This window comes from Strigops habroptila, chromosome 1, assembly GCF_004027225.2.
Source record: "Strigops habroptila isolate Jane chromosome 1, bStrHab1.2.pri, whole genome shotgun sequence".
In the NCBI taxonomy this organism is placed as follows: domain Eukaryota; kingdom Metazoa; phylum Chordata; class Aves; order Psittaciformes; family Psittacidae; genus Strigops; species Strigops habroptila.
This window is the reverse complement of record NC_044277.2, coordinates 10,448,443-10,520,531: the sequence shown is the minus strand read 5'-3', so window position 1 is coordinate 10,520,531 and position 72,089 is coordinate 10,448,443.

The following is a 72,089-nucleotide window of genomic DNA, read 5'->3' as shown; positions in this document are numbered from 1 at the left end:
TTAACAAAAAAAAAAGATCCTACCCCATTTAAAACCCTTGAATAACTGAAATTTTTACTCAGCTGTATATTGCTCATGTTTGTCTTTAACACAGAAATTATTGAAAACCAAATTTTTATAAAAAACATTTTAAAAAAGTATCTGTTCATTTTATACTTTTTTTAAAGCAGTTCTACCTTCCTGCAACTTTTTGCCCTCTCAGGTTGATGTAAATATCCAACAGCATGTCACTAAACAAAATTCACCTCGGCTGGGATGACAGTGTACCTAAGCAATATCACTCCAAAGAATGTTTTGGTGGCATGATAAAAACATCTGAAAACATGGAGTTAATAAATCAGTATCTCTTTGACCACAATACGGTGACACTTCTCTTCTACAGTAGGTATTTTCTTCTTGTGGAAAACCAGACCATTTTCTCAAGCAGTGGTATGCTTTTAGGAGTCTGTGGGTGCTATATTAAAAGCCAACAGGTTGACTTTTCTGTTTCCTCCATAAATGTTTATCACCAGTAAACACACAGAATTTCCCAGAGTCCCAAAATAATAATGGCAACCAATGAGTTTTGGCAGGGATTGATGTCTTCAGCACTGGAAAATCAGCCAGCGCGACAAGGAGATACCCTTGTTTTAATTACGAAAAACAAGACAGTTAAGGTTGATGTCCCTTCCCCCCAGTGTCCCATGCTCCCTCCCCCAACTCATTTAGTAAAAACACTGGTAAAGAATAAAAGAAGAAGATATGTTTTCTACCAACAGACTTTGAACCTGCTTCAATCCTCCTTCCTGTGTGTATTTTCTGCTGTTTCTTCTGAGCTTTGTACTTCCTGAACTGCAGAAGTGCCTACACGTTCAGTTTCCTGTCGTTAAGATGTGCATATAAGCTTTTTACATAATTTGTGTGATCAGACCTCTAATAGTCTAATTCTCCACTCTCACACATCAGATCTATCACACTATTGTGGTTCAGATACTCTGGAGTTTTATCAGAGTAACTAGCATGAGAATTGGTCCTAAAGACCTCAGGTGAACCAGCCTACATAAATTATGCTGTTCATAGTTATTACTTCCGACAAACATCTGAATGCATGTAATGTGGTTTGGGGTGAGGAGATAAGTATGCAGCATGACGTCCCTGTTGGAGGAGTATTATTTTAAGCTTCTATGACCAATTTTCCCCTTTCTGCTGTGAATTTACCAAAAGGTGCTCCAACCCATGAGAATTGTTTCAAGGCTGGTTCCATACCAAAATAAAGCTGAATTACGCAGCTGTCCTAAATGAACTGGGGCTGAAGGTGGAAAAAGATTCTTTCTGTGTCCTCCTAGTGCATGTGTAATGAAATTTAACTGTGTCAGGTTAATATGTGGGAGATTACATGACAACAGCAGTGATCAGTGCTTGCTCTGATTCCGAGGCCACCACCCACCTGATGCACAGAGATAAACAAGATGTCATGAGCTCCAGATCTTTACTTTGGAGATGCAGCCTTCATGGGTGTAAAGCGGCATAGCTATGCTTGCTTCAGTGGAGCTATGGCACTGCAGTATGAGTACCAAAGATGCATGGTTCAAGGAGGACGCCAGACCACAAGCTTCTTTTCCTACTCTACTTCTTCCATCACTTGCTCATGGGATAGATTTGCTTAGGGTGATGTGGGATGGTGCAGCACTGATCCCCAACTCCTGAGTCCCACTGTGACCCAGTTGCACCCCACACTATGCAGACTGCTGGGAAGGTGGCAGTTTCACCTGAATTTCAACAAATCTGGCAGCATGCAGTAGATGTCAGCACTGACATACAGCTCTTTTTTGTGAAGAAATAACCGTTGTGTTCAGTCTCAACTCTGTTTATCTTCCCAGCTCTAACCTGGGGCTTAGCTGGGGGACATGGGAATTATGGTGTCCTCCTGCACAGGCTAAATCTCATCTTTGATGAGGATATAGCCTGTGAGGCAGGGCTCTTTGGTGACCACTGTCTACCCCTAGAGAGCAATTTGTAATTATGATAGTATGTGCCCAGAAGGGCTCTTAGCAAGATGAAGTTGAAGATCAGAAAATAACCAAAAAAACTAAAGAAAAATGACGCATTTGAACACTGAAATCTGGACAAAACTCTCAAAAATTCCAAAATCCTTCATCTTGTAGTCATCTGTAATAAAAGAAACACAACATCAGAAGCTAGAAGTTCAGTGAGGTTGAAACTGGACCAAAACCCAGGACACAGAGAGAGACCCAGTTCATGTATAGCGTTGTGGACAGAGGTATTGTATACTGGAAAATCAGCTGGAAGATGCTAGATAGTGCTCCAATATATCTATATCTATACCTATATCTATATCTATATCTATCATGGTTCTTTCAAAGAATAATAATCTCATTAAAGTGTGAATTACTAAAATTAAATCTTCTAGCACAATTTCCTGAGCAACAGATAAAATTAAGCACTGATTACCATCTGCGTTTTGTCGGCCCACTCACCTGCAGCAAGTGATCTTTGTAAAAGAGCAGGTAGAATATCATTAGGGATTTTTAACTTTTTATTTCATGGTGGTGAAGGGCAGGTGAGCAGACATGGCTCATGAAAAAGTTTAATGCCTGTTGTTCAAGGCATTTGGGGAGGTTACATAAATATGTCCTATCATGCACAGAAACACTCTACTGCACACACAGAGAGCAGTGATGTGGTAACAGATGTGAGCTATGGGAAGGCTGAGGAGGGATGTCACTCTGCTGTGCCATTTATGTTTCAATGCCTGGTTAAGTGCGTGGATGCAGGTTGTTATTGGAACTACTTAGCTGGATATGTTATATGGATGCACATATCGATTCAGTTGATGTTAATGGGACTCAACAGATTCTCTCATCTTTCAAATATTGTGCCATTATTGACAGTCATTGCAACTAGACTTCCACCAGAAAATTTTAGGACCTTTGTTCTGACAATGAAGCGGAAGTTCATTCTTAAATGTCATCTACAGGTTTGTCCCCATTTTCTTTCTTTGTAGAAGGGAACTTCATTAGCAGAATGGATACTGCATTGTACCAGACAGGGACCAGAGCTACACAGAAAAGAGTTTATCTAACCCATGCAAATGGGTGTGCTTTTATGTTTTCCTGCTCTGCAGTGAGACACAGGAGACTTAAAAATCTTTCAAGCATAGGTAAAACAGTAAATCACTCCACAGCATTTCAGTGATGAGAACATCTGCCTGTGATGTGGAAATTCCGAGTTCAAGGTCTTACTCTACCTAGTTCAGAGCAGGAACTGAAATTTCAGTCATCCACTACAGGTGAGTGCTCTAACCACTGAATTATTTCTCTAGTGCAACAAAAGTTTATTTAAAGTAGGAAAAGTCCTGAAAAGATGCCTGAGAAAGTCATATCTCAGAGAAGCCTTGTGGTTTGAGTACACATCTAAGACAGAAAACATCAACTTCAAAAAATCACTTCTGTTTTGAAGTGGGTAGATCAGGAAGCTGGACTGGACTGCAGGTTTAGGGGGTGCATACTGTTTTCCAATGAAAGTCATAGAAAAATTTCAGTCACAATGAATCATCACATTCTACAGGGAAAGGAAAAAAAAAAAGAAAAGAAAAGAAAAAAGTGAAAAAGCCCCACCACTTCCTTCGAAGGTTTCCAGTGAATTCTAATATGAGCCTGATCTACACAGTCTGCTGAATGCTGTGAGCATATTTCCATTGACCTCAAAGAGATTTTTCATCAGGCCCAAGTTAATCAAATATGGTTATTGCAAGAGGATTACAAAGGGGGAGATAGAGAATGAGAAAACTGCTGATTCTTAAAATGAGAGGGAACAAGTAATGTGGTCAATCAATCACTCAGACCTCATTTGAAACAGGAAATATGCATTGGGTGTGGATAAAATAAAGATCACTGGACTCCAGTGAACACTACTCTAAAATTTCTAAAGATTCAGGAGATAACATTCTGAAAATCATTTAACTTTGAGTCATCATGTTTCAACTCTTGGAAAGGAGTGAAGAGTAGATGGTGATCATGAGTAAAACAAGCGGTTTCTTCACCTTGAAACTGTCCTGTTGTTCTCTCACAGCGAAGGCATGCAAAACTAACACAATAAAAGGGATGAGAGTTTAATATGTACCAAGAAAGAGAGTATGCTAACCTTTCACACAGATTGGGTATGACAGTGGAAAGATCAATGCACTTCATTCATCTAAGTCGATAGCAAGATAAATACTCAGTACTGACTCTTCCAACAGAAGTATTTCCTCTTTTATTATTCATAGGGGGCAAAGGCATTACAGAGTAATCATTCCAGCCTTATCCTTCATATTTGTGGTCAAAGCAGCTTTTGCCATCTGTGTTAGTGGATGGAGGATGAAGTTTACTTAGTCATCTTTATGGCTATGGAGTCCATGAGAGTGTAGAGAGCCTAATCATTGGGGTCTCCAAATCAAGTGGTAAAAGAGGTTTATTCATGGATAAAAATCAAACAAAAAGTCAGGTATGAGTAACAGGTCAACCATGCAAGGTCTGAGATACTGGTCCTAAAGAAAGCCTGAGAATGGACACATACCGAAAGCATGGGAACGCTTCAAAGCTAGTTTGCAAGGCTCAGCCTTGCTGTTGCCAAAAACATTTATTCATTGAAAGTAAAATGCTTTGAGAATGCATTTCCAGAAATATTTGCATTGTTCTCCTATCAGTTCATGCCAGTTTCATGCCCGTTCTCAGGCTTCAAGCTTTCCAGTTTTGCAAAGCAGGGGACTCCTAACCTTCATTCATTACAAAAATGTTGTTGTCACCTACAGGAGGATCTGGAAGCTCAAGAACCATTCAGGCTTTTGCAGATAACTAAGAAAGAGGGACATTTTCCAAAGTACTCATAAGTCAGGTACTTAAAAATACTCACAAATGAAGACAAATGAATTGGGTGCAGCCAGCTGAAGAACTGTAGAACTGAGTTTTATTTAAATCACTGCATGATACAATGAAACTTACTTGTCTTCAATTGTGCTTACATTGATCATAAAAAGTGAAAAATAGACTTTTTGTTTAGTAACAGAAAGAAAGCCCTATGGAAAGTCCATCGAGGATTCTAACTTCTACTTCAGCCTGATACTGCTTTCCCAGGAGTCTAAAGTCTTAGAAGACCAAAATATCAAAGAATTTCAAGAGAAAACTAATGGGAAAGTGACACTAGAAATGCACCAATCCCATGTTACTGATGTAGAGAAACAAAAGCAGCAGAGTTTAAGGAATCAGCATCAGTTCACTTCAGAAGCTTGTGATAGAACAGAAAACTCTACACATTTCCTGAGTCAGAGACACGTGTCTCACCCACAAGACCAACATTCTTCCCTATAGATTCTTTTCCTTTTTTCCTGAAGCTCAGTTGTGTCTAAGTGGACAGAATTATATTTTTGCTGTTCTGCTTTTTCAGATGCTCTCTATGAAGGAAGATAACCATGTGTTAGAGGAAAGGTCATATTGTCTGATGAAATCAGTAGCAGAATTTCTGGTGATTTTGATGATGCTCTATTATGCACTTAATACTACCAGGCAAATCTTTTAGCACAATGTATGGAAAAATAATTTCTCCCCTTTACCTCAATTTCCCACTCTATACCTTGAGAGAAAGCAGTGGTTCCTTATAAAGCACATTCAGATTCTAGGGGAAAAATATTATCAATAGATAATGCATTTGAATCTGGGATTATTATTTCTATGGGTTTGTTACCATTAGACTAGGGAAGGGAAAGATTTGACTGGACTGGTTGCTATTACATTGAAATGTGGGTGAGGTCCACTGAATGCAGACTCATGGGGTACTTATTTCTGTTGAGGGAAAGCCATGTCTTGGCTCTGGGTCTCTCCCAGGAAGAGCAAAGAGGGTTAGAAAGGACATAGACCCCATAGAAGGAAGGATGATATATACTCATTCCTTCTCTTCCCCTCCTCCCAAAATGTGTGTAGTATATTTCATGCAAGCATAAAAGTAATTCCTATGTAGCTAAACATAGTTATCCTAGCCTCAACAGAATTACAAACGTTATTAGAAGAAACAAACCATTGCCCTAGTGTGAATGTGTGTGCTGGGAGGTGTGGGGGTTGGCACTGTGTGTGCTCAGTGGACTGGATTTTCCCTAGGTGTCCTCTCATCAACAGAACAGGAGAGCTTCACCCTGACAGAGTGACAGAGCTGCTGGGAACTCCAAGCCCCCCATGGGGTCTGCCTGTGTCCTCCACTGGTGGTAAAAGTATGTACATTGATTGTAAAAGGAAATTACTCCATTACCTAAAGTTCTGTTTTATGAACAACCCACCATCGCATAAAACTGATTTGCAAAAGAGAGAGGTGGTTTATAGAGCTTTTTGATGGAATAACAGCCACAACATTGTGGCCTGTATAAATAATGCCTTAATGCCTTCCATCTTCATGCAGTACAAAAGTGATTTTGAAAATCACCTGAACACAAAACCCATTCTGTGAAGTCACAAATAGGAGGGCTTGCATAAAACAGGGCTGTTTCCCTTTGCATAAGTTCTGGAAAGCCAGGTTAATTTAGACTGAATTTGCCACTTTGCAACCAGCTAACATAAGGAATGCAAAACAGGCTGAAAGTGTACTACCCAGTTGTGAGCTGTTGAATGGCCCTAGCCAGTGGATCAACAGTAACCAACAATTCGGTGTGTGTATTGGGAAATCACTCCACAAAATCCTCCATTTTTTGGATTTGTTTTGTGAAGTGGAACTCTTGTTCTGTAGCCACCCTTACTGAGAGTACCATTTCCTTCTGCTCTACACGCTCAAGCTAATACCCACACCTGTAAGCTAGGAATTCAATGCCAAAAACTCCTTTACTGGGCATGTTCCAGCAAAGAATTGAAACCTTTTAAAGAAAAGAAGAATGGTTTTGCTCTTTCCCACACTCCACTCCTGATTTCTGGGGAAGGCAGGAGATAGATAACTTTGACCTATACTTGTGTTGCTGCCAGTTTCTTCGACACCTTAGTTTGTGTTTGCACTCTCTTTGTTCCAGTGACGTGTTGTGTAATGTGAGCAAGCAGAAAGCCAACTATGCACCAGCAGGAAGCCTTGGAGTACTCTGACTTTTTGGCACAATGCAATGTATTGTGAGCTGGGTTTTGAGTGTGTGACAGTTAGTCCTTGGAATTGGCAGATGTATGCTAGAGGCCAGTACCCTGATTAACTTCACAGAATATAGCCGGGACCAAACCGTGACTTGATTCATCCCCTGAACACATGTGCTTGGTGCAGTGAGCATTCAGGACTCGCTTGAGCTCATGTCTTGTACTCAAGGGCAACACTGCACTCTGCTCTCAATATATGCTGCAGGGCTAAGACAGGTAGCTCCACATAGAAAGACACAGACTTTAGAAATGACTGATGGATGAAAAGGACTTAATTGTATCTTTGCTGTGCTTCATACACACACAACTCCCACCCTGTAACCTGGACTCTGAAAGCTAAGCACTCCAGTGCTGGAAATACTCAAGGTACAAAAATCAAAAGAACAAAACTAAGGATCTCTTGTATCTGTTGTCCAGTCACATGTATCAGTGATAGTTCCACAAAGTTGTAATATTGCTGTTTTCTGGCCAGGCATCCGCAGCTTTGCGCCTGTATGTTCACTTCACCTCCACTGTGACCCCACTGCCTTGGCCTCAGCCCTATCCTCAGTTACAGACTGAAAGGCTATGAGGAAGGAAAAGCTTATGACCCCTTTTCCTACATGGGGGAAGACTATATATAAGAGTATTTACCAGCCTAAACAAACCAGCCTAGGAGACAGCTGTGAAAATCTCACTGTGTGTTTCTCTGCATCATTAGAAGTTGAGGTGTTAGTTCCTTATTGATAACAGAGACCGGTAGGATTTCCTTACTTTCCAGGAACCTTGTGAGGAGCTCTGAGGTTGTGGTAACAGGGCACCTTAGATGACAGATTGACCTATTGTCTCTGGTGGGAAGAGCACAGGGCAGCTCTGGGCCATAGGGTTTGTTTCTCAGCTGATTTACTGCCTTTCTATTAATGCAGTTCTGCTGAGGTCCATGCCATGACTCAATCAACCAGCTGTGGAACGGGGCTCAGTTCCCCAGGATTTTACCAACCACCTTTCTGCTGAATCAAAGATAACAGGCACTGCACTCTGGGAGATGTTTAAGGGCATGCCTTTCACTTCTTGTGTCAAGGAAGCAGTCCTACATGAAAAAGACTGTTGATTTGAAAGACTTAAGTATGTTGGTTTATATGGTACATGAAGAGAAGGGCTCCTGAAGTCAAAAGCTGGCAGTGCTTTTCAAACGAGGGCTGAGGTACCTGCTGCAAGATTCCCAAAGAGACCTCATCTCATCAGATACCTGATCCTCGATCATGGCATCCTCCATGCAACCACAAGACCCTGTGCAGCTGTAGCTCTCTCCCAGTTGAGTGCCCAACAGCACATATGTTGTCCAGGACATGATGCACTCAGGCACAGCAGTTCACCCAGCTCTGGCTGACTGCATACATTCCTAGCTGAAGAACCAGACTGTGTTTATACAACTGCAGCATTACTGCACCATGATAAGAGATAGCTTAGTGCAATCAACTGCAAAATTTGGTCTTTTAAGTTCATTTCATCCTTCTAAATGTGTGTTGAAACATAGTCATCATTAGTAAGCTTTAGCCATCAGATTGTAACTGAGAATGGAGCTGAATTATAGTCAGAAGTTCACTAAGCATTTTAAAAGTTCTAAGGCAGTATCTTGCCTGATGTGCTCTGTGCAGGATGTTTTTTTGGGGAAGTTTTGCAACTTTATTTAACATGGGGAAGAGCTCTGTCAGTTCCTGCAGGGACTCCTGATGATCTCTGCTTGTCACTGGCAGAGCCCTGTGTAACTGCGTTAGTCTGGTTTGCTTTTCAATTAGCAGTCAGCCTGCAACCAGGAGAAGCCTTGAAAGGATTGAAAGCCTCACAGTCAAATGGTATCAACCTGGAACCAAGGAGGAGATATTTTTATTCCAAACACACAGAAATAGAGATCAGAATGGAAAAAAAAATCCAACACCACAATTTAAAGGTGATTGAAAAGGATGCTAAACTTTGATGATGGATTCAAGCAACAGGATGTATGGTTGCAGCTTTCTATGTGTTTCTTTCCTGCCAGAAGGCAGAAGGGTCAACCCGTCTATTAGAAATACATATAGGATGGTGCATGCAGTCACTAATTTTGCATTTCTTAAGAGAAATTTCCCAAGATAAACGTTATTTAAAGATAACTATTGAAAAGCACTAAAGGATATAATAAAGTCTTTATTAACAGTTAAGAAGGGACAGATTTAAGGCAAAAACTTGCATTCATTTCCCCCTCACTGCTGTAGCCTGGTAGTCTTTACTGTTGTTACACAACCACTCTATGAGGAAGAAAAGAAAGACTATTCTGAGCATTTTATTCATGCACAGGAGAAGTGACTCCCTTTCAGAGAGGATGAAGCTGATGTTATAGATCTTGCCCTTCTCTCTCCCTAGATCATCTCCCTTTCCTTTGCCAGATCTGGTGATAATCAGACACTTTCCTGAACCAATTCAGCTCATGAAACTGGCAGAGAACTAACCTGGAAAAAGTGTGAATGCTTTTCTGCTAGTTTCATGAATTTAACTGGTTCAACCAAATGTCAGCTGAACACCACGCCGTACAAAGAAAGGAAGAAAGCACCATGTGCAGAAAGTGGAGTTTGGGAAAGAGGGAATGGGTCTTCCATTTTTTGGCAGCAGTTAGCTGATGGACCAGCTCAGCTGTAACAAGTCAATAACTTCACGGACTATTTCGGAGGACAGAACTGAATCTGGTTCATGCCTTCAACATGCATCTATCCTACATTTCATATTATCTATGGCCAGGGCTTAACCCCTCATATTCTGAGAAGGATGCTTTATGGTCTGATCTCACAGGCTTTGACTAGTAGCTGGAAGACTCATAGGCACTATTCCTATGGGAATATACTTACACAAAAGAAAATCCTACACAGTCCTGAGTAAAAGTAAAGTATGTGTGCCTGAGAACAGGGAAATCCAGTCAAACACTAAATGTTACTCAGCAGCTACTTACCGTCAATGGCCATTTTACACAGTAGAGACAAAGGTCTTTTTAAAATCTTAGCTCCTTCAATAAGGTGTTAGAGTGACAATACTCTGAAGATGTGATTACCCGAAACATGGGGGATGCTTAACTTCTTTTGTTCATGGAGCGTTATTCCAGTAAGGCATGTTATGGTGTGATGCTCAAAACAAGTTTTGTTGGCACAAGTGACATGGTGGTAAGCAAGCAGCCAGCAGCTGACTTTTAATCTGACTTTTCCAAAATAGCCAACATATTATGTAATAACACATAAAGAAAGTCACACAGAGAACGAAACACATCCCAAGCCAAGCAAATTGTTCAAGTACTCCTTAAATGTTACAAAGCAGGAAAAGAAAAAAGAGACACAACCCAGTGTTATGCATCCACATCACCTTTTAAAAACCCAGTCAACAGAATGTAATTTTCCTGCCCAAAACTTCACAGTGAAGGGGTTTTTTCAGTTTTCCTTACTTTACCAGGCTTATGTCTTGGAGCCTGTTTTTCTGGCCTGCTGCGTAGTGCCTGTGGCATTACAGCACTTGGTAAGAACATCATGAGCACCAAACTATTCTATGATTCTATGTAATCATCAGCCCTTTCAGTTCAGCTTTGAAAAGATAAACTTCTTTGCTTTCTTCACTGCTTTCCATTATGTTTCCTCCTAGTTTCTGCATCAAAATAGCTGTGCATTACAGCTTCAAAATTGCTGGTCTTCTGTCCTTTCTGACTTCCCTTTCCTGTTCTGCAATGCTGTGCATAGTTCCCCCAAAGCACCTGCCTCGCTGTGGGATTTGAGTGCATGGTCCTTGGTTGTGGTTTAGCAGCACTCAGAGAAGCTAGGGAGGAAGAAGGAGTGGCAAGAGGATACAAGGTTCAAAATCCTCCTGCATTACCAAGGTCAAAGCACTTCCCAGCTTATACCTGCACTAAACAGAGCTGGACATGACAGCCAGAGTCCTTCTCCATCAAACCAGGCATTGTTAGAATGCACACCAGGATGCTACAGATGAGTATTTGCCAGCTATATGCAAAGCAGGGTATCTCAACCCTTTCAGAGACTCATCTAATTTACTGAAAAAAAACTTTACCTCCTCCCTGTCTGCAAATCATCTCAGAGGAAGTGTAGCCAGTGTCTGGCTCTGAAACCTTTGGATCCAGTCCCGCATCCATAGCCTTACTGGAGTCCACTTTGCTACTGTGTAACAGACACTTGCTTGAATGAAAAGTAGAAGCTGCATTTTCTCTCTCACCCACTGGGAGAAACCTAGGCAATATGTTCAATTAAGATCTATTCACTTGCATCTTGACCTGAATCATGAGGATTTGGTTCTCATCTCACATGGAGTCCTATAAACCAGGAGCAACTTCAGTAAGGCCAATGGGGTATCATTACATGGTCAAGTGCTTTTCCTTCTAACACAGTAGGGCAATGAAAACCCTTTAAGGCAACAGGGGATTATCACAGTGAGTGAATGAGTGGAATATTTTCATAACATGAAAGGAAGAATGTGTGTTACCTTTCTTCAGTGCAACATTAGAGCTTGCAGGTACAAAGTCAGCTGTGTATAGGGGTATACAGGGGGCCAAATTCAGTGCAGTCATGTCTCTGCTGCTTATTGGAAAGTTTGGAGCATGTGCTATCCCCCCAACATTGCCTCAGGTAGTGCTATTTGGCATATTTCTGCACCATGCTAACATTTAAACTCTACTGATCAACTGTCCCATGCTGTCCCTTCCCTAACTATTTTTCATTCACTAGTAGCCCAGGTCAACTTGATTTCACAGAGGCATTGAACTATTAATGGAGCACTACTTGACCATCTGTACTTTTCTTGCTGACCAAAGGACAATTGGTGGAGAGCTTTGAGAGTCGTAGAGGAAAGATGCACTGTATGGAGAAAATGACATGAGTGTACCTTGTTCATCAGTCTTTGACAGGCTATGACTCAAATACCCACATCAAATGCTAAACTGAGTGAAAAGATGCTTTCTCTTTTTCAGTATTTTATTCCTTCTGACAAATGACAGCTACACTTCACTGTCTGAAGTGCTGTAGCATTGTTCAAATTAAAACAATAGCAGCAGCAGAAGGACTTAATGTGCTAATATAAATGTTCCTACTTTTTGTAGTCTATGTTCACCTCCTGTGCAGAATATAACCTACAAGAGGGTGAACATTTTAGACCTTATTATTATGGTAGGCAAGTGCAGCATCACTGCGCCTTACTCACAAGTGACAGCAGCCACGTAAGGAAGAGAAACAGAAAAAAAAGGGCAAAATTAGATCATAAACGTGATGTAAAATATTCTAAGAGAGGAAATAAAAAAATGTGTTATTTGATTTGCTTGAAAGATGTTCATATGTTCCATGCCATTTATCAAAATATTCCTCTTCCTTCCCTTTCTTCCCACCATTCTGAATGTACAGCAGCTACCCAGTCTGATAGTGATGCAATTTAGACAGAAGTAACTTTTGTGAGACCCACAACTGCAACCTCCCAACACGGGCACTTCACAGGCACTGAATGAATCATTTCCCATAGATGAGAGACAAGAAGTCAGTTCAGATGGATGGACTGAGCAGGACCAAAATGATATCAACTTGACAAGCAAATGTAGCATTGCTTTTGAAAGTTTTGTAGGTGTTACAGGAGAGATTTGATACTGTGTTTTCTTATTGGCTGTTGTGTGACATTTTGAAACGGGGGATTCAAAGATGTTATCCCTTTCTCAGAGCAACAGGACATGTTAGCAGAAAGAGTTGTCTGCTACCTGCCAGCTCCATCCACCAGCCTGCTGGGCTAGATTCAGACATCAGTTCACTTAAGGGTGAAGGTCCCTGTTTCCCACAGTATCTTTAGTAAGTGGTTCTCTCTTCCTACCAAAAATCTCTTTGTCCCAAGAATCCAGATCACTACAGAGCTTTGTCAGCCTTTTATGACAACAGTGAGGGGAAGCTACAGACTGAGTCTTTTCCATGTTTATACAGAAAGTGTATGAGGGTTTTTAATAATAATAATAATTATCATTATTTATTAAAATTTTTTTTATTTCAGGGGAAATATTTTACATATTTGGAGAAAGAGTACTGATCCCATCACCTGATTTTGGAAGCAAACATCCCCTTGGCTTTTCTATCATGTACTGATTCACCCTTTTAGCAGTAAACTGCTTGGAACATGACCCTAGGGTGCTTGCTAGGTCCTAATATCTCCTGAGAGTGTCTTTGGAAGATGTTATCTCTTCAGCCATTGCTTAGGACTCTTAGCACCATCCATTATCATGGTTGAATGAGATATATTCCTATTTCCTTATTATTCCCCTTTGGACATAGGTATGAAAGAAAGTAAAAGCCAGTGCCCTTCACATACTGTGACTTTTATGCTGATTACACAAGGAAAGACTCAAAATGCCTTTCGTAAGCTGAGATAGACCCTTGCTAAGACAGTATGGCTTTGATTCCTTACTTTCTAGTCTAACTTCAGAGTACTCAATAGTGACCCTAAGGGGGATTCACCTTTGAATATCCCCTTTCTGTCCCTACTTAGCTCTTTTTATGCTGCATGTATTTCATAGAATCCTGTGTTTGTCTTGGGCAGCAAGGGCTTCTTCCCCAGCAGGTACTCTAATATGATATGTTTTTTAATGCCACTGCTGAATTAATCTGGTATATCTGACCATTGTATTAACTGCTTGGTCCTTTCTCTTGCCTTCAGAAGAAATCATTCCACTAATTGTGAAAGGGTCATTTCCCTAATTGTACCATTGAACCCTTGTTGCCCACACCACACCTCCAGAGTTTAGCAATTAGTATGAACTGGAGAGTACAGATGAATCAGTAAGAGGTTCAATAGCTGCCTGACTTTTTTCATTTGACTTGCAAGAGAAGGTTTTTTTTTTCTCATACCAAACTACCAGACCTGCAAACTGCTCATGCAGTACTCAGTTTCCCTGTCAGACCACGGGCAGTGGAGTCTCGTTTGTGTAGGCTGTCCCCATTTTCACCTTGGGTTGCATGCTGCACTAGAATAGAAAACATGAGTCAGAAAGGTTAAGGGTTAAGCTGTTAAAAACAAAAGAGAAGAAAATTCATTCAGAAAACTGTGGTTTGTAATGGGTGAGAGGAAGTACTGTACAATTTCTTGTAAAGTCACAATGGCCAGCTCATCAAAGGAAACCCCTCCTATCAGAGGTTTGCACAATGCCTCCTGAAGTCTGAACGGCTGCCAAGGCATGACCATGCAGTTAAGGGAGTGCAACAAAGAACCTCAAATCAAAAGCATATTTCCATCTTCCTGTTCCAACTAACTCCCAATCCTCTTTTTTTTTCTTTCCCTTGCATTAATTATTTTATAACAACATAAGCTTTCTTAGTGGTTTTTCTCTTTTTTGCATTATTCTTCTGGCTTTCTTACAAGCTGAAATGAGAGCTCTACATGAAAGTGACAGCACAGTTTTCACAAGACTTGCTGAGGCAATTTAATCACTCACTGATCTGGAAAGAGGGGTCCTGCAGCAGTTGCCCCATTCTCCCATCTTGGCTGCATACTTTTACTGCTTACTTTGAGGCTGGCACTCACCAGACCCCCTTCCTCTGTGACCTCATTAACTCGATATTCTTCTTTCTGCTGGGTCACCCCACAGAGATGGCAGCAAACCTTAGAATCAACACAGGGCTGGGCAAAGACCTGAAGCTGGAAGCCAGAGATCAATGGTCACAATATCTCTCGCTTTTGGTGGTGAGAAACCAATAATTCAGCTCGGCTTTTTAGGAAACCGCAGCTTCAGTATGTCTGTGATAGATGCTCATCCTAGATTATAGTGTGCTAAGGTCAGCACACTGTTTATGTACATGCATTTAGTGAAAGGCTGCCTTTGTAGGCTCAGAGATGGGGACTTTCCTCAGATTTCTATTTTGCCAGAAGTTGTGGAATAATCATTTTAAATTGGTTCTTTAGACCCCTTATTTCTTTCCTTTCAACTTCCCTTTAAAACCATTTTCTACCACAAAGCTCCCCAAAAAAGCCAGTGTTGACCTCTCTTGACTGTAATTTGCCCTAAATGACAAAAGTTACACAGTCTTGCCTGATCTAACATGTTTGCTCCTCATTCTCTTTTTTTACTTCTGTAAACTCTCTGAAAGAAGAATGATCAATTTCAAGTTATACGTTTTCTATCACATGATTTGCTATGTTAACATGAATAATCAGGCCCCAGATAGGCAGTTACGTGGCAAAATGTCCTTTCTACACCCTTTCTCCAAAGCTTGTAGTAGTCTAGGCATAGGTTTTCTTCACCTGGTTCTATAAATATGGTCAGACGTTAAGTCACCATAGCCTCTACTACTCATCCATTACAAGCCTTCACTCTTTTGACCACGAGACTGTTACAATATCCAGTGTGCCTAATGTTCAGCTTAATGTTCCCTAAAAGGACATTGTCATCTCATGTGTGGCTGAGGATACAGTCTAGCTTCAAGATATTTGTTTTGCAGAACTGCTGTCTGATTAGTTATTCCCCTCAATGTATGTACATATTTCAGTATGTTTGCAGTAGCCTGTTTCTGACAGAAGACTCCAAAATGCAAAACTCATCATTTCTCCATTTTAAATAGCACCCTATTCACTTTATCAAGATCCTTTTGAACTTTAGTCTTGTTTTCCATCACACCTGTAGCCTCTTCTAGCTACTGAGATTAGAGATTTAGTTATTGCAGAAAATATGCATGTCAGTAGTACAAGACTGAGAATAGCCCCTTGTAGAACCACACTTAGTACAGCTTTCCATTTAGAAATGAATCACAAATAACTGTTTTCTCAAAACAGTTTTACAGATAGTTTTCCTTACTCTTTACTCTAGTTCTACCATCTTGAAGTATCTATATAGTATTTATCTTCTATTTTCTTGTCCTCTTTTATTTATAGAAAAGGCATGAGTCAGACTAAAAGCCTTACTAGAAAATTAGAATATTTACTGCTTCGCCCTAATTCCCAAAGTGCTTTACTCTGAAATGGAAGAAATTCAAAAGAGCTTGATAAGTTTTGTCCAGTTTTATTTCCCTTTCAGTTTTTGCAAGATACAGCACAATTAATTCCCAAAAGGAAGTATAAGTGTCCCCAAATTGCTTGAAAGATGTACTGCAATATCGATACACTCAATGAATGCTTTTCATGAGACCGTTTCACACACTTCACAAGCATATCCAAATGAAGTAGATGATAGCCATATAATTTGTACGCTGACAATACTCCTAGGCTTTTCCATGACTCATCCTAAAGCTAACTTATTGGACAGACCTCTGCTGAGTTATTTTTAGCTTTTATCAACTCATGCAATTTCTTCCTGCAAGCAGAGCAAACTTCCAGTCTCCTCAGAGAGGCTGCAAAGATAAAGACAAAAAGAAAAAAAGAGGAAGTGTGAAAGATTTTGTAGCAGATACTCTTTAGCAATAGAGAATAGTGTGGGGGGTGTGAAGAGGTGCCATGTCTGATATGTTGCCCCTAATGTCTTTAGGCACAACAGCTCAGTTGCTGAGCTGTTTTGGTTTGGTTTCTTTTCAATTTCCAACAGAAATCAGTGGGAATTGGGTGATAGTTCAGTGGCAGACAACAATCCAAATAAATGCATCAAAGCTTGGTTTTCATTTAAAAAATAAAAATACAATCCTTATTAGATTGTGACTACTTTTTGCAATAAGTTTCACTGTCTTCACGATGATTGACATGAAATTATTTTTGCATGCTCATCAGCTCCTCTCCACTTCCCCTCCTCAGAAACTCTAGAGAGCAATGAGGTCAACCCTCAGCCTCCTTTTCTCCAAACTACAAGCCCAAAGTCCTTAGCCACTCCTCACAGGACATGCCTTCCAGCCCTTTCACCAGTTTTGTTGCCCTCCTTTGGATGCATTCAAGGATTTTAACATCCTTCCTAAATTGTGGAGCCCAGAACTGCACACAGAACTCAAGGTGAGTCCACACCAATCCTGAATACATCGGGATAATCTGCTCTTTTGACTTCATGGTTATGCTGTGTCTGATGTACCCCAGGATACAGTTTGCCCTCTTGGCTGCCAGGGCACACTTTCTGAGACTGCTGTTTACCAGCACCCCCAGATCCCTTTCCACAGGGCTCTTCTTCCAACCTACGCTTGTGCCAGGCATTACTTCATCCCAAATGCAGAATCTGTCATTGGGTGTTACAAATTTCAAGCCATTATGTTGCCATTTGTTAATACTCTTATTGCAGAAGGGTCATACTGTTCAGCATTTCTGTAGTATAACTGTTCAGCAGAGGTCTAGGCATACATCAGATTTGGGAGGTCCAAGGGTTGAACGAAGGTGAGCTCTGCAGCCACACAGATGGCTACTGGTGGTGCAGGGGAGTAGGATGCACTCACAGAATATCGAAAGAGGAACAGTTTCTGCCTTGTTTACTAGCCTCACAATGGCTGCAGGTGATGCTACAAGGTCAGCTCTAAGTTTCTCACATGAAACAAACCCCTTCCGCTTCAGCTACACATTTGTAGAGGTGCGCACTGAGGCAGGATCTTTGCAGTGTGTTTATGAGTGAGATGTTTAGGAAATACGAGCCCAAGTAAAAAGCACACTGCAACAAAAACTAGATCCCATGCTCGTCTTCTCACAGTTTAGTTGTGGCAGGGAAGGCGTAAGTGATGCCTGTGTTACTGAAACAAAGGTGCAAGCCAGAAGTTGCTATTGCCAGAGTTCCTCAGGGAGAAGTTTCTCAGCAGTCCCACAGTTTCAGCCTTTTAGCGTTAGGACTTTGCTGCACTATCCTCAGACTCAAACTGCTTTAAGTATGACTCATGATCTTCATCACCCAACACCTTCTCTCTGAGCATCTCATCTTGTCAAGAGGGATAATCCTTAGATTCATTTCAGGACTGCTTTACTATGGGGGCCTTGTCCGCAGCTCATGTGATAGGTGGCTCTTTGATGAGCTAATTATAGGGAATTAATGAACCACTTCCCTATGTATGGAAACCCTAGGAGCTAAGGAAACCTGAGGTGACCTCTCCAGTGTTTGCTCCATATGTGTAGAATAAAGTCTAGCCAGCTCACATCAAATTGCCTTGGAGCAGGGCTCATTCCCTGGTGCAGCACACAAGGGTGATTTGAAGGTGTCTTCTCTGCATGCTTTTGGTTCTCCTACCCATATTCTTTCCTTGCAAATCCAGCAGACGGTGTCTAGAGAAGGAGACTGCGCTGGTATATGCTAAAGGCAAGTCCCAGTTGCCTCAAAACACCAAAGTGCCAGTCATGAAGGTGTTAGTACCCAACATTAGTGCTACACTTAATATTTGGAAATCTGATTGTTCTGTAATTTGCTGCTGAGCACTGAAAGATGAAGATCTTTATGCAGATGATAGTCTTCTGAAAAGTGCGTTTCATTACTGTGACTAAACTTAGTCTGACACTGGGACACAGGAATTGAAAGAAAAATAAGCATATGGATCAATATTTGCTTACACAGTCTAACCAACTACTGTGTATTTGAGAGGTTCATTTTTCCATCCTCTAAGTTAATTAACAAGGGTAAGAAAAAAATAGCTAGATTCATTGCACCGGTCATGCTCCTGCTGACAACAATACGTGTTTTGTATTGGACAGGAGCAATATTTGGGTTTTAAAACTTTCCCTGTAAAGTCAGAAACTAACTTTTACTTATTCTTGGGCAACGTAGTTCAGAGTGCCTGATGTCTTCACTTACAACTTAGGAGAGCCATAAAGACTATCAAGTAAACCTCTCTCTGCCATTGCTAGTGTGTACTGTAGGCATGATTTTGAAAAGTGCTGAACATTGCCCTGTTGTCATTACTAGACTTTCATGGAGCTTCTGTTGGACGATGTAACTATGCTATTCTAAAATAATTCAGGGAGTTGTTTTACTTGGTTTGTTGGTTGGTTTTTTTAATAAAGATACTCACTGGTGCTTCTGCTCTTAACTACTTACTCATAAACCTGAGCTCCATAGATGGTTATGGTACATGGTTACAAAGAGATGAAGGAGACTGCTGCTCAGGTAAGCAGTTATGTAGTCAGAAACAACAGAACTACTTGAGTTAACACTTTGCATTTGCCTAAGTGAAACAAGTACCAAATCACCCGCTTGATTTTAGCTCATGGATTGTTTCCATTACTGCGACAACAGTATTTACTACATTGATAAAAGGTATTCTAGAAACTCTTCCTTTGCATTGATCTGATTCGTCACTGCTTTGATGTTAATGTGGCTATGTGGAAAGATGTGAAGATGCATAGTAACTACTGTTTGTGTTTAATCCAGATTTTACAAGAGACAGCAATTGCTAGGCTAAGTTGACAAGTTTGGGTGGTCAGAGACTCCTGAGGATCCCTGTCCGGGGTGGGATTTAGGGTATGTGGCAACCTGCTCCTGACCACACTTGGAGCTTAAATTAACTCCATCCCCATCAGGGTATTCCCACAGCAGGCTAACCTTGGGTAAAGTGGAATTGATCCAGTATGGGCTGTTAGACGTGGGGTAAATCCAAGTATAACTAACCGCCAAATGGTGTAAAATTTCCAACAGTGATGCTGTTGGTTATGACTTAGGAAGGCTGCTCTTGGTGTCAGTAAGAAGTCACAGTCACGGGTACTGGGATCTGAGGCAACCTGGAGAATAAATTGAAAGAAACCCAAGGACAAGTGGAGGTCAAGGGAAAATTTCTCTAAGAAATAAAGAATTGGCTCTTACTTTCATGTAGATGACTAAAACACCTCAGTAATATTAAAAATGGTGTTCAGTGTGATAGAATCATAGAATCATAGAATAGTTAGAGTTGGAAAGGACCTTAAGATCATCTAGTTCCAACCCCCCTGCCATGGGCAGGGACACCTTGCCCTAAACCACGTGGTCCAAGGCTCTGTCCAACCTGGCCTTGAACACCGCCAGGGATGGAGCATCCACAACCTCCCTGGGCAACCCATTCCAGTGCTTCACCACCCTCACTGTAAAGAACTTCTTCCTTATATCTAATCTAAACTTCCTCTGTTTAAGTTTGAACCCATTACCCCTTGTCCTACCACTACAGTCCCTAAGGAAGAGTCCCTCCCCAGCATCCTTGTAGACCCCCTTCAGATACTGGAAGGCTGCTATGAGGTCACCACGCAGCCTTCTCTTCTCCAGGCTGAACAGCCCCAACTTTCTCAGCCTGTCTTCATATGGGAGGTGCTCCAGCCCTCTTATCATCCTCGTGGCCCTCCTCTGGACTCGCTCCAACAGCTCCATGTCCTTTTTATGTTGAGGACACCAGAACTGTACGCAGTACTCCAAGTGGGGTCTCACAAGAGCAGAGTAGAGGGGCAGGATCACCTCCTTCGACCTGCTGGTCACGCTTCTTTTGATGCAGCCCAGGATACGGTTGGCTTTCTGGGCTGCAAGCGCACACTGCCGGCTCATGTTAAGCTTCTCGTCAACCAACACCCCCAAGTCCTTTTCCGCAGGGCTGCTCTGAATCTCTTCTCTGCCCAGCCTGTAGCAGTGCCTGGGGTTGCCCCGACCCAGATGTAGGACCTTGCACTTGGCTTGGTTAAACTTCATAAGGTTGGCATCGGCCCACCTCACAAGCATGTCAAGGTCCCTCTGGATGGCATCCCTTCCCTCCAGCGTATCAACCGAACCACACAGCTTGGTGTCATCGGCAAACTTGCTGAGGGCGCACTCAATCCCACTGTCCATGTCACCGACAAAGATGTTGAACAGGACCGGTCCCAACACCGATCCCTGAGGGACACCACTCGTTACAGGTTTCCAACTGGACATCGAGCCATTTACCACAACTCTTTGCGTGCGGCCATCGAGCCAGTTTTTTATCCACCGAGTGGTCCATCTATCAAATTGATGTCTCTCCAATTTAGAGACAAGGATGTCATGTGGGACAGTGTCGAATGCTTTGCACAAGTCCAGGTAGATGACATCAACTGCTCTGCCGCTGTCCATCAGTTCCGTGGCTCCATCATAGAAGGCCACCAAATTGGTCAGGCAGGATTTCCCCTTAGTGAAGCCATGTTGGCTGTCACCAACCACCTCGTTGTTTTTCATGTGCCTTAGCATGTTTTCCAGGAGAAACTGTTCCAAGATTTTGCCAGGCACAGAGGTGAGGCTGACTGGTCTGTAGTTCCCCGGGTCTTCCACCTTCCCCTTCTTGAAAATGGGGGTTATATTACCCTTCTTCCAGTCATCGGGAACTTCACCTGACTGCCAGGATTTTTCGAATATGATGGACAGTGGCTTAGCAACTTCATTCGCCAGCTCCTTCAGGACCCGTGGATGGATTTCATCAGGTCCCATGGACTTGTGCATGTTCAGGTTCTTAAGATGGTCTCGAACCTGATCCTCTCCTACAGTGGGCCTAAGGTCTTCGTTCTCACAGTCCCTGCATTTGCTTTCCAAGACTTGGGTTGTGTGGTCAGAGCATTTGCTGGTGAAGACTGAGGCAAAGAAGTCATTAAGAACCTCAGCCTTCTCCAAATCCATGGTAGCCAGTTCTCCTGATAGCTTCTGGAGAGGGCCTACATTGTCCCTAGCCTGTCTTTTATTTGCTACGTATCTATAGAATCCTTTCCTGTTATCTTTTACATCCCTTGCCAAACTTAATTCTAGCTGGGCCTTAGCTTTCCTAACCTGGTCCCTAGCTTCTCGGGCAATGCTCCTGTATTCTTCCCAGGCCGCCTGTCCTCGCTTCCACCTTCTATAAGCTTCTTTTTTCCCTCTAAGTTTCCTCAGCAGCTCCTTGTCCATCCATGGAGGTCTCCTGGCCCTCCTGCTGCACTTTCTTCTAGTCGGGATGCAACACTCTTGAGCACGTAGCAGGTGATCCTTGAATATCAGCCAGCAGTCTTGGGCCCCCCTGCCCTCTAGGACTGTATCCCATGAAACCTTACTAAGGAGGCTCCTGAAGAGGCCAAAGTCTGCTTTCTTGAAGTCCAGGGCAGTGAGCTTGCTGCACGCTCTTCTCACTGTCCTGAGGATCTCAAACTCAACCATCTCGTGATCACTAGAGCCAAGGCTGCCCTGGAGCGTTACATTTCCAACCAGTCCCTCCCTGTTGGTGAGCACAAGGTCCAGCATGGCACCTCTCCTCGTCGGCTCCTCTACTGCTTGAAAGAGGAAGTTGTCTTCCACACAATCGAGGAACCTCCTGGATTGCTTGTGCCGGGCCGTACCGTCCCTCCAACAGATGTCAGGATGGTTGAAGTCCCCCATGAGGACCAGGGCCTGCGAGCGTGAGGCTGCTCCTATCTGTCTGTAGAGCGCTTCATCCACAGAGTCCTCTTGATCAGGCGGCCTGTAACAGATCCCCACCGTAATGTCCCCTGTTGCTGTTTTCCCTTTGATCCTGACCCACAAACACTCTGTTACCTCATCACCCGTCCCCAGACAGAGTTCCATACTCTCTAGCCTATCACTGACATAGATAGCAACGCCCCCTCCCCGTCTGCCTGGCCTGTCTTTTCTAAACAGCCTGTAACCTTCCATTCTGACACTCCAGTCATAGGAGCCATCCCACCATGTTTCTGTGATACCAATGACATCATATTCCCGTAGCCTTGCACACATCTCTAATTCCTCTTGCTTGTTCCCCATACTACGGGCGTTTGTATAGAGGCACCTTAGCCGAGCTCCAAATGAAGCCGACTCAATGGCTGGGGCAGCTGGAACATCTCTACATCGCTCCAAGCACTTATTACAGGTGCTGGCAACTGACCAGGAATGTTGGGATGGATCAATGCTCCCCTCCCCCAACACATCTAGTTTAAAGCTTTCCTGACCAGCCTGGCAAGCCTCCTACCAAAACAGCTCTTCCCCTTCTTTGTCAGACCAGCTCCACCAGCCTCCAGTAGATCTGGCCTCCCAAATGGAGCCCCATGTTCTAAATAGCCAAACCCCTGACTATATAGCTGAATAGTATCTTTAATCAGTAGATGCTAGACTTAAATAAATTTTAATTCATGGATTATTGCTGGACCATGTAGGTTGAAAAGATAGGTTTTCTCCTGCCAAAATTTATGACTCATCCAAAGCCAGCAGAATAGATAAATTGATGTATGCCATATCTACAACAAAGAAAGCGCTTGGGATGAATTCCCAAACAGGTGATTATGTGAATGGTGCAAAAGCCAAGATGTGTGTACACACTGAAGGAAGAGCAGATTGGTTTTGGCCCAAATTCAGCGAAGCCCCTCTCACAAGTAAAAAGTAGTTACTATGAAACAGATGCAGTGATGGGAAAATAGGGTAATTACCTGGAATTCAGCCCAATTAGTTTCTGTACATTCTGATATTCTACATTTACCAGGAACGTAGTGGAAACAACACACATGTGATAACACTTTATCTCAGCCTCAGTCAGCTGTGGCCTGTGCACACAAATAAGGAGCGGAAAAAGGTAAAGCAAGAACATTTTAATTCTTTTTTTTAGCTCAACCACAGAAGTCTGTAGGTGTCAAACCTCACAGTTTTTCAAACTACCTGATATTCTCATTAATTCTTTTTTTTTCCATCTGAGAACAGAAACACTCTGCTAGTTTCAAAAGGCAAATGTACCTATTTGCATTGTTTGAGCAGCATGTACTTCGAAGTATTTAGTACATTTTCATAGAAAACAGAAACTTACAATGAAGAAAAAAAAAACAACCTTTCCCATCATAGGCTAATTTATTAATACATTGCTTAAATAATATCAAAACAAGAGAACGTTATGTCCAGATTCTGAAATGACATACATCCTGTTCAGTTTAAGCAATTGATACTAACGCTTTTTTGTGCGTAATTACATGCAGATACTACTTAACACCAGTGCTGATACAAGAGGGTTAGGGTGAAGCTGTAAACCCTAATATTTTCCACGACCAGGGAGAAACCACGAATTTTAAGTTTGTAAAAATAACTGAACAAATTCAGTCCTAGAAGGAGCTGAGTATCGTCGGACGTTCAATGGGAACTAATGGAGAATGCATCCAGAGGGAGAGCCCAGATTTGTGTCACTTCTTTAACGACTAATCCTTATTAAAAGTTCCTTGCTTACTTACATCATCCTGTCATTTCTACCACACAACCTGAATTTTCACAGGATGCCAAAGAGCGGACTTCCCCTCGGATCCTGGCAATCCATCAAGGTCACTGTGCCAAAATGTAGTTTTCCTCTCCAAATAAAGCTTTGTTGGTAACAACTGATCATCTGTCAAAGAGAGATTACCCAACTAGTCCCGTCAGCATGACATGTTGCCTCTATATGAAGCAGCAGGTCCCAGCCTTGGCTAGGGATGCACGGCTAGACAGCAGGCAGAACCTGACTTTTGCTGCCTGTTTTTATGATGTCCCTGCGGCAAACTCCTAGCCTATCATGCAGGAGCTTCCTACATGCCCTCCATTATAGTCATCTGTCTCTGCCGCCAGCTTTCCACAGGAGCACAGCCCTGGAGCATGATCTTGGGTGGGTCAGGAAGCTGCACCGAGAGGCACAGAGGCAAACCAGTGCAATTCAGCACTACTTATGGCCTCTCCAAGAAAGGCAGCATGTTCCTACTACATCTGCAGTTGCTGAATACATGTCATGACTCTCTTTGTCACACCTTAGGGGAAGGTTTCTACAGCTCATACCATAACACATCTTTCTTGAGCCTCCTAGTCTTCCACTGCAGGTACACCAAGCTGTCCCAGTTAAGCCAGGGAATGGACCCCACAACTCCTGCTGCTGACACAGGTGCAATCTGAGGCCTCTTGCTTGTCCTTACATGCAATATATTCCTTGTAATTCACCTTGATGGAAGATTCTGACTATTAAATTAACAGGTGTGAATAGCACAGCAAGACCAGGACAAAGAAAGGCAGAGCTGTGGCTAGATTTAAATGCAAATTATGATCATTTAAATGCATTTTCTTTGCAGGACATTGCATTGCTTCTTACTGTGTTTTATAGGAAGCAATTTAAAGTAAAACTGAAAACCAAGAATCTAGGAAGGAAAGAATAAAGGTATAAAAGGAAGCTAGCTATATCTGAATAGTATAAATGTACTTGATCTTCAAGAACTCATTAACAATGGGGTCGAAGGGTTTATTTTTTATTGCAGTTGTGATTTTTAGGATTAGACGTATCAATATTTATTCATGTTTAACAGAAGGCAAACATCCGGTCAGTCCTGGCAAGTGCTACCCACCAAAACAGCACTTTCATTATGCTTTAGTCACAGAACAAACATTTGGTTTTGAAAAGGAAGGTGAAAGTACAACAGAGGGAGAGCCAGTAACAAGTGTGGCTAATGCAATAATAATTTATCTATTGCAAAAGACATATGAAGTTCTTAGAGATCCCAGTTATCTCCTGTCAATGTCAGGAGCAAAATATCTGTTCCTTGCATGGAGTTAGACTGAGCTTTTATAGAAATAAGAACTGGACTTGGGACTGTTGTTTCATAGATCAGGCAAAAACATCTGTAGAAACTGAGGGAGATTATTTTGCAAACTGCAATTCCTAGGTGAGGTTTGTCTTTCAGATAACTTTTCTAGTGTTGCTCAACAGGGTTGAATTGCTGAGAAGTAATTTTGATCTTTTCAGAAGCATTTCTCTGGAAGTCTATGCAGGAGAGACCCTGAAAGTCTCTTGCACTTTTCTTTCTATGGCCAGAGATGCTCAGAACTGCCCGTATCTCTGTAGGGTCCAATATCCACTGAGAAGGGAATCAATCAATCAATCAACCCTAATCAAAACCTAATCATACCCTAACCAAAAGTCCAAGTATGACTACATGTTTAAAAATAGCAAAGCTAAACAACGTGTATCAGGTGGAACCTGCTAAATATGAGGCAGATTTGCCAGGGTAAACTGAAGTAAGATTTGAGAGGTGGACCTAGCAGCATGTACAATTCATTGCTGTTACATATTATAGTATTTGAGAGATAACAGTCAATATATCCTCACAGCATCCTGGGATGTGGCAAAGAGCTACCAGTCTCTGTAGGGGCTGGGGAAAGGAAGGAGGGTTAAACAACCTGGCAAGAGGAGCTGCAGGGTTACCCAGCCCAACAGCACATGCTGCTTATGCCTTTCTGTGTTCCTGGTAGCACTCCAGCAACCTCACCACCACCACTCAAAGCCCTTTCATAATTCACCCCCATCACAGATAGATACACATAATGTACATTCTCTTTGTCTGAAGTATTTAGGGACGGGTGATTTCATGTAAGTGATGGCAAAAATTATAAGGAAATTTCTAGGAAAACCTTTCCAGCCAGGAGACATAAGCATATGTTGAAGGCTAGACTGACTTCAGCAGTTTAGAGAGTCTTCATATGGTAGAATTTTGTAAATAGTAGTATACAAATTACAAACCACAAATAAAATTAAAAAAATGCATTAATTCAGTTTTGGGATTTCCCAGTACTGTTTCTCTGTCTTATATGAACTGTACACTACTCAAGGCAGAGACTACTTAGAGTCTGTTGCACGGATTGTGTTTAGTAGAAAAACTAATGAAAAAGATAATTAATGTCTTCACTCACTATTCTGACTATCAAAAATACTCAGGCAGGACACAACAATATGAGAACTGATATTAGAGTGAGGAAAAAATACAGTATATTTTATACATTTGATTTTGACCACAGGAAAATATTTGCCTCTGATAGAAGAACTGCATTGCCACTCATGTTAAGATACTACTGTTGAATGATTTTTTTTTTACAGTATTCATTTTAACACTGTTACCATTTACTTAGCAAGACATTAATAACACCAGGATATTTATCATATAGGAAATGGCTAATGAAATCTGCTTCATATGTCAGTAGATGTTTATGTTTCAAGGCTGCACTGGGTTGTTTATGCGGGACTTAAGGGAGAATGGTAGTGTTTTGTTAGTGATTAATTATAAGAAGGAAGATAAATAGCAATTAGTATGGATTATCATTATTATTATGAATAATAATAAAAGTAGTAAAAATAATATTACATTAAGACTCCCTCGTGCTTCAGATCAATGCTTGAAGCAGCTCAATTGTTGATGAAAGATTTAAGAATGAGACAAAATATGTTTGATAGTGGTGGGGAGTGCAGCCAGAATTGTTCATCTCTGCAAATATGCTGATTCACTGCCTACTGCTCCCATGGAGAACCTTCTTCAAGTAGCCCTTTGGCTCTGACACATCTCTTTTAAATGAACAGTTTATACAATTTCTGTATATTCTTATATTCAACAGTTATTTCAGGACCAAACTGCATCTCCTAGTTTTCTCCCAATGGCTACTTCAAATTCGATGTAAATGTCACAATTTTTAAGCACTACATATATAGCTTCTGTGGAGTTTTACGGCTCTGTGCCATGTAAGAACTGGACCCCATGGTTTAACCCCCAGTGGATTTGAGGGATTTCCTTTTGAAAAGCACAAATGCCTTCGCAATTTATAAAACAAGTCATGCATTTGAAAACGATATTTTCCTCCTTCCTTTGCAAGCCTGAGTTCATTACTTGAGGTTTTCCTTCCTTTCTGGCAAAAAGCTCAAAGTGATACATCCTTGTTGCAAGGACATGTGAGAGCTGCCAGATTGCATCACAACAGGGACAGGCATGAGTGCAGAAGCAAGTTCCCAGCAGAACTGGGGAGCTGCACTGGTCTTTGGCTGTCCTTCGCCAGCCCTGGGCTTGTTCTTCATGAACAAGGACAAGTATTAATACCTCCCTCTGACAAAGTACATATTTTTTTATCAGGATGCACGTATGCATATGTGGAATTTGGCCCAGCACGCCACTGACCAGTGTCCACTGATCTACCCTTTTTTCTTTTTATATGGTAAAAAAAAAATGCAGATCGATATCGCCAGATAATGAAGTCACTCTGGCTATGTTAACTTCATGGAAAATAACGTGTATCACCATAGCAAAAATATTTCCCTTTATTACTTACCTCTAAAGAATGAAATGCAAATTCCAAAGGCAGTTCCCTGCCTCTTTTTTCTCTTCCCCAGAAATCCCTGGGAATATATAATATTATTCAGAAATGCCAAAACCAACCTCTTCTGCACCCTTGCAACTACCTCCGAAGTCAATAGGAGTCACGGGTGCACAAGGAACTGAGTGCCCTATCAACATACTGCAATTTTTAACCATTATTAAATGTAAATCTCTCTAGCATCAATATTTATTCCTGCTAAATATGAAGAATGTTTAGGTTTATGAGTCACCAGTTCTTTTCCAGTTAGCGCTTGCTCTACCACTTCCACCCTTGAATGGAACTAGAGATTTATACATGATATCAGCACACAAAGTCAACAGTTAGGAAGAGGCAACCACAGAATAACAACTGGGGAGATAAGAATGTGCATCTGCCAGACCCAGCGTGCTCCAATGTTGTCATTCCTCTTCTGTTGGTTTTGTAGCAGGCTTGAGTGGTAAATCACAAAAAGCACGAATAACTATAACAGGATTTGCTTGCAATTTGTTCTGTGCAAGCTCGGGGTTGCCATGGGAGACAGGAAGCATTTTTTGGGCACTCCCACAGCAATAAACTGTTGCTGCTTTATTAACGAGTAGCAGCATGCTGTGTTTTGTTCAACAGCAGTCCTGTGAGCTGACCAGCAATACTGCTGAGGGTGGATAGGAAGCTTTTTCCCCTACTTTCGCTTCTTACTTTGAATGCAATTTAGGGTCTTGCTACAAGACAGTAGGTTTAGTCTAGTTTCCAGTGGATGCAAAATCTGCATAATAAAAATCCACACTGCCATGTGCCACAGTATTCCTAAGGCTATATAGGTGTTATGGAGACAGTTGACAGGAAGCTGGAATCCAACAGCCAGTTTGTATTCTTCACATATGTTATTTAGTGAGAGATTACACACAGAGAAAGGATGCTTTCAGTCTGACTGTAGCACAGATCGATGCCTGTGAGCCCAAAGCAAAGGTTTGCTCTATTAAAACGTCATCTTCAGTTCAGACAGGATGGTTCCAGGAGAAGATGTGGTAGTTTCCCTGTTCCCCAGGATGAATCACAGAGTTTCTGTAACTCTGGGTGGTGACCGCATCAAGATGATCAGAGCCTCTCCTTGGTCAGTGAAGATACCTGATTCAGAAGGCACCACTATAATCCTGTTCTTCTGGGATAGCAGAGTGAGAACAGACTAGTCACTGGCTGAAAAGGTAGCAGGTAAATCAGGATCAGGTAGCAGGAGATGCTGACTGTCTTTACTGAAGGACTGAGAAACAGATTTTAAGAACTGGACAGATAAAAGCAACACAGGCACACTTTTAGACATCTTAAGAAACCTGGCTTCTTATCTCGAAGATCAAGCCTTGTAAGGGCACTGCTAAATCTGAGTGGAAAGGTACAGTTCCTCAAGCCAGAGGAACAGAAATAGAAGTCCTACAGCTACCATGAATCTCTTACTTCCTAAGTGGTCCCCAAAGGTAAGAATAAATGCTTGCAAGCAGGAAATCTCATATTGTTATTGTCTTTAAACAGACAAAGGCATCACTAAATGCTCGCAAGCAGGAAATCTCATATTGGTATTGTCTTTAAACAGACAAAGGCATCACTTTCCCAGTCCTTTTACTTTTCCATACTCCTCCCTGACTTGTCAAATGTATTCCTTGCCTGGTTGTTTGGCTTGAAAGGGGATGTATTCTCACATGTCTGCTACTGATAAACAGGATATACCTGTTCAGAAGGAATGGTCTTACTTGGGTATATCAATACATAGAAAATGCTACAGCTGAAAACTGATTAACCTTTCTTGTTTAGCCCTGACTATGTTGCTCTATAATGAGCAAATGCAGAACCCTGCTTTTAAGAATATGTCAATATTGAATGGTCGTTCCACATATCTGCAAGGACATCATACGCTAACCATATCCTTTACCTGCAGAGCAGAATCAGAGCACAGTATAAGAAAGGAGAGGAATACCAGGTATTTATTTTTGAGTATCCATCAACCCTAGGAATTAAGCAGAACAGACTTTGATTTTCACCTGGATACTTTCAATTAATTAAGCTCTTTTGGTGAAAAGACTTCATGAATGAAAACATCTTTAGAGATAATTAACATGTCAAAGACAACATCAGAACAGCCACCTCGAGATAACACACCTACCTAAAACACACGGATACAAAATTAAATGAAAAGTTTTGTCCTTTCCATCCTATTCCTCATTCACACCTGCATGCTAACAGGAATTGCATTGTCTTCTCACATCTGATAAATTACCAGAAGGTAATAGCACCAGCACACCATGTTCTGATTCTACTTGTAGTCGCAGCCAGAGCAGCTCTGGATTTCAGGGACATCCCTGCTGGTCAGCCTCTGTGGGCCAGAGTTGAGACTTTCTAACAAATCTTTATTACAAACCAAGCAAACACTTCAGGAAGGAAATCTCAGTAAGGAAAAGGGAACTTCATGAAGCTCTTTAAAGTTTTCCAATCCTTTTATTTTAGGAACCTCCCAGACCTTTCTCCAGGGGGAAACTGACTTCTAGGTAGACTTGTTTTTCAGATTTGTCTTTGATTTAGCCCACGGACACAACCTAAAAACCACTGTCCCACTTAAAGACAAAGGAGTGACTCCAAAGTTCCACAGTAGTGTCGCAAAGCTGGGAAAATACCTGATGCTGAATCCTGTGTGCTAAACATCCCATCCCATGCAGCAGCCACTGAAGCTCCTTTGCTCTATCTGTGCTCTTACTGCCCACTGAGACATGTGAGTTCTAGGTGCATCTGGGAACAAAAGCAATCCTTCTTTGTATGCCAGATTAGAGCCTTCTTTCTCATCAGAGGAGAGAGGTGGTTTCTTCCACTTTACTAACAATGCACTTAGTGGAATATAGACTACAGTTAATCTGCTCTGACTGGGGCAACTGTGTGGGAGCAAACAGGAGCACAATACCCTCCTATATGGTGACTTTAACTCCTGAGGCCAAGAATAAATGTTTAGACAATAGTGACACAGAAGGGGTTTTGGTGTTTCATCTTTGTTCTGAGGAAGAATCTAAACTGGCACCAAAGACAGTAACATGTTTAGTCAGTTAAAGGCATTGGGAGGAGAGTTTACCTTTCCAGAATCCATTAGAAATCGCGTGGAGACGAGACGACAAGAAATTAAGAATCTTCAGAAAATATCCATCTAAATATTCAATGTGGTACAACTCAACCGAACGGAAGGATAAAGTGAAGCTGAGTTCAGGTGCATGACTACCATGAGGCTGCACAAGGACTGTTTACCGCCCAGTCTCCTGGGTCAGTCCAGAGAAACCCTTCCCATGTTCAAACAGGCAATGAAAAGAAGAGGGATAAACTGTCCTCTGAAGGTGTCTCTCTCTCTGTCCACTGGAGAGGGAGTTTGCAGGACCAGCTTAGATTAGCTTTTTTGATTTAACTTGAATTTACATTTTAGAGTTTATTATAGTTAAGGTATATTTTCCTTTTTTCTTCTTTCTCCTCTGCACCAGGGACAAAATCGTTTTTCTCTGCCAGCAGAATGTGCAGGAATTTCAATGAATCCATTACTGAGCTATTACATTTTTCAATCAAAAAATCCGTTGCCCAGCGGTGACTAGTCCTGCTTCACTATTTTCCACCAATTCCATTAATTGCATCAAAGTTTCATCATTTCCTAATTCAGGTTTTCTCAGAAACATTACTCATCATTGAAGAATGTTCTGGTCATTAAAAAGGTTGCAAGATAATATTTTCTTACATTTTTGTGGCTGTTTTCTCTGTTGAAGAGAAAATATTATGGGAAAGGAAGCTTCCCTGCTGATTGCAGTTGCTCAGTTTTCCTGTCTTTCTCCATTTCTCCACTGCTTCTACAGCATTTCCAATCCAAAATTTAAAACAAGCTGCTTTACAAAAAAAAAAAAAAAAAAAAAAAACCAAAACTTGAGGCTGCAAAAATATTTTACTAAGAAATACAATTGGAAAGCCTAAACGGATAAACCCTCCTTTGTCCTTCCTACACTCAATGTCAAAGAGGCAGGAGAGTGACAGAGGGTTGTGAGTAATGCTCTGAGGTCCTTCCAGGAGGTTTGAAAGAAGAACATGCTATCATCCAAGCCACTGCTGAGCCCAGAAAGAAGAAGTTACAGGAGGAAATGACCCATGCTTGCCTGTAGCAACTGGGCAGCAGAGAGGAGTGCTGTTACCCAGTTTATGTATCTGAGCAAGCTGTGGAGCTCTCCCACTGTTAGATGTTTCTTTATTCTCCAACTTACACTGCTAGTCTTTTCCTCAATAATTCTTTCCCCTTTTTTAAAAGGAATTTGATTTATTATCAGAGCATCCATAACAGCAGAAAAATCTCCCCTCAAGCTTTCCCTCTCTCTCTTCATTCCAATTTCTTGCCCTTGCTCCCTTTTCTCCTGCTTCTTTCACTGGCTTTTCTCCCATGCCTTGCAGCCAGCACCTTTGAAGAACTATTCAGCCTCCTCCACCTTGCTGGTTTCCCTGGCTGTTCTCGCCTGCTGCATAATGGTGCCTTACCCCAAGATCTGCTCTCCTTCAGTGAACTCTGATTGTCCTCAAGTACCCTCATTACCCTGGGCCTCCACTCAGTCATCTCCTTCCAGTTAGAAAGTTTTCTCTTTGTGAGGAATGTGGGCTCAGTTGGTAGGAGCAGAATCCACTGAGCCTGCATGCAAGGCAGGGTGTGGTAGAATATGGACACTGGCTCCGCTGATCTCTCCTTATGAACTTCAAGGAGTAACAGGTTTAAACTTAAACATGGGAAGTTCAGGTTAGATATAAGGAAGAAGTTCTTTGCTGTGAGGGTGGTGAGGCACTGGCACAGGTTGCCCAAAGAAGTGATAAATGCTCCATCCCTGGCAATGCTCAAGGCCAGGCTGGATAGAGCCTTGGGCAACATGGTCTAGTGTGATGCATCCCTGCCCATGGCAGCGGGGTTGGAACAAGATGATCTTAAGGTCCTTTCCAACCCTAACTAATCTATGGTTCTATGATTCTATGATTTGTTATGCTAAGGGTTGGTAAATCTGTCAGCCTAGTTCCCTATATACCTCCTGGGACTCCTGGAAGCCCTTTCCTACTCTATGAGAAATGCCTTTGTAATTTCCCACCCATGTCTCCACCTCACGTCTCCACCCCATGTGGGCCCCGCTCACCCCTTCATTGCCATCCAGGTATGCCCTGTGTCCTTGTCTATTCCACTGTGTCCTGCTGCCCCTAATGCCAACTTTCATCCCTTGTGAGAGGTGTTTTTAGTGTGTTCCCCATGCTACACCTGCCCCAACCCTTTTCCTGTCACCTCTCCCACTTGTCTCCTGCTCCCACTTCCATATCTTCACTCAGCTTCTGTCCCATATTCCCCTTACAGCCACTGGATCTGACTCCAGACCTCCTCCAGGATGAGTTTGCCTCATGCAGCACAGTTATGCCAACCTTCTGCTCCTTGTTCCCTGCTCTGTCACTCCCTGCATGACCCTAGATAGCCTTCTTCGTCTCTAGAACCCTCTATATCTAATGTCAACCTGCCATCCCTCTCCTACACACTGCTACAATTTCCCCACTCTCTCCTTGTAAAATGTTTCTTATTTTCTTTAGAGTCTAGGATGCAAGCACAGTCCTGGGCAGTTTATAACATGGTTAGGGCTAATGTGGGCAAGCAACTTCAGAAAGAGGAAGAAAAATGTTTATTCAGCCTACAGCATCCGTAAAGCTGGGACCTTGATTTTTCTCTGAATCAGGCTTTTCCAGAGTTCTGATCTGTACCCGTTCTGACAAGATTGTTCCTACCGTTGCTGAAGAATGTCTTGACATTTTGTAATGGAAAACTGCTGTGCTAAACTCAGACAAAACCCTGTGAATTATCTACTTTTTATGTAGTGTCCTAGGCATCTGACTGGGAAGCAAAAGAGAAGTTGGCACCTCAATAGCTGTTTAGGTGGAAAAGATATGTCTCCTTTTCAAACCTAAAAGAGCAAACCCATAAAAAGATGCATCTTATTCTCAAGTCCATTCGACAGTATTGGCTCCAGCTTTGTGACTGTGCATGATCACATGTAGATCATGCCCTCCTACCTTAGTTCCTGTGGATAACACCGTTAGTAAAACATTATGGCACCAGAAACTTCAGCTCAGCAGTTGCCTTCACCTTCATTCAGAAACAAAGGAAGAGAGGAGGTATTGCTCCCCAGTTGCACAGTGGCTTTTTTTTGTATTCCAAAGAGAAGAACATTTGGATGCATCTCTTGGATCATAAGCCTGGATTTCCATGGAGCTCTCATATCCACTTTTTCTAGTTTCTCAGGTGTCACAGCTATATGCCAAGTTTTAAATCTTTAAGATTAGGGATGTCAACACTACTAGTGCCAAATGGTAAAAAGTAAGATTAAGGGCTCATTCAACAGCATAACTGTCTGAAAAACTCTAGCACTTCTGAGATCTCCAGGTGTGTTGGCTTCACATTTTCGACTGAGATTTCTTTCAGAAACACTTTGTTCCTGGAACTGAAACTCTACAACATGCTTCTAACTTTATGTATGGTAAGAGATATTTACCTGAAAGTTCTCTTTGAAAGGATAAAATCAATCTGGAAAGGACCTCAAATGTCAGAACAGTCTTCCTATCAGGGCAAGACCACCTTTACCCAGATCATAAGGATGAAATTTTTCACTCAAGCTGAGGTATGTATAACAAAGATGTTGTCCAATGCAACTGGTGGAGCATTGGTTGCTAGAGTTTAGGTGCATTTCACCCAGCCAGATGTAAGTACCTACGTTGTGATGATATGGGTCATACCCTAACCACCAATGACCATGCAGTTCACCACTGCTCTAAAGGACGGACTGCTCCAGTGTCAAAGCCAGCACTGTTATTGCTAAGGGTCCTCACATTCACTCTATGCAATTCATGTCTGGTAGCTTTACTCCATAGGTTATAATTTTCCTCCTCCAATTAAAACTTATCAGTCCATTCCCAATCCATTACAGACACAGAAAACAGTCTATATCCTTCCTCCCTCCCTCAGTCTCTTTCATATTTGCAAACTTTATAATTAAAAATATAAATTGGAAAATTTTTGCTGTTTTAAAAATTGGTCACTTACGTGCTTTAAATGTATCTTCATCTGATATAAAACTGCTAGATATGGACTGAAAGCACTTTTTTCTTTTCTTTTGTTTTGTTTTGTTCTGAGGCTATTTAAATTCTAACATGAACAAAAGAACCAATTTAAAAATATCAGTTGAAAACCATGGGAATATATTTCCAGCTTCAAGGTATTATACAAAGTGTGCAGAATCACATGTTACCTTGGGAAAAAAGAATGTTTCAAAACCCCCTATGTTTTTGTACTAAAAACCATTTTATGAGAAAATTATGAACACCCTAAAAGTCTGCCCAATGATATTTCTATCAAAACAGCCAGTACTATAAAGCTGTTGGCAGTAACAGCTGCTGTTCCTTCTAACTTCCTGACCAAATTGCTCTTGAGCCCTGTACCTTAGACTAAGCTATAACTTCTTCTTTAACTGCTATGACTTTGTGGCTCTCACAGAAATTACAAAGTAAGGGAGAATTACTCTCTACATGAAAATTTGCCAGCTTCAAACAGACATTGCTTGGCTTAGAGAAAATTTAAAGTAGTGAAAGTAATGCTTTTAAACCTTTGTGTTCTTTTCTTTAGGTGTGCACATAGACACATATGGAGATCTTTATGCATACCTAAATAATGCGTTGTCTTCTAGATTACTATATACTATGAATATAAATATGCCTTTAAATACCTATAGAATATGCCTTTAAGAATATGCCTTAAAAAATGTACAGGACTTTCTTCTGGTTTTGACTGTAATTTGCTTCAATTAGTCTGAAATCTTTTGTATATAATTTATTGGTAATCTGTTTACTTGTCCTTGTCTATGTTTTTGCTCTTCCCAACATTTAGCTATGAATTTAGCCATGAGTCAATTTTATTCTGATCCTGTCTAATTTCTAGTAATTTTCCCTTAATCTTACAATTTCATGCAGGTCAACACTGCACTGGTTAAGTTTATATCCTGTGGGAATCTATTTACCTGGATACTTATTTTTGCATAAAAACCACCCCTCGAAATGCCAGTGGTGGCAAACTGCTGTATTCAGGTATGTTCCTACCACCTCTGCATTTGAGGACATGTTTACTCCGAGGTACTGACTCCTTAAATCCAGCTCAGTTTGTTTTGTCTATTTTTTGACTCTAAAATGAAATGAGATCTAGCAAACTGTATCAAAAGAAGGTTTTTAAGAAGTGCCTATCATGTGTGCCTTCTCCATGAACACTGCCAAAAGAAAGCCACATATAAAAACAAACGGTCTATTTCCTACTGCTAATAAATATTTGGTTCCATTTTGTGAGGAGCCAGCACACACATTGCCTGTGAAAACCAATTAAAGTTCTGCGAACAGAAGGTTTCCAGAATCAGGCACATCTGCTCTAGACCGGTACTTGGAACATGAAATAGAAACACTTGATAAATATGTCTGCACCTCCTTTATCTCAGCAATCCAGTTGGATTCTGCAGTAAAATTGCAACAAAATCACTTGCAAATGAGAACTGATCAGAATGCTGCTTTGGTTTTTTGTAGTACTACAACCATTCCACTTTCATTTTTCTAGCCTTTTATTTTGAGGCCTGCTGAGCGTTGATTTTTGTGGGAACTACCGGATTAGGTCTATGTTTAGGAAAGCATTTAAACACATGCCTAATTTAAAAAATTGCAAGTATTCTTGAAATCAACAGGCCTGCTTTTATAATTAAAGTTAAGCATCTGCTTAAATATTTCTTGGCCTGAGTCTGCAATCCATAACACAGATGGACTAACAGTGGTAGCAAGTTTCAAGATGTCATAATGACAAAAAGCCTCCATTATATCATTAATCTACCTAGATATTTATATGACATCCATCTCTATAGAAGCTGCAGTACCTATCTTAAAGTAGCCAAGAGTGAGGTCATATTATTACCCTGAATCTAGCCTAATGACTGGCTCTTCATTACTGACCTTCCAGGGCAGTTAGTTGAGCCACCCTGAATAATTGCATGAGCACACTGCATCCACTGCAAAAACATCACTGAGCCCACTGTTGCAGGCTGCTTAGAACAATCTGACTGGCTTTGCACTGAAGGAGGAGGAGGGTTTGCCAAAGGCACTTTTGCTGCTCAGCTAAGAACAGCTTCCATCCAGGGGACAACAACAAGGAATTGGTGACGAGACCTTCTTAAACCGCTCTCAGGACAAGAGGCTGTCTCATTTGGTCCTACATGACACCTTCTTCCAAAGCAATGGACATATTTCCTGAAAAGTTCCCCCTCTTCCCACCCGTGAAGTCTGTTGACTATAAATCATCCCATAGATAGCTGGATAGCTGGCTTCACATTTATGACACAACAAATATTTCCCCTCCAGCAACAAGTTGGTCAGGCTCCAAGGGGCAATAATTCCTGAAGTAAAGCAGCAATCTTTGAGGCCAAAGTTGCTTTCCATTCCACAAAGGAAAAAAGTTTTTTAATCATGCAACTATTTAAAAGTCACTCCCAAGATGTGCACCTGAGCTCAGAGTCTATAATTTATAATCTACCCACCCACACATGTGCACTGCAATCAGATCACTGTTCCCACAGAAAATAAACGTGCTGAAACACAAGACCCAGCACTGTTCCAAGCAGTGATAAAACATTTAAAGGAAGGATACAGGATGGTTTCGTAAAGTCTGCAGGTAGCATAGAGCAGGGACAAATCTACCCTTCACCTGCAGCGGAGGGTTAACATGCAAATGTACAGATGTAAAGGAAAGAGAGTTTCCTTTGATCTCATCTCACCTTTACAAATCAGGCCTTGATATCATGGAAGTATAGATCCCAACCTCAAGAGACAACCAGTGGTTTGAAAAAGGATTGAAGGCTATGCAAAAAAACCTGAAAAATGAACTCAACCTGTAATTTTCCCATCATATAGTACCTCTAAAATCAAGCATATCTACAGGGCGGGGGGGGGACACATATGACACCAGCAAAAAACAAGAAAGTGGACAAAGGTTTTGGTGAAACCTCTAACAACTAAAAATAAAATGTTGCCTTTGGAATTAATCTTAATGCTCACATCCAGTTGAATGACTGAAGAGCTTCATGGCAGCAGAAGATCTTAGAATCATAGAATCATCAAATAGTTAGGGTTGGAAAAGACCTTAAGATCATCTAGTTCCAACCTCCCTTGGTCATTTATAGTCATGTTCTTCCACATAAGTTTGTTTGCCGTTGAACCACACCTCCCAGGAGGCATTAGTCCCTTTCTTAAGTGCATAATTTAATAGACAATTATACAACGTGCAGCTAGTTCAACTTTTTACCTCTGTTTAGGATGATGCTTTTTTTCAAAAGACAGTTATTCCATTTTGGTTTTTTTTTCACTAACTTCAAACAAGACATTGCCAACTTCCTGCTGGCATTCTGGTTTGTGTCCTCACCAAAATAACCATGAACTTGAGTGTCCTTTCGTAGGGTAGGTAGCTATAAAAGTTCCTGGCACTCAAGTACCCAAGCACATTATAAATATTAATGGACTTATCCTTCCAACATTGTTATGAGGCTTTATTACCCCCATTTTGCAAACAGAGAGTTGAATTTCAAAGTCACTTGCCCAAGGCAACACAGGAATTTTGTACTGGTGCCAGGACAGAGCCCAAATTTCTTGATTCCTCATCCAAAGTGTCTTTTCTACCCTTTTATGCTAGACATAAATCCAATTTTTGTTCCTCAATATTTTCTGTTGGTCTGGTTCTAAGCTATTTTCTCACACATGTGATCATAAAAGATGCCAAAGTGACCTCTTATTCTGGAATAAGAGATAATGCTTCCATATGAGAGGACCAGGATTTAATTTTCAGTCTTGTTCTCTCCTTGGCTGTCAGTAAGCACAGCCCCTGCAGAAAAAAGGAGTGCTCTGTGTTGCACAACTTACAGTGATTGCTCTGGATGATTAAGAAGTGGTATTAATGCATTCCATGGATGAACTATCCAATCTTCCCTAGCCTAAGGGATAGAAACTAAAATCCTGGGCCTAGGTGAAGAATTCAAGAGAGCTGAAGAGTATCCCTAGAGGAAAAATAATAGCACTGGCTTGGATTGGTTTGGCCTTACTTCGAATACATTGACCGAATAGCCGAAAACATGCCAAATGTCTTGTAAGCAGGAAAAATAAGCGGATCTCTCTGAGAGCTTTGCATACATGGTTTCAGTTTGCTTAGATTCACATCTCCCAAGTTTTGCTCTGAACTTCTTGCATTCAAAGGTGTGTGTCAAAACCTACCCAGAACTGTTAATTTTACTTGGTTCAAGACCAAATGTCCTGATTTTCCTACTATACCATAACTATGGCTAGGTTTGCTCAAAGTTTACTCCAGAATTCAGACAACACTGTTAACGGACACCGAACAAGGTTGAGATTTGTCATTCTAGGCACAATCACAAACATGAGCTGGAAGAACCTACAGACCTCCAAGGTGACATCATAGTCCTTCACGTTGTTGATGGCCTGTTAAGCTTCTAATGCGCAAAATAGTAAAATATTTATGCCAATATTTTAAAACACAATGATAAATTATGTATTTAAGACCCTTTAAGCTGAATGTGCACATCTTAAAACCTTGTGTTTTAGCAAATATTCAACAGCAAGATTCTATGGTTCGCACTTTGGGGTGGGGGGGACAATAAAAATCAGATGCGTTTGAGAGCAAAACCAGCCTGGAAATGTTTGCAGTGATGTGTAGCCTTCATCTTCTAGATACTCACCTGAGTCTCATCCCTGCTGTCCTCATCAGTGGACATCTTAAAAAAAAGATGCATGGTCTTGTGACTTCCAAGCCCATGACTTTTCCTGTCTCATCTGCACATTAAGTATTTCTTAAACTCCAGTTTTACTAACAGCTTCTAGCGTAAGAAGATAAATTTATTTTAATTTTTATGAATGTGATGCTCGAAAAGGTAATAAATTCTTTAGTATTTCTTGGCTTTTTCCACCAGGACATCCAGATAACTGGATACAAATATCTCAATACCTTTTGGCTGATGTGCAGATCAGATTTGCTGCTCTGGGTTTCAATGTGGCCCATTACAGTGATGGAAACTATCTGTTAAGCTAAGGTGTAGAACGAGTAATCTTCAGTATTTGAGGATGCTTTTGTCCTTGAACACTATCTGGTTTCAGGTCCTCTCTCCAGTAGTTTCAAATCACTCTTTGGAAAAAAAAACCACAGTTAGAATTAAACTTTTTACACACTTTGAACTCTTATAGAAACTATAAGAAGTTTCCTTTGGAAACTTTGAGTTTATTCCAAATTCAAACTTTATTCCTTTGGAAACGAAGTGTTCCTTTACACCAACATTGGACAGAGTCTGTAGGGCACAACCTACTCCGTAATGCTTAGGTCATGTAGGGATATTTCTTTGTATACCTATTAATTAAGGTGTCATGAATTAATTAGGCACAATGCCACTAAAAAGCTATGATAAGCAGTGCATCTTATATGTTAATAGTATGGGTGTCTCTTACATAAGTGAATCATCCCTATTTCCCAAATCAGCAATTACGCTGTGCCCCGTGGGTAAATATCTTTCATAGAAATTATTCCCAGAATTTCTTCAGAGAACATCTGAGACAGCACTGGAACATCACTAATTCATCTTTCTGCACCTATGTAAGAGCCTTTTTGGCCAATAATTCTTAAATTTACATCCCCACCCCAGATGTGATATCCTACTCTTAACTTTGGCTTGCCTTTGGGATCATGGCCCTGCCACAGCTTCCTCCCTGTAGTTTGTAACCACTGCTCCTGATAGTGGCTTTGTACCTACACCTAAAGGGCAGTGTTCTGCTCTCAGAGCAACCTCCCTGTTTTCAGAAAGACTACCCAGGAAGGGGCACAACTTAAGATGAACTTAAGTACCCATCTCTTTCAAAGCTGAGTTTTCTGAGAAGATGAAACAGAAAGCTGTGATGATAAAAATCCACAACTTCTAAGAAAGGTGCATAGTAAAGAAAACCACAATCATGTGAGAGAAGAATGCCTAAAATGTGAAAAGATTAAATATAAAAGCCTTTTACAAAGTTAGAGAAGTTAAACTGTCAAGTTCTGACAGATCTTTCAAGAATTAGAATTGTAACTACATCAGCCGGGCAGGACAACACATCTTCCTATTCCAAGCTGTAGGTACCAGCTGGGTGGCAAGTGCTCAACACCTCTGAAAATGAAGGCAGTCATTGAGACAGACAGATGAGGATGCCTCAGTCCTGGAAGGTTTTTTAACTTGAGGGATTAGTGAAATGACAGTAAGGCAAAAGGTTGCGATGTTTCAGCTACTGTCCTGCAATTCTATATTGTGTCCAAGTTCCGGTGAGGTGACTTACTCCTCTCTCAGGGAGAGGTAGGTTCCTTTGTGTTACCTGATGATATGTATCATCAGTATCTCCAGACGTTTGGAATAAACTCGACTCCCCTTTCATTGCAAGGCTCCTGTGGACATCTACATCAAAAGCATGTGAGATCTGAGGCATTTTGGCAAGCCTATACGGAAAAAAATAGGCATCTCTGTACTAAGAGGTACCACAGCAGTTAAAAAGAAACTCCAACAATCTGTATATCATTCTGGGGGATTTGGGCACCTAGAATCTGCCTCAACTAAAACTTGAGAAAGTACGCTACTTTTCAGCTCCCATCCAAAATGATTTGACTGAGATTGTGCAAAGAAGTTGCAAAAATGAACTCTAAGCCTCTCAAACCACAGATAAAGCCTTGACACTAACCCATCCTTTCCTCATTTATAGCTAACTTAATCTCACTAGCTGGACTCTGCTCAGCAAGGATTGACAGTGGTATAAATCACTGCACCAAGGCCACTTGAGAAGCTGCACCCAGTACATTTTTACCCTGCTCACCAATACATCAAAGCAGAGACAGAAGACTCAAAGAACATTATTAACATTGACCTAACCTGCTTTGCCTAACAAGCATCTACAGCAAAGCAATATGGGCTAAGATGTTAAAGAAAGAGCTGCATACATTTCATTCCTCTAAAGCCAAATTCAATGTGGTCTGCAGGCGCCTAATGATTTCAGTGAGATTTGTATCAGACCTCCATACCTAATGGTAAGAGCTGCTGGCAGGGTAAGCTGTCAAGGAAAGGATGTGCTTACAATTGCATCTTGACGAAAAAGAGAAAACAGACTTTCCAAAGTACAGAATGTTTTTGCTGTTACCGGGATGCTTTCTAAGCCCTCCTGTTCCCTCTGTGCTTTAATTCCTTTGTTACAAAACCCACAAACACTTTCCGGGCCAGGAAATCCAATATCTCTGCAAGTAATTATCTTTCACACGATAGATACAAAAAGCATTGTCACCACTTGAGAAGTGCATATGGCTAAGAGGTTTACATGTAGATATTCCTGGGCTAGCAGTAAAGGGTGACGCAGGCTAATGGAAGAGCTAAAAGAGAGAGTGAGGTAGGTGCTTTTATTAACAACATATTTTTCAGTTTAATTTTTGTTTTGTCATTAAATTAGAAGTTTAGAACCAAAGCAACACATCAGCTGGATCCAGCCAAGTCCACACATGGCAGTAAGGCAGAGGAAGAATAGAAACCAGTAATCCTGCCTGCTCCATCCATGAGTGATTAGTCAGACTCTCGGTTCTTCTGTAACACTTTTCCACACCCTAGCTCTCAAAATAACATTTAAAGAAAAGTCATGGAACACTGTTATAGAAGAAAGAAGCTAAGTCATGTCAAATATCAGTGTCAGAGTAAAATATAATCTTAAATCAGTATTCAGGGGCATTAACTGTTCCTGACTGTGCCTCTTCATAATAACAAAAAAAGACGCATTTAATTTCTAAGATCATAATAGGAAGAAAAAAAATACATGCTAATTAGAAAATAACCCAGATCCAGTTTTTGCTTCTTTGACTACTGTTAGACATTACCTTAGTGCTTGAAATGAGAGCTGTCCAATAACAAATTGCCATTCAAGAGGAGCAAGTGTTCTTCTGCATCTCTCGTCAGTATATACATTCCTCAAACCTGAATGGCCTTCAGATCTTCTGGTCTTGTCTTCTGAAGCGTAAACTGGGAACTCCACAGATGATTATAAGGACATAAAACCTGTCTATATATACCCTTCCTGGCCTTGAACACTTCTAAGGATGGGGCAGTCACAACTTCTTGGGGCAACCTGTGCCAGTGCCTCACCATCACAGTAAAGAACTTCTTCCTTATATCTAATCTAAATCTACCCTCTTCCAGTTTAAAGCCATTCCCCCTTGTCCTGTCACTTTCTTGTAGGCCCCCTTCAGGTACTGGAAGCTGCTACAAGGTCTCTCCAGAGCCTTCTCTTCTCCAGTCTGAACAACTCCAACTCTCTCAGCCTTTCTTCATAGCAGAGGTGCTCCAGCTCTCTGCTGATCTTTGTAGCCCCTCTCTGGACTTGCTTCAACAGGTCCATGCCCTCCTTATGTTGGGGACCCTGCAGCTGCATGCAGTACTGCAGGTGGAGTCTCAGGAGAGCAGCGTAGAGGGAAAGAATCACCTTCCTCGACCTGCTGCCCATGCTTCTTTTGATGCAGCCTAGGATACAGTTGGCTTTCTGGGCTGCAAGTGCATGTTGCTGGGTCTTGTTGAGCTTCTTATCAACCTTCTCCTCAGAGCTTATCTCAATCAATTTTCTACCCAGCCTGTATCTGCGCTTGGGATTACCCTGAGTCACATGTAGATCTTGCACTTGGCCTTGTTGAACTACATGAGGTTCACACAGTCCCACCTCTCAAGCCTCCCAAGGTCCCTCTGGATGACATCCCTTCCCTCCAGTGTGTCGACCACACCACACAGCTTGGTGTCATTGGCAAACCTGCTGAGGGTGCATTCAATCCCATTGTCCATATTGCCAACAAAGGTGTTAAATAGCATGAGTCCCAACGCTGACCACTGAGGAATACCACTCATCACTCATCCCCATTTGGAAGTTAAGCCATTGAACAAAACTCGTTGAGTGTGACCATCCAGCCAATTCCTTATCCACTGAGTGGTCCTTCCACCAATTCCATATCTCTCCAGTATAAAGACAAGACTGTCATGCAGGACAGTGGCAAATGCTTTCTACAAGTTCAGATATGTTATGCTAAGAGGCTATTAATTTAGTGGATAGACTCAGCCCTGATATAAGCTAAGTAAACATGAGGTCACTGCAAGGGCTTGAATACTACAGCATGGCAATGAAGTGGCAAGTGGCTGGAGTACAGAAACCTTTTAGAAAAGAAGGCCATGAGAGTTGTCTTCAGTGCTAGTACCAGCTTCCATCTTTGAACAATACTGCTTACCTGGATCTAAACACTGACACCATTTCTAACTTGTGGAATACCCAAGAAAAAAATCCATGAATGCAGATAGGAAGGAGAGATCTCTACATACTTACCCTGTTCTTGCTCTCTTCTGTAGCCTATACTCTTCCTTTTTGCTCCTATCCAACCTCAGAGACAGGATTCTGGGTGGGAGAGCCCTTTGGGCTGACCCTGTACAGCTGCTCTGACACTTTTATTTATGCTACATTTCAGAGGAAATTATTTTCTCTTATTCCTGGTCATTTTCAACAAACAGCAAACCCCTCCAAAGCCATTTTTGACAGAGTCAACTTTAATGCTTGCATTCAAGGATTAGTCACACGCTGCTGGAGTGAAAACAAAGAAAATGTAAACAGCTAATGCTTTTGCCAGAAGTATGCAAGAGTCTGTGTGGGAAAGGATATGATATAAGAGCTTGTGTGATCATACATTCTTTTATTAAAATAAAACCTTTCACAACAATTCCTAACATGATTCTTTTTCTCTGTGTATCACCATTCATTAAACAAAGCTTGCCTGTGCAATTATCAAGTATGTAAGGCTTGTGATATCAGGTAGATCCTTCTATGGGTGTATTTCAAATTGTCGTTGTTTAATTATTAACTGACTCCATCATGTTTTCTTTCAGTACGTGTGCTTTGTTTCAGGAATACATCCTGCAATATTAAATAGAAAGATAAGCTCAGTCAAGAATCTAAATAGTATGAAAATTAGCTTCTGCATGTTTTCCCACCTTCCTTTTCTCAGCTATCCCAAATTATTGCCACAGCCAAGACAGCGAAAGGAAAGAAAATTCACTGTGGAGAGTTAACACTGGGCTTTGAGATGGAAGATATGCCTTCACCCCCCTCCTTCTCAATCCTGTCTTAGTGACCTCACAAATATGAAACAAAAAATGGTGTGCCATGAAGGTTTAAATAAAAAAAACCCTCATGACTGACTACTATTATAGATATAAACAAAGTTTATTCAAATCTACAAGTTTTTTTCCAGGCATTTATTAGTCCTAAGACATATTTTAGGAGACCTCTACATAAAATGTAGAAGTCTAATAAACAGAAAAGTTAAAAGTTTCATAAGCGTCAAAAGGGTTTGTCTTGACATTGCTAAATCAGTCTCTTTTGGCTCAGAGTGGGGTGGAGAAACAAGGAGACATGGGCACTGTTCACAAAACTACCCCTACGGTGAGGGATTTTGTTCTGTCATCTCCATGGTAAGGTAGCCCACTGCAGTGCAGAAAACACACCTTCTCTCTGCTCAGACTCTACCTGAATCAAAGGCTTTTTCTTTCTCTGAAGAGGTGCTGACTGAGAAGTTTACCACTCTTTCTGAAGTGGTACTCTTTCATGTTTAAAAAGTCACTAGAACAGCTCCTGGAACCCACCAGTGCTCTTTTCCAGATGAGTGTCCTTATGGCAGGCTATGATTCTGTCTTGAATGTAAGTGTAAATGTGCATGACTGTAAATGAATACTTGGAGGCTAAAATAAAAATGAAAGACCTTTAAGAGGAGTAGATGATAAAGCACTAGCCCAGAATACCTATACACCATTAGTGTTCATCCACAAAAGAGATACCAGACTTAAAATCCCTGCTTTATTTGAGGCTAAAAGCATGTTTAAACTCCTTTAAAATATCTTAAGTGAAGGTTTTAAAGAAAAAAAAGTAGAGCTACTTTGTATGAGCTTTTTATTAGCTTCCTTCCCAGAATAATTGCTTCAGAAAAAGCAAAATATTTCTTCAGTCCTAGCTTTGTTTTACCAAAGGTTAAAAAAAACCCAAAAGAGTTTCAGGTGGACCTAGAATTTTGGCATGTTCTGGCATGAAATTTCCTGGAGACAAATAAGCCAAGAAAACCCATGATGGGTATATTTTCCTTCTCTCTATACCTCCTGTCCCAGCAATCCAACATGCACAGGGGAGTCCCATGTAATCCAAACTGCCTCTGAAGCTGACAACTTGCAGATCAAGCACATGGGCTCTAGACATGAAAGATACCTCAAGATGAATGAAGAATGGCTCCATCCCATCATGAGAAAACCTTCTAGGCAAGGAAGATTTGCTGCCCAAGGAAACAAACTTGTGCTTAATAGTAGATACAATCTGCACTTACCTAGCTTAGCAACTAAAGTTTCTAGATGTGACAGAAAGGCAGCTGAGCAGTTTCAGTTTTACAGACCAATACCTCCTCATCAGTGAGACAGAATGCTTTTTCGTTTTTCTTGAAAATACTTTTTTTCAAACTATCTTCTTCCTTTCTCAACAAATTCAAATCATTCCTCACATACTCGAAGCAGGAATGCACTGAAAGTTCCCCTCTGTCCCTTCCGCCTTATTAAGTTTCCGATTCCTAATTAAACATATAAATTCTAAAAGTGCATTTCAACCACTGGCAATGGATTCCCTTTGGAACAAAAAAAGCCTCCCTCTAGAGCAAGTTACATGAAATCACTTGACTCAACAAGCCAAACTAACTTTCTTTTGCCTAAACCAACCTTTTAGTGTTTGGCAATTCTCCAGTGCTCCTGATTAAGGGAGAAGATGCTGAAGGGCCAGATTTTTGAAGGTGCTGAGCACCCACAGCACATGCTAATTTAAGCTGATGCTGCAGATGCCAGGCCCCTGTATCATCCTGCCCCATGACATCTTCAATTTACTTTCTCTTGGTGTGACAGGGTATCGCTTTCACTTGTTTTTCTGTTCTTTGCTTGGACTATGAAAGTTAAATTCCACAGAACAGTGATGTTTATCTCTTTCCAAGCCGAGCTGCAGAACAGTATTTGCATTTGAAACATCAAGTACTTCCACACCCACTTCTCCAAACAGAACCACTACAGGGTTTTGAGTTTGCACCTGTACTTTCCACTGCTGCTTTAATTTATTCCAGCTAAAAGGAAAACTGAAAACTGGATGTTTTCTTTTCAAGTGCTGGACTGGTCCTCTAAATTGGTGGTTCAAGCCTTGGTTCTGCCATTCATTCCTTGTGAAGCTCTCACACATGAGGACTGCATCTGAAAAGGAGATGAGTTTAGTATTCAAATCTTTGTGTGTAACCCCAATGGGGACTTGCTACAGAAATAACAACCCGAAGGCCCTGGCAGTGCACAGCTGTCACTAGGCACTCAGTCACATCACTATCACACATCACCTCTACTTGGAGAACAAATAGCATGTGCAGAGTAAGGGATAAGTGGAAGGAATCTGATTACCGTGGGCCAAAGGAAATAAATGTCCCTGAACGACTTATTGCTTGCTGCTGGCTGAATCGTCTCCCCCTTGTTTGGAGAAGCAGAGGCTTTCAGGACTAAGACAGTACAAGGTTTTGTCATAAACCACTCTTCTCCTATACATTTTGTAGAAAGTCCGTGACAGGATATAGTTTTCACATTACAAAGGAGGTAGAAAAAAAAAAATCAATGAAGAAGCTGAAAAAGCAAATGATAATTCCTTAGAAATCACTAGGACTGCCTCACTGAAAGCCACAGGGTCAGAAGGAAGCACTGAAAGTTCATGTCTTCCTGTGCTTCAGAGTATTTTTCTCTCCATTTGGCTTTAGAGAACATCATTTTGGCTGGTTCTGTGGCTCTTGCATCAGGACAAACGGTGTGTGCTTCACAATTACTCCATGCTGATATGCACCTGAAGGCTTGAGGGAAGCAAACGAGGACTGGAAAGGAAGCTTTACCTCAGAAGAAATGAAACGAGAATTTCTTTAGCATGCTCATATTTTTCCTTTTCTTACTGATGGTGAGGGCGAGGGGATAAAAAGGGGTTGGAGTAATTGATTTTCAGAGGAAACAACAAGTGAACAGATGAACTTATTGGTGCTAGCCACAGGAACACAAATACATGGGAGAAAAAATATTTCATCTCATTGTTGTATGCTCCTCGTACAACATAGGCACCTTCTATGGAATGGATAATGATTTTCATGTAAAAGTCAACAAATAGGAACAATGTCAATATTGCTGCAACATTTAGCAACACTCTCAATACCATGAAGTCTGATGTACACCAGTATTCAGGGTAAGAAGTGCTGGTGTGCTTATGTCAAAGTCACAACTTTTAATGTTAATAATTTCATAGGTTAATGTAAATGAATGTCATCAGTGCAGGATCATAAGGGTCTGGAGATGACTGCTCATTTTATACGTTCAAAAGCCTACTGGAATCAACAAAGAGACATTCATGGCTTGATCAGGCCAACTACAAATATCTCTTGTCTTGGGTAAATATGTGTTTTTCAGATGAGAGAAACTTGGCAGAGGTTTTCAGTGTGTGAATCAAACATCTCTTTATGGCTTACAACTTGAAAGTTCTTGAAGTTCTTCTTCCTCACACATTGCTGAGAGATTTACACTTGTCCCTTTACCCTGTCAGAGTAAATGGGTGTCTTCTACCCCAAAAAATTTAAAAAAAGGAATTAGTTGGCAATCAGATACAGACTATTTAAGAATAAAAAAAAAAAATAGAGAGAGAGAGAAAGATTTTGTTCTTAATTTTGTGTCAATAAGCAAATCCAAAACTCTGGAGTGGTAGGGCTAAACGCCATAGAGACTATGTTCAGTGTTCGCCTAAGCCAGGAGATGGCGATGTTGTAGACACTCTTAGGGCTCCTCACCTGGCTGTGTAACAGGTAGGTTTGGGAAGCGGTGGTGTGGGAATGCTCCTCTGTAAACTGTGGTGCAGGTCTGCCAGAGACTAACTCTCCTGGTCCAAGAGCGTTTGTTGCTGAAGATGCTGCAGTCAGGTTGCATTGCTGAAACCAGAGAAAACTAAACTTTGCTGAGAACTAGCAACTAAGGGAAGACAAATGTAATTCCTCATGGACTCTGTTCCGCGGGTGACTTTTTTGGAGACAAAGATAAAAGAACATATGTCAAATTGCTAACCGAGAGAACTGAGATGCTTAGATTGTCAGAGGAAAAGTTTAAAAATGGGCATTGACTCTTTTTGATGTGTCGTACTGCTATCTTTTACTAGTTCCTTGAGGTTGGGCTGCTCTGCATCCAGCCTTGCAAGAGAGGTGGGGAAGGGGAAGGTGGGGCCACATTTTAGGTGTTCAAAACACCTAACTCAGCATCGCCACAGAGGTCTGCATGGAGACCTGACATTCGTCTCCCTCGGAAAAGGCCTCCCTGGGCACATGTAGGGTTTCAGCTGGGAGCTCGAGAACTCTTAGGCTAAATTGGCAGATCCCTGCAAGGTTAAGCAGTCACATTACTGTTTGCAGCTTGATGGGTTTCATGTAGCCAATTTGGGCTGGGTTTAAACTGACTCAGTCCTATCATTAGGGATTTGGTGGAGAAAGAAGATATTATATTCCTCACTGCATATACACTGTTTGGGACAGGCACAGCTAATGCATGCACAGACTCCTAGACACACGTGAATGTCACTGCAATAAAAAAATACTGGTAAACTCTCACCAATTTACACTTTCATTTTCACGTGACTGAGATTTGTGCTGTGATTTTGGGATTGTTTGAACTTCAGACTCAAAGTGAAACTTGAGGGTGAACCAGCCTGCTTCATAACTACGTGAAGAGAAAGTTCATGCCACATCCTGGGAAAGATAACTGCTAGGTTTCAAACTTCACTTTCTCTAGCACAAAAAAGAAACAGTGAAAAAAGCTTATAAAAGGGGAATTATCGGATTACAGGACAGAAAATTGTTCTTCAAACCCTAGCTCATGAACCTTTTAATGAACATGCTCTGAAGTGCAAGTCTGAAGCGCAAGCACAAATCAGTACATTTTTTCATTACTCCTGTCATCATCTTGCCAAATTTCCTGACAGCTTGGAAGAGACCTCCACTTTTGCCTGGCCCAAGGATTTTCACCCTGGGGATTACAAACAGTTGGCAGATGACTCTCATCACCCTGCCTCCTCTCAGGATTCACCTCCGCAGGATAAATCCTGCAGTACCAGGTGGGAACTTTCTCAATTAGCTCATCCACCAGACAAATCACATGCTTAGACCCTGAAGGTCTGTCTTCTAAATAGAGGGCCCATGCAGCCAGAAACATGACACAAGGCAGGAGGGACGTACCAAAATGATCAAAGCCAGTAGCAAGGTGAAGGCTCCTTTACCCATTCCTTTCCTTTCTACCCTAGCACTCTCTAAGAAACTGATGCTCCACCTCTTACAATATATCCTGATAGTTATACCATGCCCTAATACTTCTCTTTAAGGGTGACTATCTCTGGATCAGAATCACATTAACATCAGCTGAAATGCAGAGTCGTTCATCCTGTGCTGCTGCCTCAGAGGTGGGAGTGTGCATGTCCAGCACAGGAGCAAGGAGGGTAGTCAGATACTATAACTTTTTACTCATCCTCATAAGAATATGCTGCACTTGTGAGTCAAAGCCTTTAGCCAACTAAACCTAATTTTCAAGAGCATCAGGGTGCCTTTAAGCTTGTCTGCATCTTGTAAGTATTTTAACATTTTTATGAGTCTCTGTTCCCTTCTCTAACAGGAGATAATAACACTCTTCTCATTTACTGGGGTGATGGGGGAATAAATATTTATGAAAAACATCGTAATGGTGAGATTCCACAGAATGTGGTGTCCATTTAAGTACCATAAATAGACTGCAAATATATTGTGAAAAACAAAGTTTTAGCTAATACTGCCTTCAGCCTAGCACAGGGAATAAAAGTTTATTTAGCCCTTAGTGCTCCATGTAATCTTGTGAGATCAGTCAATTTTAAATATTTATTTATTTATTTGTGTGTGCATGAGGTTTCTGGAATACCACAAATTCAAATCTTTTCGTGATCTTTCATTCGCTCCTACTTCCAGTCCCAGCCAAAAGGAGGAAGCTTAGAGGAGCAGGAAAGCATACAAACCAAATGCAACTGAGCATTTGTGTGTCTATTAAAAGACTTTTTTGGGCACCAGCATGGAGGATATGGTTGGGGCAAGGTTTTGATTTCACCCTTGCTGGCTCCCACGCCCCTAATTAGAACTGAGCCCTTTGTAGGTAAATAACACTTAAGTGGAGCTATTTCTGACCACTGGGGTCCTGCACTCTGCTGTGCAGTGCCCTTTCATTAGGAATTAGCCGACATGATGCTGAATAAACACATTGTGTGTTTTGCAAGAGCTCTGATGTGGTCTCTGTTAATTACTCTCTTTAGCCAGTTGTAATCATGTGCTGCTTAGCCGCGCACACCACAGGACTTCTTGGGAAGGGGAAGATTACGGGGGATGCACAGAGAAATTCTTAAAGGGAGAGACAGCATAAAGACATGTTGCGAAGTCTGTTTGAACTGGTGTCAGATACAATAATGAATGGGTAGGAATAATAATAAATACATAGCACTTCAGGAACACTTCACATTATTTAAGTGCTGTGCCAACATCAAGCAATTAATTATACTACCAGGACCTTCTCTCTCACCAGCACCCTCTTTACTCTACCAAAGAGACCAGCCTGGCTTGCTCATTTGTGGATTTGTCTGCACTGCCCTTGGCAGTGGCTTGCACTTGGAACATCTCCTTCTCCCCTTCACCCTCAAATTACACTCCCATTCATGACAACCTATTCAAAGGTTGCTTAGATGCATACTTGAGGTTTTATTGCTGAGATTTCCTCAGAGGTGCCTAGGGGTTTTCATCATTGGAAAAATAAACTTAAAGTCCACCATCATCTTCTTCCTCAGGTCCCTGTTGTGGACCTCCACCTTGTAGCAGATTTACAGGGATGCAGCCAGCATCCACCAATGCAGTGGATCCTCACTGATTCAAGGATAGCTGTGCATCAGTAATTGCTACCCTATTTTCATTACCAGCTTTTTCATCACAACTTTTATACAGTCATCATTTAGCTCTAGGTTAAGTTTATAATTATGAAATTTGTTCTGTCTTATCTGCTTCACCGGAGCATGTAAATGATCTCAGCCTCTGCAATTTGGACTACTTTGGCCCATACTCTGATGGGAAAAGAAGGCAGAAACCTATGTTATTTGACATTAGTGCTAGCAGTCCAGTAAAACAACTCCGTTGTTCAGTAAAGGAGCTGTCTGTCTTCATAGGGTGTCTCCAGCAATGAAATTATGCAGTAATTACAGCAACATCAACTCCTCTCATCTAAACAGGCCCTAACTTCAGATATCCTTGTTTAAGCACTCAGTAGCATTTCTGTATCTCAATTCCCACATTGATAAAGGATGAGGCATTACTATTAACACTATTAATCATTAATATAACTATTAATGTGTGCAAGCCCTAAGGCTTCCAGATGAAAGGTTCTGGATAATTGTAAGGTGTTCTCTACACAGCCATGGGCTGTTAGCAACCAACTCAAATCAAAAAAGATTATCAAATACTCACACTGAAAGAGATTGGGCACTGCCATAGGATAATGGTCTCCCACTGCTACAGAAATTCTGAAGCATTAATCTCCAATAAGTATCACAAAGGATCTGAGGTTTTTCTCTTCAAAGAGGGAAGCATTCACCTTGTCACAAACAATGTTTGAGGGCTGTGACATTGTAATGACAAATCACTTGCTGAAATTGAGTAATTTCATGCAATGGATGTCTGCTGAGTTGCTATTGTAGAACTCCTTCCCACCAGCCAGCCAGAATTTGAATTTTCAAATTCATTTTTTCTTTAATATTTCAGTGTTGGTACAGCCCTATGTCTATGTTTGCTGGGGGTAAGTTGCTATGAATCATTCTAGACTATAAACAGAGGTGTGTAGCATCCCCTTTGGGGGAAAAATCTTGGGGTGCAGAGATAGGTATGTCCCAAGTGGCCTTCCACCCCTGTTTTCAGTGATACCAAGAGGCAGCCAAGATTCAACCTCACAGTTAGACTGTAGGTCCTCTGTAGTCGGTGGAGACATACAGGCATTTCCAAAGGGCAAGTTAGCTCACACCTATGATGACTTGCCCTCTGTAGGCACCTAAATTCCCTGGGCTGTATTCACATCGTGTATGCTGGGATTCCCAAGCACCTAGCACCAAACCAAGTGAGCTTAGGTGCTTAAAGAAAGTGTATCAGCTATTGCTCACAGCAGGGTGCAATAAATCTAGCACCCACTCTCCAAGCTGTAATGTGTACAGCCAGACTGTGGCAAAGAAAAAGTTCAGGAAATAACACCAGGGTTTCCTTGTCCACAAGAGCAATATCAGGATCAATTTTATGGTACTGCTGTGCAGCTGACGCAAGCCTATTGTGACATAATGACTACAATTGGTATTAGGTATAAGCCTGCTCTCAAGACTTTCCATCACATTCCTACTGTGGTGGATTAACCTTTGCTAAGAGCCAAACTCCCACTCAGCTGCTCACTTATTCTTCCTCCTCAGCAGGACAGGGGGAGAAAATTAGAAGGAAAAGCTCATGGGTCAAGATACAGACAGGGAAATAATTACCAACTGCTGTCATGGGCAAAACAGACTCACCTTGGGGAAAAATGAATTTATTGTCAAATAAAATAGATTTGAATGGTGAGGAGAGACAAAAATTGAAACAACTTTCACAGCGATCCTCATCCAGAACTCTGGAGTTAACTTAGAAATGAAGAACCTGTGAACAGTGGTCCTTTAGGATGGGACCTTTAGGATGTTCCTGAACACCTCCAGAAAGTTTTGTCATAACGCTCAGAAAAGCTTCGCATGTTTTGTAACAACAGGCAAATTTCTACCTAATCCCAGGTCTCTCTAAGCACAGCATGTCCCTTGTGCAGTCAGACTTGGCCAGATAGCGTGACACTGTGGGTAGAAAGCCCATCAGGACTCACTCTGTGTAAGCCTGTTCTCCAGACCATTCTCACCTCAGAATCTATTTACACTCTAAAAGTCAGGTGGGAAGCTCCTGTAAATGGCCACTTAGAATCACAGAATCATAGAATGGTTTGGGTTGGAAAGGACCTTAAGATCACCTAGTTCCAACACCCTGCCATGGGCAGGGATGCCTCACACTAGACCATGTCACCCAAAACTCTGTCCAACCTGACCTTGAATACTGCCAGGGATGGGGCATTGACCACTTCTTTGGGCAGCCTCTTCCTGCAGCTTCATCCAAGCTGGTGCGCGCATGCACCTTGTCCTTTGCATGGCACATTTAAGCTGTTTCACCTTGGTGCCTGTCCATTCGCTGCTCTTACACCAGATAATTGAAAAACAACTCTCAGACTCCTGGAAGAAAGTGATGCCTTTGCAAAGAAATCAAAGCACTCTGGTCGGGATTTGTATTCTGTAACAAATGGCTTGCACTAACCTTATAAGTAGGATTTGAAGGCTGCATGCCTGCATTTCTGCTATTCGGACTGGTGGAGTTAATTGATTGCCCACAGCTCTAGCCTAGAAAGCTAGACAGCTGGAACCATAGAGGACTCTTCTGCCTAAATGAATTAAGTAAATGAATTAAGCAATCAGGCACAAAGGACTGGGTGTGCAGCAATTGCCTGTCATTTGAAATGCAAGGCACAAGTAATTGATTGTGCAGTTATCGTACCACACAACATACATACACATTCCCTGCTCGTGTTTATATCTTTGCAATGTGGGAAAAAAATAATCACAAGACACATATAATAATTTGTCTTCCCCTGCGTGGTAGCAGCATCAGTAGTCATTATTCTAAACTCTTCCTTTAAAATATGCTGGACACTTCAACAGAAAAGCAATTCCTTGCTTGAAGGGCTCACAGTCTGTGAGCCTGGGATCCTGTCCCAGTGGAGTAACACCTAGCTTCATACCAAACACAAATACAGGCTGGGTGGAGAATGGATAAGGACTGAGGAAAAGAACTTAGAGGTGTTGATTGACAAGAAGCTCAACATGACCCAGCAATGTGTGCTTACAGCCCAGAAAGCCAAGCATGTCCTGGGCTGCAACAAAAGAAGTGTGACCAGCAGGTCAAGGAAGGTGATTCTCCCCTGCTACTCCACTCTCCTGAGACTCCATCTGCAGTACTGTGTCTGGCTCTGGAGTCCCCAGCATAAAAAGGATGTGGACCTCTTGGAGCAAGTTCAGAGGAGGCCACGAAGATGATCAGAGGGCTGGAGCACCTCTGCTATGGAGACAGGGTGAGAGAGTTGGGGTTGTTCAGCCTGGAGAAGAGAAGGCTCTGGGGAGATCTTAGAGCAGCTTCCAGTGTCTAAAGGGGCTGACAAGAAATCTGGAGGAGGACTATTTACAAGTCCATGTAGTAATAAGAGAAGGGGAATGGCTTTAAACTGGAAAGGGGTAGATTTAGATTAGACATTAGAAAGAAGTTCTTCCCTACAACGGTGGTGAGGCCCTGGCACAGGTTGTCCTGAGAAGCTGTGGCTGCCCCATCCCTGGCAGTGTTCAAGGCCAGGTTGGACAGGTCTTGGAGCAATCTACTATAGTGAAAGGTGTCCCTCCCTGTGGCAGGGGGTTTGGAACAAGATGAGCTTTAAGTTCACTCCCGACTTAAGTCATTCTGTGATTCCATGGTTCACTATTAGGGTTTAATGAAGGCAAAACAGTCAGATTAAAATAAAAAGAGAGAACGAAAGTGAAAACAAGACAAGCAGAAAGAGCACTTTGTTATTCTCTGCATGCTACCTGGTTGTTTTTATAGGCTATGTCTTAAATATATTGACGCTGGCAGGTGAGGAAGGACAGCAAAGCAAAAAGGAGGTGACAATTATGCTTGTGGCAATTTGGCCATTGGGATTTGATGGCTGGCATTATTGACAGAGGAGATTGCAAGGGTCCCCATGGAAAGAGACGATGGAATAAACTGAATAAATAAGACATGCTGAGAAAAGGTTATGAAGCTATATATCTTGGTTTACACACAGGAACATCCAAACCATCTCTCCTTAGAAGCTTTCTACTAGCTTTATGGAAGCTGGATGGAGACAAGGATATTTGTGCAGAGGTCAAGTTCCTTCTCATATATCATTTTTGTTTAAAAGACGTTTCTTTCTGGAAAACAATAGCTTAGGTTTCCAATAAACAGAAACAGAATTCTCTAAATTCATAGAAACACTATTTCAATGTGTAGCTTCTTAGAAAATCAGAGAGATAAGTACAGGCTGTCAATTTACACACAAAGACACCATTTTTTAGGACAACAGGCCCTTAATCAGATGCCATAAACCTGAATCTTCTTGCTCTTACATTACCTCAGATAAAAATAATTAAGAAAAATTGATCAGACATCCAAACATCTCTGGCGGATCACCTTTCTGTGAAATCTTTGGATTTTGGCTTCTCCAAACCAAGCATCATTTCATTCACATCTCCATAAGTTCTGCAGTAATATTTAAAGCCCAGTGTAAAACTGGGTCTCATTTCTGAGGCACAAGACAGTCTTCAACCATCAAAACTTAAAACATTAATAGGAAAGTTAGACAAAGAGTTAGAAGAAAAAGTACTGTTATTTTGTATTTATTGGACTCCGAGGCCCAGACAATGATATATATTCATGACCAAAGGATCAATTTATGACAAAGGTGGGGACTGAACACTGCTCAGGAGAACTCCTCCATTTCAGCCATACTATTTCCTTTCTTCTGCCCACTTGCTTTGTGAGTGACTCAATGTGCTGACACACAGCCACTGGAAAGGGCAAGAGGAAATGACCTGGACATTATGGCAGAGAACTTAGATGCAAGTTGGTGTGTGTATGGTAAAGAACAAGACAGTAAGCTTGTGTAGGACAGAATGCATTTGTGTTTTGCAGGCCTTGTCTAGACAGGTGGGATGGGAGGGATCTGATGGGAGCAATTTGATTTTAGATAGGAAACGTCCAAGTACTTCTGTGAAGGTTGAGAACTTCAGCTCAAAGACTTCAGGAGCCTGGGGCTTAGGTTTGGTTATGGATTTCCTTCGTTTGCATTTTCTTAAACTCTTTGATATTTGGCCAAACCTAAACAAGAACTCAAACATCCTTTGCCTTGCTAAGATTTTTTATGTATTAATGTATGTATGTATGTGTGTTCACATATAACTGTGAGACTTGTTATCTCAAAGATGCAAATGCCTGCGGGATGGGGAGGTCTCTACCACAGCTGATGATCCATCATGGTTTGTCACCCACCACTGGGAGACAGGCTGGGATAAGAATGAAACTATGCTTACTTTCCATAGCGCAAGAAGGAACTGCCCTGACCTTAGGTTAAAAGAGAAAGGAAAATTATGTATTTCTTAAGAGGAGGAGAGAAACTGACTTTTCAAGCCCATTTTGAGGTGTAAAATTGTGCCCACTTTGCCAGAAATCAGAGGTAAATCATTGCAATGTCCTGTCTCCCATAAATACACACATGCTGATAACACAGGGTGGCCTCTAGCCACTTCAGCCTGCACAGTTGGAACCTTTGTCTTTAGGGTTCGGCCAAAAGCGGAGTAAATATTTGCAAGAGAACATTTTCCTAACAGGGACACTCTTGAAAGCACATTTGCTGGAAAATTGCTCTGCCATCATCCTCTTTTATTGTACCGTCCTGCAAGCCCAGGGCAGGCAGGGACAGAGAAATAAATCAAGTGCTCTGAACCTGCATGTTCAGCCTTTAGAGCAAACCCATGTAAGAGCAGCTCAAACAGTACAGTGCTGATAAGGTGACCTGACTTCACAGAATGTTGAAGAGACATCCTTTGAACTTTGAAGGCCTCATTTGTAAAAGATAAGATTTACCGCCCTAAAAAAGGGCAGGAAAGAGCTCAAAACTGTTGTCACCTGGGGAAGCCCACCTGATAACTTTCCTTTCCGGTTCCAAGAACAGAGCATTTTAGAAACACAACTGGACAATAACCCTTTTACTGAGTGTATTTGACTTTGATTCCAATCAAGTTAACATTTTAGGCTTTACTTAGGTAACTTTGATGTACATTTAAAGATTAGGATCTTGATAGCAAAAGAACCTGTATACTTCAGAAGATTTGTCTTTGTTCAGATGCTAAAAAAAAATGGGTGAAAACCACCTGCACACTTTTGAAACCATCTTCATCATTTGCTAGATACAAGCATTATTACTCTTTGTCAGTATCCATATTTCACTTGCAGCCTCAGTGGAGATCAGGACCCTCTGTGATAAGTAGCATTTATTAATAAAAGACAGTCCAGTCTGGATTCATCTGACCTAAGTTGAGACAGTTGAGAAGTTGAGAAGGCTAATTTAGGACCAGTCACTTGAGGTTTCTCCTATAATCAATGATGGGGCACTACGTAGGGTGCTTCAGACATTTGTCAGCCAGTTGCCCTCTGGAAGTGGTTCTCTGTCTTGACTGTACAGAAATAGCTTAGACACCTGAAGTCCTGAAGGATAGGTAAGATAAATCTAGACCTTCTTTCTCATAGAAGGGATTACAGTACAAAACAAGGGAGAAAAAGAGAAGAAGGTAGAAATCCTTAAATTCCCTCCCTACACAAAGAGTATAAGGTACAGAGCTTAGGTGAGCTGCGCTAGGCCAGAGAGCAGGAAACAGGTCCAGAAATTGATCATGATACTTTGAAAGCAGTATCTTAATTATAAAAAGAGCTTAGACTTCTGGCGGTGGCCTCAAGATTTTCCCTAATATGAAAAAATACTAGAACTGGAAAATGTTTCAGAAAAAGAAGTATTTGTTCAAGTGATTTATTTCCTCTTTCATAAAGATATTGAAATTTATTGCAATTTAATACTTTTCACTTTTCCTGTGAAAGTTCTCAGGAATACTTTTTTCCTTCCATAGGATATTAAATATGTACAAAAGGTAATACTGAAAGCTAACACAGCTATGCTGAAGTCTGTTTCTCATCTACTGTATATAATTACTTTGGCCATACACACAAAGGAGCAAGACTCTAGAAACCAGTCATGTCTCTGGAATGGAACTGGAGTTGTGTGGCATATTCCTGGCCTAAAACATGACAGAAAGTAAAAATCTTTAGAATTTCCATAATTACTGATTTCCTTTAAAAATTATTTTCTTATCGTTTTCTGAAATTTTGAAGTGAAAAATTGTCATGTTGCAAAGAACAGAAATGTTTCATCCAGATAAAAACAGTTTGGCATATATGAACATTTTTCCTCTAACTGTTGTAGATTCATTAGGATAACTCATTATCATTAAGTTTTACTTTTCTTTTTATAAGCGATAGATGCACATAAATAGAATGATTGCAGCAGATCAGAGCAAAGGTCTGTCTGATTCAGTATGCAGTCCCTAACAGTGTCCATTTTTCATTAAAAAATGTCAACTGGATTGAACAAGAGAACAGAACAGCCAGAGACACAGTTGGCACAAATAGCCTGTGCACAGCAAATTGATTGAAATATTCATGCATAAAATATGCAACAAACAGTTCCAAAGTTGTAAACAAATATAGCAAGCAGAGTTAGAAGGAAACTAATGAAATAAATTATTTGCTATAAATACTTTGGCTGGTTCTTATAGATGTAATTTCTGCTTCAAGGAAGAGAAAGAAATTCTCTGAACTATATTTTTACAATAGAATCCAATTCATCATTTGACAGTAAGAGTTTGAAATTGTATCATATTAGGAAGGAGAAGTTCACAGCTTGGGAAGAAAAAGGAAAGTTTACTGTGTGAGCAGTGGAGTATGGAAAGGATTTTGCCGGATATTCAGCTTTGGTGCCCACACTTTAAAAATATATGTATATAAAGAAAAAGTATGGAATGTAAAGAAAAGAGCCAGCAAAGTTACGTGAAGATTTCAGAAAATGCACTGCTATGAGCAGTGGAAGAGCTGCACTTGCTTTGTTGCTTCCTCAAACAGAAAATGAGCAGCAAAAGACCTGCCAGTGGAAAGTTTAACCAGTGGGAGACACCTCTAAGGGAAAAGGCAGATTATCTTTTTCTTGATTTCTTCTAGTCAATGGATGCATTAGCAAAACCCAAATTATTTAACTCACTGCAGAGTTGTGCAATATGGGAAACCAAGCCAGATATTGCAGATATTTGTGAGCATGATAGTGTTTGTTTGCTCAATAAAAATAGAGTCTAAACAGGCTGCTTCTTTCTGATCAAGAAATTTGTGTATCTAGCAGGCAGGGTACCAGAAGCCTGGCAGAAAGAGGATTTTATGTGGACAAGCCCCTTGTTTTTGAATGGGAGAAGGTTTGTTACAGACTTATGCTCCAGAGAGTTCACTGTCCTGTGTACTGGGGTTTTTCCAATTTCTAATCAGGCTTCAGCCATAGGTGAATTTGCAGTAAACAGGCAGCTGGTCACAGGGACTTTGTTCTGTGTTGACATCAGAAATAACCCTTGTGCCAGCGATCTAGGGAGTAAACTGCCTCCAAAGTGGCAAAACTGCTGGATCACTCCACCACAGTCCCATTAGAAAAGGTTCACGTTAGAAAAGCACAGAAGGTTCACGTCTCTGATGATCTGTTTGCCCTTGGAAGGCCAAACATATGAATTGCCCAAACAAACACCGTCTTTTAAAAACAAAAACAACTTCAAACCAGGCTACACGGTCCGCTGCAAAACTACTCAGGAAAAGCATTCAGTTCCTCAGGAACTTTGATGTTTCTCACCCACACATTGCTCAGAGAGCACTTCCACCTGTCTGAGAGGACTTGCCTTTCCCATCTCAAATAATGTGCCCTCAGGATGAGGCTGGCGGGGATTTTAGATAGCACAGTTATTCCAAACATGTGGAAACAATCACATGTTGGAAAGGAAAGCAATTGAATGTCATTTTTAACACTGGAAGAAGGAAAGAAAAGAAGAGAAAGGAGAAAAAGAGGAGAGAAGGGATGGTTCTCTGCGTTACTATTTAGTTTAGGTCACTGAATTAGGGAAAGAGAAATATGAATTCACTTTCCAGCTCCAATTCACATTCAGGCATTTAGTACAAAGAGCAACATGAGCAACTGAAGCCACTCTAAGGTCACATTAACTGAGGCTTAATCATGTGCTGAGAATTGACCACTAGATTGTGATCTTCAAGAGAGATCTGCAGGGAACACTTTGTGAGTATTCCAGGGATCAGGCAAAGAAATCCCTAACTTTTGAGGTTCTGAGGATGCCTTTCTTTGAATCTATTCAGATAACTCCTCGAGTTTTCACTGCAAAAACTCAGGTTAGGTACATAGAGACTGTAGATACTTCTAGGTTTATTTGAAAACAGAGCAGCTATCCTAAGTATCTGAATTTTAGACTCATGCATTAAAAGTGGGAGTCAGGAGGCAATGGGCTTTGGAGAGCTCCAACATTATCTGTTGCATAATTTTAAAATATGCGATAAATAATATTGCATTAAAGAGCTTCAGCCTTTCATTCTTATAATCTTATTGAATGGTCCTCCCATTCCATCATCTTACGGTTAAAGTTAACATTCGGTTCTCTTGTATTTCCTAATCCCTTTGAGTGTCTATTTTGCTCAACTAGAACTGTTCACAATTCTTCACCTCCAATACAAAACTACCTTAAAATCTTTTTTTCTCTGTCTCTGCTTTCATGTCCTTTTTATCTCACCTTTTTTACACTTCTCTGTAAAACATCCTTCTACATTGATATTCTAGATGTCAAAAGCAATTTAAAAAGGAACTAGAGCTGAAGCTAGTATGTTCAAATTATTTTGCTTGATATAGGAGTACACCAATAACATTCTTTTCCTACATATGTTCACCTACACCTTGCACAGGACTACTAGAGCTGAACAAAAGTTTTCCTATGCTGTGAGAAACCTCAAAGTTCTGCTGGTTGTAGCTATCCAAAATAAAGATTAAAAACATGAAAACTCTCAATGCATGTTGCAGAACAAAATGATATTTAAAGTTTTAATGCTGAAATGTCTTGATATTTCTTTCTGGAAACAAATGGAGATTTCACCTCCATTTGCTTGCCACAGACGTAGGATCCCATGTTACTCAACAAAAAGTCAGGCAGGTGGGAGACAGGATCCCACCATATCAGGAAATCTTTTTCTTTTCCTGGCCTACCTTTTTGTTTCTTTTTCCCATCTTCTTTGTGTGTTCAACCCAAAACTTTGAATTCTTCAGGGCACTGTTTTATAACTGGCTTGTATACTCTTTAAAAAAAACCCCAAAGTAAAGTTAACTCTAAATGAAATCGTTCCTCATGTAGCTAAATGAGCTGTGGAAATCATGCTTTTGGAAACAACCTTTTTTTCCTGGAACAAAGAAGTGAAGGCCCTAAAGCAACTTATTCTTCCCAAATGCCAGGATAGTATATCAACCTTACATAGCTAATCTGGACTTCCAGCTTCCCCTGCCAAGGTATTCCTTTTTAAGAAACAGGAAGTTTTATTTGACATTTACATTAATTTAATTTAAATTTTTCATAAGTATCAATAAGTATCTCTGTGGCGTGGAGCTTCCGTGGACGTCAACTTGTAAGCTTCAGATGACATTGGATCTCTGCAGCTACATGCCAACATTATAAAGGACATTAGCAGCTCTCCATCCTCTAGTGTCATTCTCTCTTCTCTGTTACCTCCAAAAGCCATCATTTATAGAATAAATAGCAATCTTATTCTCCTTTCCAGTAGTCAGAGAAAACACCAATTCAGGTTTCTCTTGAAAAGAAATGTGAGCCATCTGTAATGTGGATGTCTACATCTTAATGAGTTACCTAAGCACCTCTCAAGACATTGGCAAGGAATTGGCAACTACAGAGTGAGAGATACATCTTTTCCAGACACCCATCTGAATCACCTACTAATGCCTGATGTTCACTGGTTATGAAGGGAATTAATAAGGTTATTTCAAACAGGCTCTGTACAGGAAATATTTACAGTGTGAGACAACATGGAACTGCTCAATACAAGGTTTTCCTGCTTTAACAAGAAGACATAAGTCATAAACAGTAAAAATGAAATTCTGAATTAGTGCTGGATTCAGAACATGTTGGGTTGCCTTTTACTGCTGGGACTGTAGATTTCAGTTGTTATTTCTGAGTTATAGCAACATCCACAAAATCAGAGGCAAGTCTTAGATTCCCTTACTGTGTGCAATAGCTATTGACTGATTTCATTAGGTTGGACACTCTGAAGAGATTAAAGTTGACTGCAGGAGCCAAACCATAGCAGGGTTTGCTGAGAATTCACTACTAGGTTGAGAATAAAATAAAAAGTACATCACAGGTGAAAATGAACTACTTAGGATGATTTAGATAAATTCAGTACTTGGAGCTCTCAGTCTCCTCCTTACTGTTTTACAACTGAAACCACTCAGATTTATAGCTTTGAAAATACATCAAGCCTGAAGTTTACATTTTGAAAAATGTCATATTTAAATTATTCTAAAAAATAAAAACTTGCATTGCTCTCAAGGATTTTTTAAGGTGTGAGTTAAAAATTAGGGGCCATAATATTAGATGGCATGGTCTGAAGGATTACTGTTCCTAACTAGCGAAAATGCTGATCAAAATCTAGATCAAAATATCCATGAAACATGGCTCCCTCCCAGTCCTATGTGAGTTGGCAGTATCATGAGCTTGAAAAATCTCCTGCTGGGGACCTTCCTCCTTACTCCAAAGAAGAAGCAAAGTACAAGGAATAACTATTAATCTGGTCACTCTTACTACGAGGACATTGGTTAACCTCAAGCATTTGCTTCCAGGATCATAGAAGCACAGGCTGGTTTGGGTTAGAAGGGACCTTGAAGCTCATTTAGTTCCAACACCTGCTATGGGCAGGGACAACTTCTACTAGATCGGGTTGCTCAAAGCCCCGTCCAACCTGGCCTTGAACACTGCCAGGGATGGAGCAGCCACAATTTCTCTGGGCAACCTGCGCCAGCGTCTCACAACTCTCACAGTGAAGAACTTTTTGTTCAATTGTTGTTTTTTAGTTGTTTTGTTTGGTTGGTTGGTTGTTTTTTTAGGTAAGTAAGTAAGTCGACTGTTACATTGAGAACATTTTGTCCATCTCTGGACTTGAAACCTTATTTTTGTGGCTGGCAAATTTTTCCTAGAAGCATCAAATCCCTTTTGCCTGGCTTCTCTGTGCAGATAAGCTGCTGGACAAACATTAACTAGTTGTTTTTGCCTAACTCTTGTTCCATAACTAGTGTCAGAAAGGCAAAGGACATGTTTTCCTTCAGCACAATGGATCTAGCAGGACATCATTAACCTGGACAGAAGTATCAAGCCAACTTGTACCACCTCAAAGCAAATTCACAGTTGACACATTCTACTAAGCCAACTAAAGAAATTCTGTGCAGCTACACTAGTCTGACAGTATTTGCCCATTTAATTTTTTTCAATAGTTGCCTGCAAACACCAACAGAAAAGGAGAGAGGTCAGTTTGGATGTACAGAAAGAAAGAGAGCTCAAATGCAATCTGTGGCTGTTTGAAAGGATTGCTCTTTGATTACTCGAAACAAACATTTAGACCCCTGGGTTACAAGATTTACACTGTTTGGTAAACACATGCAGCAGCTTCACCAGACACATACTTTTCCGTTTCTCTCATTTAATAATCAGTACAAATGTTACACACACGAACATGTATGCGCACATGCTCTATGTCGTACATTTTAAAAGCATGTGGATGTATGTGTAACGGGCCATACAGAAGTTTCGAAGAGGCTTGTTTCTTCCTAACTTTCTCTTTTTTCCCCTTTCCTTCTCTTTTTGACCATAGTTACAGAAGCAGTAGATGGCCATAAATTATTAATAAAAGAACAAAGTTGGTGAATTTTTGTTTATTGCCCAAAACAAGTTAACTTTCAGCTGACTTCATCTGAGTTAAAAACGTTTCCCTTAAAAAGTTTTCCGCAGAAAAATTAGGCAGAATGCTTTTAAAATAGGGTCAAGTTGGTCTAAATGGTAGTCTGTGGGATACTTGATCTCCTGCCCATGACTGGGGTAATGCCTTAGTATCCAACGGTAGCCCACAGACGAGCTCAGTGCATTGCTGCTGACTGCGTGTCGTGGTTTGAGCCCAGCCGGTAACTCAGAACCACACAGCCGCTCGCTCACTCCTCCCCCCCCCCCTTCTTCCTCCCCCCGCTCCCGGAGGGATGGGGAGGAGAATGGGAAGAATGCAACTCCCACGGGTTGAGATAAGAGCAGTCCCGCAACTAAGGTATAACACAAAACCACTACTGCTACCACCAATGATAATAACGATTAGTGAAATAACAAGGGGAGAGGATACAATTGCTCACCACCCGCCGACCGATACCCAGCCCGACCCGAGCAGTGATCAGGGCCTTCCGGGTAACTCCCCCCGGTTTATATACTGGGCATGATGTGCTGTGGTATGGAATACCCCTTTGGCTAGTTTGGGTCAGGTGTCCTGTCTCTGCTTCCTCCCGGCTTCCCCTCCTCCCTGGCAAAGCATGAGACTGAGAAAGTCCTTGGTTGGAATAAACATTACTTAGCAACAACTAAAAACATCGGTGTTATCAGCGTTGTTCCCAGGCTGAAAGTTAAAAAACACAGCACTGCACCAGCTACTAAGCAGGAGAAAAATGACTGCTATAGCTGAACCCAGGACAGTATCCACCCCTTATTCCATACCATTCACGTCATGCTCAGATCCCACATCTCTCAGCACACCATCACCCCTGTCCCATATATACACATATATATACACCCACACCCACACACAGAGAAAGATATCATTCCCTAGTCCATGGACCAATCCCTGTAAAATTGCTGAACTCATCCACTCCATGATGTCAGGCTCCATCTCTTGTAATAGTCTTTCAGGGCAGGAGGGACGGTACATAGTGTTGGGTTGTTGTCTGCTGATGATACCGCCAAACTCATCTGGTCACTGCTGAGCTCGTCTGGTTTCCTCAAAATTCATTCTTTGTTGAGGTGATGATCGGAGGGAAGTCAGGGTCAATGGCTGGTGACCTGAAGATATCTAGCTGGTGGGCTATAAAAGTGTTATAGAGCAGGCAACAGCGTACAATTGAGTTCATTGGCTGTTTTCCCCCAAAATCAAATCCCCTTGAGGTACACATCGGACTTCCCCATCTTCCCGCATTACCCACCAAGTATATCCAGGTCCCTGAGCAAAAGCAACCCCACGAGTGGGTTTGCCTTTACCTGAAGCAGGAATAACCCAGACTGTCTTCCCCAACAAATTCTTTATGTGCACCACAGGAACTTTATCCCCCTCTACAGTACGTAAAAGTTCTGATTGGGCTGGGCCAGCCCTGTTGGCAGATCCCCTACTGTTGACCAACCAGGTGGCTTTTGGTAAATGTGTATCCCAGTGTTTGAAAGTCCCACCACCCATTGCTCTCAGTGTAGTTTTTAACAGCCCATTGTACCGTTCGATTTTCCCAGAGGCTGGTGCATGGTAGGGGATGTGGTATACCCACTCAATGCCATGCTCTTTGGCCCAAGTGTCTATGAGGTTGTTTCGGAAATGAGTCCCATTGTCTGACTCAATTCTCTCTGGGGTGCCGTGTCGCCACAAGACTTGTTTCTCAAGGCCCAGGATAGTGTTCCGGGCAGTGGCATGGGACACAGCGTATGTTTCCAGCCAGCCGGTGGTTGCTTCCACCATGGTAAGCACATAGCGCTTGCCCTGGCGGGTTGGTGGGAGTGTGATATAGTCAATCTGCCAGGCCTCCCCATACTTGTACTTCAGCCATCGTCCTCCATACCAGAGAGGCTTTAACCGCTTGGCTTGCTTAATTGCAGCACATGTTTCACATTCGTGAATAACCTGGGCAATAGTGTCCATCGTTAAGTCCACCCCTCGATCACGAGCCCATCTATATGTTGCATCTCTGCCTTGATGGCCTGAGGTGTCATGGGCCCACCGGGCTAAAAATAATTCACCCTTATGTTGCCAATCCAAGTCCATCTGAGCCACTTTAATCTTAGCAGCTTTATCCACTTGCTGGTTATTCTGGTGTTCCTCAGTGGCCCGACTCTTGGGTACATGAGCATCTACGTGGCGTACCTTCACCACCAGGTTCTGCACCCGAGCAGCGATATCTTGCCACAATGCAGCAGCCCAGATGGGTTTACTTCTGCGTTGCCAGTTGCTCTGCTTCCATTGCTGCAACCACCCCCACAGGGCATTTGCCACCATCCATGAGTCAGTATAGAGATAAAGTACTGGCCATTTTTCTCGTTCAGCAATGTCCAAGGCCAGCTGGATGGCTTTCACCTCTGCAAATTGACTCGATTCACCCTCTCCCTCAGCAGTTTCTGCAACTTGTCTCAGGGGACTCCACACAGCTGCCTTCCATCTCCGATGCTTTCCCACAATACGGCAGGACCCATCAGTAAACAAGGCATATTGCTTTTCACTCTCTGACAGTTCATTATATGGTGGGGCCTCTTCAGCACGCGTCACCTCCTCTTCTGGTGACATCCCAAAATCTTTGCCCTCTGGCCAGTCCATGATGACTTCTAGAATTCCTGGACGACTGGGATTTCCTATTCGAGCTCGTTGTGTAATTAGTGCGGCCCACTTACTCCATGTAGCATCAGTTGCATGATGTGTAGAGGAGACCCTGCCTTTGAACATCCAGCCCAGCACAGGCAACCGGGGTGCCAGGAGGAGCTGCGCTTCAGTTCCAATCACTTCTGAGGCAGCTCGAACCCCTTCATAGGCTGCCAGTATCTCTTTTTCAGTGGGAGTGTAGCTGGCCTCGGATCCTTTATATCCCCGACTCCAAAAGCCAAGGGGTCGACCTCGAGTCTCCCCTGGAGCTTTCTGCCAGAGGCTCCAGGTAGGACCATTCTCCCCAGCTGCGGTATAGAGCACATTTTTCACATCTGGCCCGGCCCGGACTGGTCCAAGGGCTACTGCATGAACTATTTCTCGTTTAATTTGTTCAAAGGCTTGTTGTTGCTCAGGGCCCCATTTGAAATCATTCTTCTTCTGGGTCACGTGGTAGAGAGGGCTTACAATCAGACTGTAATTTGGGATGTGCATTCTCCAGAACCCCACAACACCTAAGAAAGCTTGTGTTTCTTTCTTGTTAGTTGGTGGAGACATTGCTGTTATCTTGTTGATCACGTCTGTGGGGATCTGGCGGCGTCCATCTTGCCATTTTATTCCCAAAAATTGAATCTCCTGTGCAGGTCCCTTGACCTTATTCCGTTTTATGGCAAAACCGGCCTTCAGCAGGATTTGGATTATTTTCCTCCCTTTCTCAAAAACTTCTTCCGCTGTATCACCCCACACGATGATGTCATCAATGTATTGCAGGTGTTCTGGAGCTTGCCCCTGTTCCAGTGCAGTCTGGATCAATCCATGGCAGATGGTAGGGCTGTGTTTCCACCCCTGGGGCAGTCGGTTCCAAGTGTACTGGACGCCCCTCCAAGTGAAAGCAAACTGTGGCCTGCATTCTGCTGCCAAAGGGATTGAGAAAAATGCATTGGCAATGTCAATTGTGGCATACCACTTGGCTGCCTTTGACTCCAGTTCATATTGAAGTTCTAACATGTCCGGTACGGCAGCACTCAATGGTGGTGTGACTTCGTTCAGGCCACGATAGTCTACTGTTAATCTCCACTCTCCATTAGACTTTTGCACTGGCCATATGGGGCTATTAAAGGGTGAGCGGGTCCTGCTGATCACTCCTTGGCTCTCCAGTCTGCGGATCAGCTTATGGATGGGAATCAAGGAGTCTCGGTTGGTGCGATATTGCCGCCGGTGCACTGTTGTGGTCGCAATTGGCACTTGTTGTTCTTCGACCTTCAGCAACCCCACAACCGAAGGATCCTCTGAGAGACCGGGTAAGGTGGACAGCTGCTTAATTTCCTCTGTCTCCAAGGCAGCGATACCAAAAGCCCATCTATACCCTTTTGGGTCTTTGAAATACCCTCTCCTGAGATAGTCTATGCCAAGGATGCATGGAGCCCCTGGACCAGTTACAATGGGGTGCTTTTGCCACTTCCTTCCAGTCAGGCTGATTTCAGCTTCCAGCATAGTTAACGCTTGGGATCCTCCTGTCACTCCAGAAATAGAAATGGGTTTCACCCCTTGATACCTTGATGGCATCAGAGTACACTGTGCACCGGTATCTACTAGAGCCTTATACTTCTGTGGGACTGATGTGCCAGGCCATCTGATCCACACAGTCCAGTAAACCCGATTATCCCTCTCCTCCACCTGGCTGGAGGCAGGGCCCCTCTAATAGTGATCACAAAATTCTCCACTTCTGTCTTGTAGAAAGGGATTAGTATTCCTTATCACAGGAGCTGGAGTAAAATCAGCTCTTTCACTCCATCTGGGAAACTGCTCGCCAGAGACTGGAGCAGCAGCTTTCCTGGGAGGATCATCCTTGACCATTGTTCTCCTCTTCAGTTCACGCACCCGTTGCTCCAGAGCTGAAGTAGGTTTTCCATCCCACTTTCTCATGTCTTCTCCATGATCCCGCAGGTAAAACCATAGGGTGGCCCGTGGCGTGTACCTCGTATATTTTCTTTCTCGAGCAGTAGGGCGCCTTCTGTTAATAGCCGAGACATGGGTTGGTACGCGTGGAGAGCTGGATAGATCGGATAAATCGTCTCTCAATTGTTTGAACTCCTGGGACAGTTTTTCCACAGCTGAAATGATGGAAGGGGTAAGATTGTCTTCGAACTCTCGGAGTTGACGAATCAGGAAATCCACTGTTGGTGATACTCCGTCATTCCAGGTCATTGATGCCAATGTGTGGGCATATGATGATGGCGCACTCCGTGTAAGTTTCCGCCACATGGGTCGTGTACATTCGACTTCATCTGGGTCTACGGATGTGTTCCTGGAATCCGGCCTACGATAGATCATCTCTATAATGGCTGATTCCCTCAGGGACTGGATGCCTTTCTCTATCGTGGTCCAGTTGGCTGAGCGATTCGTAATATCGTCTTTGTAGGGAAACCTTTCCTTCACAGCTGCCAGGAGCCGCCTCCAAAGACTGAGAGCTCGCTTCTCTCTTGCAATCGCTTTGTCAATTCCTCCTTCCTTAGCAAGTGATCCCAGCTGCTTGGCTTCCCTACCTTCTAGTTCATGACCGTCGGCCCCATTGTCCCAGCACCGGAGCAACCAGGTGACAATGTGCTCCCCTGGAAGACGGGTGAAATCTTTTCGCATATTCCGTAGTTCGGTTGAGGTCCGGGGTCGAGAAGTGACCTCTTCTTCTTCTTCCTCTTCCTCTGACCCACGTAGTAGTAACTCTTGTTCAGGTGCTGTTGCATATAGTAATGGCACTGGGTCTTCATCTTTCTTCGCTTCACGGGTTGCTCTTTGTGCCTTTCGTTTGCTTTTGCTTACAGGGACAACAGACATTGTCACAAACTGGACATTTGGTTTAGCTGCAGTGTTTGTCACTGTGGTTGGAGTGGCTGCAGTGTCTGCCACTAGGATTGGAGTGGTTGCAATGTCTATTGCTGGGGTTGGTGCAGCTGTTGTGCTTGGGAGTTGAGTAACACCAACAGCTGCATTATCTGTTGCTGTCGGGGTTTGAGTAGCTACTGTGCTTGTCACTGGGGTTGGTGTAGCTGCGGTGCTTGGAGTAGCCATATTGTCTGTTGCTGTCGGGGTTTGAATAGCTACTGTGCATGTCACTGGGGTTGGTGTAGCTGTGGTGCTTGGAGTAGCTATATTGTCTGTTGCTGTCGGGGTTTGAGTAGCTACTGTGCTTGTCACTGGGGTTGGTGTGGCTGCGGTGCTTGGAGTAGCCACATTGTCTGTTGCTGTCGGGGTTTGAGTAGCTGTTGTGCTTGTCACTGGGGTTGGTGTAACTGCTGTATTTGAAGTTGGAGTAGTTGCGTTGTCTGTTGTGGTCAGGGTTTGAGTAGCTGTTGTGCTTGTCACTGGGGTTGATGTAGCTGCTGTACTTGCAGTAGCTGTGTTGACTGTTGTGGTCAGGGTCTGAGTAGCTGCTGTGCTTGTAGTTGGCATAGCTGCATTGTCTGTTGCTTTGCCATCAGATCCAGAGACATTTTTTTCCCTTTGAAGGTGCTGGATAGTGTTGAGCAGGGCTCTGTAGGCATAGGCCAAGCCCCAGCACGTTGCCAAAATTTGTCCCTCTCTGGTATAACCAGGACGACAGCACACCTCGTTTAAGTGTTTTACTAGTTTTTCCGGATGTTGCACTTGTTCAGTGGTGAAGTTCCAAAGCACTGGAGGGGCCCACTGGCCTAGGTACTTGCCCATACTATCCCACACACCCTGCCACTCATAACTGTCCAGCCTCAGGGAAAATCTCCTGGTGGTCCTCCTATATCGTCGTCTAACCCTAGACCAGATTCGAACCTGATACTGCTGAATTTTTGACATTAAACGAAATAGGATGTTCCTACAACGGGATGGCCGTGGGTAAAACACACTCCGTATGTTTGCCAACATGCTGATCCCCAGCACAATCAGCAGGCAGGTTTCAAGGGTACTCAAAGGCCATCTAAAACCTTCAGAACTCTCAATTGCTGTTGCAAATAGGCTGGTGGGGGAACGGGGGGTGAAAGAGAATGCTTCCTTCGTAAGTTTACCCCCCGAGGAGAAAAAAAAAGATATGCAATTGCTAAAATATTTCATTATATACCTCCCAATGTATAGTGGTGATGGCCACGCTGGAAGCACAAACCAGACCAGTTTCATGATCAATGAGTCTATTGTATTACAAGTCATTACCATGAAGTACAGTGAAACAAGAACCTTAGCCCAGGCCCCCCAGCCGATAAACGCTAAAACAGCAAATAGTGGC